At 30.7% G+C, this 71,356-nt stretch overlaps 11 protein-coding genes and 1 pseudogene across 18 annotated transcripts in view; 2 read left to right on the forward strand and 10 right to left on the reverse strand.

Annotated features, from left to right (window-relative positions):
• The first annotated feature begins 902 nt into the window (after nt 1-902).
• On the forward strand, nt 903-4,100 carry LOC113865184 (isoflavone reductase homolog PCBER). Its single transcript, XM_027499580.1, has 6 exons — nt 903-915; nt 1,233-1,405; nt 1,618-1,752; nt 2,640-2,877; nt 2,956-3,159; nt 3,877-4,100. Exons 1-6 carry the CDS (start codon nt 903-905, stop codon nt 4,098-4,100), a joined length of 987 nt encoding a protein of 328 aa, XP_027355381.1.
• A 4,860-nt stretch (nt 4,101-8,960) lies between these two features.
• On the reverse strand, nt 8,961-13,820 carry LOC113864452 (putative rRNA methyltransferase). Its single transcript, XM_027498168.1, has 11 exons — nt 13,288-13,820; nt 13,159-13,206; nt 12,878-13,036; nt 12,740-12,786; nt 12,237-12,393; nt 12,063-12,124; nt 11,750-11,939; nt 11,375-11,464; nt 10,729-10,871; nt 10,506-10,632; nt 8,961-10,097 (listed from the first exon to the last, which is right to left on the reverse strand). Exons 1-11 carry the CDS (start codon nt 13,759-13,761, stop codon nt 9,102-9,104), a joined length of 2,493 nt encoding a protein of 830 aa, XP_027353969.1. The 5' UTR covers nt 13,762-13,820; the 3' UTR covers nt 8,961-9,101.
• A 1,284-nt stretch (nt 13,821-15,104) lies between these two features.
• Nucleotides 15,105-18,387, reverse strand: LOC113864717 (protein RER1A-like). 2 transcript variants are annotated; one of them, XM_027498760.1, is made up of 4 exons: nt 18,261-18,387; nt 17,438-17,799; nt 15,757-15,937; nt 15,105-15,612 (listed from the first exon to the last, which is right to left on the reverse strand). In XM_027498760.1, the coding sequence occupies exons 2-4, from the start codon at nt 17,785-17,787 to the stop codon at nt 15,559-15,561; spliced, it is 585 nt and encodes a 194-aa protein (XP_027354561.1). In that variant the 5' UTR covers nt 17,788-17,799; nt 18,261-18,387; the 3' UTR covers nt 15,105-15,558. The 2 variants fall into 2 exon arrangements, with proteins under 2 accessions (XP_027354561.1, XP_027354562.1); XM_027498761.1 differs by having other exon boundaries at nt 15,120-15,612; nt 17,438-18,384.
• An 11,769-nt stretch (nt 18,388-30,156) lies between these two features.
• Nucleotides 30,157-34,088, forward strand: LOC113864619 (F-box protein At2g16365). 2 transcript variants are annotated; one of them, XM_027498542.1, is made up of 4 exons: nt 30,157-30,253; nt 30,601-32,155; nt 32,391-32,416; nt 32,876-34,088. In XM_027498542.1, the coding sequence occupies exons 2-4, from the start codon at nt 30,691-30,693 to the stop codon at nt 33,626-33,628; spliced, it is 2,244 nt and encodes a 747-aa protein (XP_027354343.1). In that variant the 5' UTR covers nt 30,157-30,253; nt 30,601-30,690; the 3' UTR covers nt 33,629-34,088. The 2 variants fall into 2 exon arrangements, with proteins under 2 accessions (XP_027354343.1, XP_027354342.1); XM_027498541.1 differs by having other exon boundaries at nt 30,596-32,155; nt 32,876-34,053.
• Nucleotides 34,089-36,710: 2,622 nt separating this feature from the next.
• On the reverse strand, nt 36,711-41,702 carry LOC113866030 (glucose-1-phosphate adenylyltransferase large subunit 1-like). 6 transcript variants are annotated; one of them, XM_027500918.1, is made up of 16 exons: nt 41,541-41,698; nt 41,282-41,381; nt 40,795-41,156; nt 40,531-40,653; nt 40,247-40,417; nt 39,879-39,971; nt 39,688-39,771; nt 39,550-39,605; nt 39,326-39,419; nt 38,820-39,005; nt 38,592-38,672; nt 38,132-38,218; nt 37,945-38,049; nt 37,760-37,866; nt 37,523-37,583; nt 36,735-37,372 (listed from the first exon to the last, which is right to left on the reverse strand). In XM_027500918.1, the coding sequence occupies exons 3-16, from the start codon at nt 41,026-41,028 to the stop codon at nt 37,271-37,273; spliced, it is 1,584 nt and encodes a 527-aa protein (XP_027356719.1). In that variant the 5' UTR covers nt 41,029-41,156; nt 41,282-41,381; nt 41,541-41,698; the 3' UTR covers nt 36,735-37,270. The 6 variants fall into 6 exon arrangements, with proteins under 6 accessions (XP_027356716.1, XP_027356719.1, XP_027356720.1 ...); XM_027500919.1 differs by having other exon boundaries at nt 41,282-41,445; nt 41,541-41,579; XM_027500915.1 differs by having other exon boundaries at nt 36,711-37,372; nt 41,282-41,700.
• Nucleotides 41,703-51,038: 9,336 nt separating this feature from the next.
• LOC113866368 lies at nt 51,039-51,926 on the reverse strand. Its single transcript, XM_027501260.1, has one exon. It carries the CDS (start codon nt 51,924-51,926, stop codon nt 51,039-51,041), a length of 888 nt encoding a protein of 295 aa, XP_027357061.1.
• A 1,662-nt stretch (nt 51,927-53,588) lies between these two features.
• Nucleotides 53,589-54,479, reverse strand: LOC113865185. The gene has a single exon (XM_027499581.1). It carries the CDS (start codon nt 54,477-54,479, stop codon nt 53,589-53,591), a length of 891 nt encoding a protein of 296 aa, XP_027355382.1.
• A 3,533-nt stretch (nt 54,480-58,012) lies between these two features.
• On the reverse strand, nt 58,013-58,900 carry LOC113865187. The gene has a single exon (XM_027499585.1). It carries the CDS (start codon nt 58,898-58,900, stop codon nt 58,013-58,015), a length of 888 nt encoding a protein of 295 aa, XP_027355386.1.
• A 1,503-nt stretch (nt 58,901-60,403) lies between these two features.
• On the reverse strand, nt 60,404-61,285 carry LOC113865188. The gene has a single exon (XM_027499586.1). It carries the CDS (start codon nt 61,283-61,285, stop codon nt 60,404-60,406), a length of 882 nt encoding a protein of 293 aa, XP_027355387.1.
• Nucleotides 61,286-62,941: 1,656 nt separating this feature from the next.
• LOC113866022 lies at nt 62,942-63,382 on the reverse strand. Its single transcript, XM_027500908.1, has one exon. The coding sequence runs from the start codon at nt 63,380-63,382 to the stop codon at nt 62,942-62,944; it is 441 nt and encodes a 146-aa protein (XP_027356709.1).
• Nucleotides 63,383-66,205: 2,823 nt separating this feature from the next.
• LOC113865191 lies at nt 66,206-67,029 on the reverse strand (annotated as a pseudogene).
• A 2,457-nt stretch (nt 67,030-69,486) lies between these two features.
• The window catches only part of LOC113864958 (40S ribosomal protein S25-2), a 3,781-nt gene continuing 1,911 nt past the window's right edge, over nt 69,487-71,356 (reverse strand). Inside the window, exon 4 of the mRNA XM_027499228.1 lies at nt 69,487-69,867. Within this exon, the coding sequence (XP_027355029.1) occupies nt 69,754-69,867 (114 nt within the window). The 3' untranslated portion in view covers nt 69,487-69,753. The remainder of the gene's footprint in view (nt 69,868-71,356) is intronic.

A 71,356-nucleotide genomic window follows, 5' to 3' on the forward strand; every position in this document is an offset into this window, starting at 1 on the left:
GTCAGGCATCCTAGTCAATGTTTCTTTATTATATTAATTTGATCTTTAAATAATAAAACCACCTAACATATATTCTTATACTTGGTTTTCGTCTTGCTTATTTTTCAATTCCTTTTTTTCTTATATCATATTATTTATTATTATTGTTTTTTCTATTTCTCTCTTCTTCAATACGATATGTACACTCCAGAGGAATCTCTTTTCCTATTATAATTACGCTCAGTTCCATTCATGTCCCAGAGATAGAACATTAATGGCTTCTGCAAAGCGCTATATACATTTATATTTCTAAGTATTTACTTATGTCAAAACTCAGATTTTTAGAAGATAAAGATTTTATCCATTGTGGATAATTTTTGTAGGTATTCAACTTCACTGGTAGTTGGCTCTACGTCAGCAACCCATTCTTTTTTATTTATAAATTCATGTTTTTTATATTTTTTTTATTTTTAATAAATTTTAATCAATAATAAAAAGTGTGTTCCTAGTATTAATTAGTTTTACACATTGAACCCCTTTATACTCCCTAATTAATTTATTTTTTTCATCTAAAAACAGTCTTATATACTTGGTCTACGAGAAGGAGGGGAAAAAAAAATAGAACACATTGTAATATCGAACATGAACATTGACGAGTAATGTGTTTAATTAATTAACTGACCAACTGATTTGAGCAGACTAATATTTGCAGACTAATATTTGAAAAACTTAAATTATTGAACGTAGAAATAATGTCAGACGACTATCACAAGTTTTTTTTATCACAAGCTTTCCGCAGCTCCATCATAATTTGTGGCACAAGTCAGCTATTCATGCATTTGAAACTAAAATTTACTATTTTTCTCACAAGCTGGTCTATTTTAATCATGTTTTAATTAAAAATGGTATGATGACAAAATCCGATGGCTAGCCAATGTGATAGTCAATGAAAATTTACGTGTCAATTTAATTCAAATACGCTACAAATAAATTAGACAAGTAAAGTTGATTAAAATAACAAATTTTATAATCCCATTTCAGCATACATGCATGTTTGACTGAATATTAATTGTATACATTAGACCAAATACTACGTAGGTTATATTAAAATGAAATAGCAGAAGTATACGTACGTCAGCGAGTGCCTATATAAGGATTCCACTCCATTGTGATTACTATCACATTTGCATAGAAGAGTTGAACTAATTAATACATTAATTTCCATTGTTTTGTTCTAATGGCGACAGCAACAGCTAGCAAGATTTTGATCATAGGAGGAACAGGGTTTATAGGAACGTTCATGGTGAAAGCGAGTGTTAAGGCTGGCCACCCCACCTTTGTACTGGTTCGAGAGTCCACTATTTCTGACCCAACCAAATCAGCCCTCATTCAAAAATTCAAGACATTAGGTGTCAACCTTGTTTTGGTACGTAAATCCCTTGAGCTTTGTTTTTCACGTCTTCTCCATGCACCCTCCATTTTGTGCAAAGAAATGTCAGCATCACATACTTTGATACATTTTTAATTATGTATTAAAAATTATATAAGTTTCACTCTTTTCTGCTCCAAATTTAATATTTATTTCTTGTACTTTCATAAATTTTAATTATAATGGTTGTGTTTCACGATTTTCATCAGGGAGATGTACATGACCATCAGAATTTGGTTAAGGCAATAAAGCAGGTAGATGTGGTGATTTCCAATGTGGGTCTCATGGAAATTCGCCATCAATATAAGATCATTTCTGCCATTAAAGAAGCAGGAAACGTTAAGGTAAGCCATCTTCTTTTTCAATTGTTTAGGTGTAGAACCTTGGTTAATATCAATAACATCATTTACCAGGTTTGTTAAGGAGACCTATATTTATTGGTTATCTGCATATAAATAAATAAATAAGATAAATATCTGCCTGACAAATTATTATTATTATTATACTACAGTTTTGGATAAATAGTTATTTTACAATTTTGTAATTTATTTTAATATATTTTTAATAATATTTTTCATTTATAATTTATTAATTCATTAAAAAATATTAGATAATATTATATTTTAGTTAACAAAAAACATATAATAAAAACAAATATGAAAATTGACTCATTCAACAAAAAACAAGATCAAAGTTGATCCCATACAAGTATAAGAATTAATGGTCACATTATTTTTTAAAAACACAAAGATATAAATAAATATTATAATACTTTACATTTACGCAGCACCCATCGTAGTCCTTAATATTTTAAGTTGTTTAATACTATCCATATCCATGTTGAAAAAATGAGTTGCACCACAATCTCTGTGCATTTCCATCGAACACCGGATGAAGCTTAACCTGAAATAAGATCTAGTATCTATGCATAAATCCTCTGCCATATACTGAATTTTGGTACTATTTTCATGACACTCTCATGCCTTGCTTGAACTTATTATTTTGGCTGCTACTATAGTAATAATTCTTTGAAATAGAAAACATATGCTGAGCTTGTTCAAATAAGGAAAGTGATTTTTAAGCACAAAATTGAGATACCATAAAGTTGTTTCTTTCAATTTTGGTTAGGGGGCATATTTGAGATATATATGTATGATAAGACTAAAAAAAGTGAAAAATAATTATTATTATTATTATATATAATGTCAAATGCATTATCAATTGTTTGCAGAGGTTCTTTCCTTCGGAGTTTGGAAATGATGTGGAGAGGACACATGCAGTGGATCAGGCAAAGGTATTATTTGACACAAAGGCCCAAATTCGTCGAACCATTGAAGCTGAAGGAATTCCCTATACCTTTGTGGTGTCTAACTTCTTTATTAGACACTTCCTACCCACTTGGTCACAAATTGGAGCTAAAGATTCTTCAATAAATAAAGTGATTATTCTTGGGGATGGAAATACCAAAGGTAACAAGGTTTTGCATTAAGATTAAAAATAGAGTAAGCATCACACATCTTCCTTATTAACTTTTGCTTAATTAACAGTTGTTTTTAATACGGAAGAAGATATTGCCACTTATACCATCAGAGCTGTTGATGATCCAAAAACATTGAATAAAATTATGTACGTCAGAAACCCAGCCAACACTATGTCTTACAATGACTTAATATCTCTCTGGGAGAAGAAAACTGGTAAGACTCTTAAAAGGATCTATGTTCCAGAGGACCAAATTTTGAAGATCATTGAAGGTTAGTGTTTCATAATTACTTTTACACTTTCAAGATGAAAACTTTGGCTTATTAGTTAATAATGTAATGGATGGGTGTCTAGTGAGAACATTATTTTTCGAGAAATTAACTCAATAAATGTCATTTAGAGAATCCCATGGAAGTCTTGATAAAAATAACTTTACACGTGAAAAATGGCATTTTTTTTAAATTTTAAAATCTAAATTTAAACCATTATCTATCTAAGATTATTTTCTTCGAATATATTTTAGAAAGCAACAATAAAATAAGTGATATTTTAAGATTATTATTATAGTAATAATTTTACTTATATAAAATTGATAAAATAAATCATATTTGTACATTTAAATAAAAGAATCATCCATAGTATGTATACTAAATTGATGTGAATAATGACAAAGTAATAATAGTAGATTAATTGTTAACAACATAGTATGATAATAACACTAATGTTTTATGTAATTAATAATGATAAAAAAAATAATTATAAATATATTTTGTATAAATAATACACTTATATACGCACACACACAACGATTGCTTCTTTCATTTTACAAAACAAATCAAACTCTAGGAGAGCTTGAAATTATGGAGCATAAAACTGTGTTTTGTTTTTGGGTTAAAAGAGCACTAAATTTCTTTTTTTTTCTAGCATTGAAATTTTTAAATATATACTTGTGCTGCCTATCGTAAGTTTGTTTTTTGTTTTTTTTGTAGAGTCTTCATTTCCTAATAATATGGGCCTGGCAATTTGTCTCGCTTCATACGTAAAGGGAGATCACATTAACTTTGAAATTGAGCCCTCTTTTGGAATAGAAGCTATAAAGCTCTACCCTGATGTCAAATACATCACCATGGATGAGTTCCTTGAGGAAAATAAAGCTTGCACGCCATTTTATTTAAACAAGTATATGCCACCTAGTTATTTCCAGGGCTTTTAGTAGCAATGTGTATTGTTTTATTAATGCGTTAGTAATTGATTGCTACATCGTGGAAATCAATTACTAAATGGTTTTAATAAATATACATTGTTATTAAAAAAAAAACAGGGTTAACTATAATAAATGGTATACAATTTCGTGTATGAAAATGTTAATGGTTCGCTTAGTTTGTTTGCAAATATAAAATAACATGTTATATCCATGTCTCTCTTTCCAGTGAGATGGAAAAGTCAAAGAAGACTCAAATTGTTGTAGCAAAGGTTGATGTTTTCAGAACACCAAATAAAGCTATTTTAGTTTATATAATGTCTATTGAAGTATGCTACAAATCTTTCTTGCCTTCTTTCGTATTTAGTGGGAATTAATAGTTGCGTAAAATGTAAGATGAATAGATATGCAAAGCTAATGTTGAATAAAAAACAAAAGCTAACCTCAAGTCATTCCAAATTAACTCGCACTAAATATGATTTTGATTTTTTTAAAATCTTCACCCACTTAAAACATAATGATGTTGTTTTATAAAAAGAATAGCAGATTCAGTGACTCAAAACAGATGAGCATGTGTATATTTATAAAGTTTTATTAATCATAGAGCTAAAAAACGCAAAGATGTAATGATAACTAAAAAATCAGCATAAAATATAATAAACCACAAAATGGATCACATACATAACAACCTATCTAAAAATTAGAAAATGGAACTACCACAAATTGCTAAAATTCTCTCATTTGATCCATTTATCATATTATCAATTGTAACAAGAAATCAAATATATAAATCATGATGATAGGTCCTCTAATAGTGAGTATTATCTCTCATGTCATATCAAGTCTCTCAACACTAATTCTTAACTTAATGAATAAACCACATTTTTATTCTAGGTCAAATCAAATAAGATTTCTTAAAATAAATAAGAAAACATCAAATTGAATAAAAGTCTTATTAAAATAATAAAAGTATCTATGATTGTCATATCATGAAACCAAGTCTCATTCATATTACATGATTCTTAAAATTCTTTGGTAGCATGCCTTTAGTCAAAAGATTGACAATCATCAACTCAATGCTAACATGCTCAATGACCACTTTCTTTCCCTTAACATGTTCTCTTATGACTAAATATTTAATGTCGATGTGCTTACTTCGACTTTCATTCATGTTATTATTAGTCATAAATACTACAACAAAATTGTTCATAGTACAACTTCAACGACCTAGAAATAGAGTCTACAATTCTAAATTCAAATATAAAACTTTTAAACCACACACCATGTGAAGTAACCTTAAAATGAGAAACAAACTCAGTCTCTATAGTGGAAGTAGCAATCAAAGTCTGTTTTGCATTGCTCCAAGATACAACTCCATAAGCTAACATAAAATTGTAACTAGATGTAGATTTCCTGGTATCAATGTTGCCAATAAAGTCTGAATCAAAGTAGTCTGTTACCTCCAAATCATTAGTCTATTTATATAAGAGCATGTAATCCTTTGTTCCTTGAAAATATATCATTACATTCTTTATAGTTTTTCAATGGTCAACACCTAAATTACTCTGATATCTTCTCCAAACACCTTGCAAATGCAATGTCAGGTCTAGTGTAAACCTAAACATACATAAGACTTCCAACAGCTAAAGAATATGGAATATTTTTCATGTGTTCTTACTTGAGGTCAATTTTCGGGCCCTGACTTAATTCAAATATATCATCTTTCACAATGGGAGCTACACTTAAGGAATAATCTTTTATGTTAAACCTCTTTATAACCTTATTGATATAGGTCTCTTGAGATAAACTTAAAATGCCTTAAGATCTTTTTCTATAGATTTTAATACATATGACATAAGATGTCTCACCCATATCCTTCATATCAAAATTCTTGAAAGAAATTGTTTTACCTCATAACACATTTATCACTAGCCATAAATTCTAAACTCTATTAGATGTTGTAGAATTCATCTCATCTTTCATGATATTGTGTCATAAATTCAATTTCTTAGAATTCATGGCCTATAAAAATGTTTTAGGATCATTTTTTACTCTTGTATTATAGTTTGATTCTTATAAATACACTGCAAAATTACTAGAAATTGTTGACTTTTTGACTCTAGTAGATTTTTCTAATGATGCCTCATTATCCTGATGAAGAATTTGTTGTTTAATTGGTTGCTCAACAAGTTGTTCAATATTTACCTGTTACTCCTCGCCAACAACTCAATCTATAGTATCATCTTCAACAACTTGTGAAATTTGAATTTTTGGTTTCTAATATGCTTTTGAACTATAGTTGTGTGAATGACTACAAGTTTGTCATTTGATTCAGAGGATTGAGCTTCATAATGATTCGTTTCAAAGCAATGTCTTGAAATAGATCAATCCTACTAATCAAATTATTTTCAAGAAACTTTACATTTCTTGATTCCAAAATTTTGGAGCTATAAGATAGACAATAGAAACTTATACCTTTTGCGAATTATAAATTCTTACTGTAGATGGACATCCCTAAATGGGTATATGTCACAAACTAGATTTTCAATCTTTGAATAACTCAAAAGGTGTCTTTGAGCCAACCTTAGTCGAAACTTTATTTAATATATACACAGTTGTCGAAGTTTTGCATTACTCCTCATATTTCTCACCATGTCCATCAAAGTTTGATTTCTTCTTTCTGTCACACCATTTTGATTTGAAAAACTTGACATAATGTATTAAGCAACAACCCCATGTTCTTGAAAATATTTCTCAAATGAACCTGGTGCTTGTCCATTCTTTATGTATCTACTATGGTATTTTTCACCTATATATGATTTCACAATCTTAATTTGTTTTCTACATTGTAACTCCACTTTAGACTTAAAAACTTTAAAGACATCTAAAAATTCATCTTTAAAATGAAGTAAGTAAAGATACATATATCATGAATAATCATCTAAAAAGCTGATGAAGTATCTCAGAATATTTGTGTCCATGTATGGACAACAAATATTTGTATGAATGATTTCCAATAAGTTTAAACTCCTCTCAGCATCATTTTTAAACTTGTTAATTTACTTACCCTTGATAAAATCTACATAAGTCTCAAAATCAGTAAAAGTCCAAAAGACTAAGTACTTTTTCATTTACTAATCAATTAATTCTCTCAATGGAAATATGTTTTGATCTTCAATGTCACAACATATAGGATTCATCATTCACAATACATCATTTTAATCCAACACACATAGAATTACAAATGACATTATTTTGCAAAACAACAGAATAAAAAAGACCCTCACATAGTTCACCAAAACTAATAATTTCATATTTATTTGATAAGATAAAACTTAGGGGTGGCACCTGCACGAGGTAAGGATACTCCCCCGCTCCCTGTTCCCACACCCCATTTTCTTCCCCGTTCCCATCCCCGATCCCTGCCATAGGAAGATTTTTTTCCCCATCTTCATTCCTCGCTTCTCCACGAATCCCTACAGATTTTTTTGAAAATACATAAAAAATAAAAAAAATATTAAAAACTATAATTTTATATTATTGTCATTTTTTAAAAGAATGTTACATTTTATTTTAAATTAGTAAGTTACTATATTACTCCTATATGTATGATATTTAAAAAAGTTATTTAAATATTTTCATATATGCTCGAGAATTCAGAGAACCCGCTAGGTGAGAAAATTGGTCTCTATTCTTAAATTAGCTGCAGGAGAATTTTTCATCCCCTTCCCTACAAGGAGAAATTTCTCACATTCAAAACCTCATTCGAGACAATCTCTGCGGGAATCCCCGTAGCTGAAGATTAATTATCACCCCGATAAAACCAGAATATGAAAAATTAAAAGAAAAGTTCAAAAGTACAAATTTTGAAATAGAAATTAAATTCTAGAAACATAAAATATTTTTTCTTAATACAAAATAAAGTCACTATTTAGTATTTAACCGAAATCAGTCCACCATATATTATGATTATCAATAACTATATTATATTCATAACAAACAAAATAAAATAGAATATCTAATATTTTTCCTTTAAATTAACTTAATTCTTCTTACTCTTTTTTAAAATATTTTTCCTTGATAATGAGTGTTCATTCAAAGAAGAAGAACTTTCACCCTTTAACTCAAACACTGTACATATAAAATGCACATGAACACAATGCCAAGTGGTGTGATGTTATTAATTGATATCTAATATTATATGTTCTTAAATATTTTATCAGAACAAACAGCATTTAAGTTATCTTTAAACTTAAACTGGATTAGTTTGACTCAATTTGTGACCCACAAATCTAAATCAAAACTCGACATTTTTTAACACATTAAATGCAAAAAAAAATGTTTTTAGATGAAAAAAAAACATAAAAAATAAATTTCAATTCACTTTCTATCTCCTATTTTGATTAAAAAGGGTCAAAACACATTAAATCCATATAAATAAAAACAAAAATTTTAAACCCTACAAAAAGGAAGACAATTGCACATGATACTTCAATACCAAATTTAAGATGTATAGATATGTGAAGTTAATATTAAATCAAAAACTAAAGTTAATCTTTAATCATTGCAAATCGACTTGCACTAAGTACAGCACAATTTTGATTTTTCTAAATTCTCATTTACTCAAAACACGAAGCACCTGTGTTTATAAAGCTCTATCCACCGTACAACTCAAAATAGGAAAGAAAACTTATATGGAGAGATAACACATCATTCATAAAATAGATGATAGACTTGCTCAATTTAAGAAAAAATCCAAACTAAATCGAGTCAAATACTACATATTCAAATATACTACTGTTCACAGTGGATTTCTAAATTAATAACTTAATTAGCTGCTATTTAAGATATAGTCCAATTAGATTAAGATTGCCTTTACGAAGATCAAAACAGCTCCATTAGATAATTTATAATATCAATTGCACAGTAACAAGAAAAGAAAAATGAACAAACAAAATTGAGCCTGGAAAATAAGATAAACCAATGACTGAGAAATTGCGTATAAACCTATTTTTATTTATTCCTCTGTTTTCCCTTCTTTGCAGTGGCCTTTGCGGATCCTTTGCCCTTTGGAGCCTTGCCCTTCACCTTGGAACCTCCTTTTCCTGCCTTACCCATTCCACGTTTTCTAGCATCCTTCTTCATTCTGCGATCAACAAGGACTTTTCCCTTGCCAGTTTTAACTTGGACACCTTTCTTTGCAACTACATATTCCTTTTGAGGCCTCTTCGGAACAGCCTTTTTATATAGTTGTTCAATTTGCTTCCTCTTCGAACGATCAGATATGTCTGTCTGATCAGATATAGCATTGGCCTTCTTCCGTACCTTCTCAAGTTTCCTCATTGCAACACGCTTCTTCCGTGCTTTGGCCTCCGCCACCTTCTTTGCAGGCCGAGCATCAATTTCTTTAAATTGCGCCCTCATTGCAGCAATTTCCTCTTTGGTGACAGGCTTTATTGGCTGGCGGTGTCTCCTTTCCTCATCTACAAACCACTTCGGCAATCCCTCATCATCAAACATATACTTGTTATATGCATCATCAAGTATTTGCTCCCGTTGCTTTTTCCGCATCATCTTCTTAGCATAAGCCAATATCTCAGCTTTGGTTTCAATATCTTCCTCTTCTGATTCATCAGAAGATGAATCATCACTTGAATCTGTTGCAGGTGCAGGAACAATCTCAAAATCATCCTCTGCCTTAGATACTTGAGGTTGAGGGCAATCTACCACTGCTGGAGCTGTTGATTTATTTTCTTTTATCCTTTTTGCAATAGATGTCGTTTCCTTAGGCTCATCTACATCCATTTCATCTTTACTCTCATACTTCTCAAAGTCTCCCTCCCCTACAGCTTCAGCAAAAACATCCTGACTAAACCACTTATTCATTATCTCCTCTTGGGTGGGCTCTGCCCCATCATTAAGTGGCACCATCAATGGATTTGCTTCTTGATCACCCTGATCTTCATCAGAATCATATTTGGATGGAACAATATCATCGTCCTCACCACCCTGCACAGCCAAAAGAACATAATCTACACGTAAAAATATCCATTTTGCACACAAAAAATGGTACAATAGGCCATATCAACATGAAAACTCAAGTTTATTAGCAAAGTATTGGACACTGAAGGTTTGTTTGAATGTTAAGAGGGGCCAAAAAGGGAATAAACTAAAGGATATTTTAAGCCATAGAATGGGATAAAATAATGATTTTTCTAACCATTATTTGGATGCTTAAAATTAAAATCCTAAAATATTGGGAGAAATTTAAAAGGTTCAGAAAATTAAATGGGTGGGTTTTCAAGAATCACATTATCATATCTAATTTTCTTCATCTCCTTTTATCTTGCTTCCAAATAGGGTAAATTAAAGATCTAAGTATACCACAATCACAAAACAAAATAAAATTACTCATACCTCCAAAAGTTGGGCCTCTGCATCATATGATTTCTTAATTCGCTTCCGTTGCTTGGTACTTCCTTCCTTTCTTATCACAAACCGCTCATAAGCTCGATCCAATAGCTCTTCCATTTGTTCATTGTATCTGATATCAGTATGACATCAGCTAAAAATTATTACAAATTAATGATGATAGCATAACTGAACATGAGCAACTATATAAAAGGAACCAATCAATCACCTTTTCCGTTCCTCATCAGAATCCTCTCTGTCACTGGATGAATGGTCTGGGCCTTCATGGGTTTCATCATTCTCACTGTCTTCTACTTCACCTTCATTTACTTCATACTCACAGTTATCAACCGCTACCAGATCCTTCTTACCCTGAAAACTCAAAGCAATAACCAAGAAACAGAATTAATGCCATGTTGAAGAAGTTTTAAATGAAAAGATGATTCAATATATAATCGACAGCATAAAGCCATGGTTACACAGTTAACAATATATACCACTAAATGAACAGAAGAAATTACTCAATCCAAAAGGTAAGGGATGCCCTCTGTCAGGTTTTTTTATTCAGGACTTTGCATACATAAAAGTAACATGCAACTCTAAAAAGTCTGTTCACTGCACATGGTTCCATATAGAGTTAATGGAATAGTAAGGTATTCACCAAGTGTTACACAACATGAGTAATCTAACATTATATTCTAGACCACCTGTTACAAAGCAAAATTAAATTCTCAGTAACATATCAAACATCTGTATTTTGCAAGCCTGTCTATAATGAGGGGAGAAAAAAGTTTATAATGAAAAACCAGTTGGTGCATTTCTATAGGTTATACCATTTTCCAAAACCAAAAAATGCTAAAAAGACTACAGCAAACCTTCATAGAAGAAAGAGAAAATAACTCCTGATCAACATAACCATCCTCTATTGCATCCATTTGCATCCCTGTTGCTTTTCGTGCCTTGTCCTACAAGATTCAAATTATTAAAGCAATGAATCAGTTTGATCCCATCCACTTAAAAAAGGGACCAACAGAATTGAACTTAGAATGTCAAGACACATAGGATTAACAGCGTAGGTGTTAGGTCCAGTGCGGATCCCAAAATCATTTGTCGGACCAAACATTCTGATGCATATAAATAAATGTTATACTATCATATTCTGCAAATAAATATTCACAATAATTTTGCACAAGTTCCAAAATTTATGCAAGTAAATATCCAATCCCAATTATTCAGTGGCAGCTAAGAACCTTAGCTCTCCTTTTTGCTAGGAGCTTTTTGGCACGTTTCTTCTTACGGTCCATCACATTTGTCAGTTCCTCCATTTCATTGAGTATTCTATCTTCTTCATCCACCTTATGCTCCTTTTCCATCTCTTCTGTAGTATTAGGATCAGGCTTCTGAGTAGGTGAAAGAGCTTTTCTCATGTGAATCCGCCACCTACATGGAACCAACAGATACAACATCAATACTCCACATAAAAGAAAAATAAACCTAGTATTAAACTTCTTTTTTAAAATATGCCAAAAAATCATGGAGAGAAAATTCAAGCCATGTAATTACTTTAAAAGATGCTTGAAGTCTTGCTTTCCCAAAACTCTTAAATCATCGCAGAGAGATTTTACCTGCCACAACCACATTCAAAACATTTAAAATTAATAACATTGATCATTATTCAAGTTTTAAACCACCACTAATCACTCAAAAAGGCACAATCGCATAATGCAGACAAAATACCTCTTCAGTTGTTAAGTCATGATCCTTGATTGGTAAATCAGCAGGATCACTAAAGGTTATGGAAGTGACTGAACCAAGGATCTCCAGAGGAGAATCTGACCAAATGAAATTTGCAGCTGAAGACACCTTCCTTAACGTAGTGTTTCCATCTTCGTATCTGTAGACATGAAGTAGTTAGCAACAAGTACAGTGTATTTGAAGCACAAGATCACAATAAAAGGGTAAGCAAATATGGGGGGTGGAGTGGGGAACAATTTTTCTGCTATTTAAAGCAACAAATCAGCTGAAGTGGTTGAACAGTCAACTTTTTCAGTCCTAATGTTATCTTTTTTAAGGATAGCTTAACAATCTTAAAAATTAATTTGTTATTACTCGAGGTGAATAGAGTGGATAAAATAAAAAGTTAAGATCATCCATTGCAAGATGATGAGCAGAACCATCTGAGCAAGGATGAAAAAAAAGCACATACGGCAAACCAAGTCTCATAAATAAGCAGTAGTTACCCATCACGATGCCTCTTTTGCTTATTTTCTCTAAGTACATCCACCACCTGCAACAATGATTCAACAACCAAATAAATCAAACAAACAAAGGAAAATCAAAATTGCCAACCCAACATCCCCAAAAACAAATTAAACTACCTTCGGCTGCGGTTCCACAGACCCCTGAAAGAGATGCTTAATATCGAGAAGGCGTGGATCAATCTTCGCAGGGGCCTTGTACCTAAGCCCCAAAACATATATCTCAGCAGATTCAGAACGACTAGCAGCAGGTTTATCCACCTCAACCTTTTCAAACAACTGCATCACAAAAAATTCAAGCACCACAACAAACAAATTTCAACAATTAACGCTGAATTCCATCAAACCACACAAAAACACAAACATAATTAATATCATTATTTTTCAATCAAAAACCTCACCTGCTTCAAGCAATACACTACAGAACTGTAATCCTGCGACCTGAAAATCTATCAAACAAAAAAAAACAGCAATAAGTAATAATTAAGTTACAATAGCACAATTAGGTTAAATGAGAATGAGATGAATACCTTGGTGACGAATATACCCTTGGGAGCCAAGAACTGAGTGGCTAACTTGACGGCGTCAATGACGAGAGCGTTCTGGCTCATGGCTTCCTGAGCCCATGCACCACCGACGTTAGGAGAACCGTCGTGCAAAATGACGTCAAAGGCGCGGCAACCATGGTCGTTCATGAGCTTCTTGATGCGTGACTTGCACTCAGGTTTGGTGATGTCTTCTTGGATGGCGATGGCACCGCGGATAGGAGCGATGGGTGCGAGGTCAACGCCGATGACGAGGTGGTCGACAGGGACGCGCTGGACAGCGACCTGCATCCAACCGCCGGGGGCGGCGCAGAGGTCGAGAACAGCGCGTGCGGATTCGAGGAAGCGAAACTTGGAATTGAGCTGAACCAGCTTCCATGAGGCTCTTGACCTGTACCCGTGCTCTTTCGCCAAGTGATAGTACTTGTCCAAACGATGCTTTCCCTTCGCCTTCCCCATTGATGCCTCTCCCAATGCTCTGCACCTATGTCTTCGGGTTTTTGTTAGGGTTTTGCCACAAACAAGCTGTAGTCAAACTCCAATCAGGTTGGGCTTCGTTTTCGATATTGGACTTGAAATCGGAAAGAGTCCAGGGAGGATTTTCTTAACTTTACGGTCCACTGCAATTTAAATAGATACACCAACGATACACTTTTAATTATTAATTAAATTTATTATAACTAAAAAAATATAAGAAAGAAGTATTAATTTATAAATAAAAAAATTAGATTCAAATTATTTTAATAATTTTCAATAAATTTTAATTAATAATTAAGAATATATTAGCATGTATTGCTATCATTCTTCACACACTCTTTTCCAATCTTCACTCCCCTCTCTTGGAAAGAAAAACTGATAAAAAAATAAGACATTATTGCGTAATAAACATTTATATATTTATTTAATATTAAGTTTTAAGATATTATTAATTATTGATTGGTTTAGTATATCGTCTTGTGTAAATAAAGTTTACAAAAGTATCCGAAAGGGTTCGTCGCATCAGAATCGGATTGTGTTGTAATTCTAGAATTAGTGCTCCCCGTTCAAATCTCAGATATTTTTGTTAAAAATATGGGAAGATGAGTTAAGACTGGATAGTTAGCTGTGAGAGTCGACGGGGAAACCGCCATTGTCTTCCACTCGTTCGTTGCCATTGTGGAGAAAGAAAGAAACTTTTATCTTGTAATGTTATGATGAGATTCAGACCATGTCAAGAATTTTGGATAATGATACAAGAAGCCCTTCAACTGTAATAGTTGTCGATGTCTTATCACGTAGTTGTCCCGGTTAAATATCTCTAGTTGATTTGACGAAAAAAATCAAATGAATATATTAAGACTGAATAAACGAAATATTTTATAAACTTTTTTAGTCAATGTCTGTTCAATCTACATGTTTAATTTCCCGTTTAAACAGTTGAAAAATTCTAATAAACAATCACATAAAATTCCATTTCAAATAGAAAGTATCACCAGCATTCATTGGTAGGACACTAATTAAAATAACATTATTAATATATTTTACTAAAATTCTTATAATAACTTTAACATAATTATTAATTAAAAAACTATTCATTAATTTTCTAACAATGCTTTAGATGATCCTAATAAAAATGCTGTAATGTAACTAATGCCTAGTCCAATGTCTAAACCGTTTATTCTATTTCAATTCAAATAACCACATTACTTTATTACACATTACCACATCTTGCGGCTGACGACATTTTGCTTTCTGATTAACCAGGTGTTGCGTTTCAAATGCGGAAGCAAAGAGAATAAGCCATTCGGCCAAAAATAGAAGTTACTTTTGGGATAAAAAAAAAATGCACGTGAAGATGCTGTCAATAGTACATCTAATATCCTTATAAGTAAAAAGACAGAAGCTTTTGGCAAATAGTTTTCCCTGGACAGGAGAAAAATGGAAGTGCCATATGAAGTTTGTCTTCAAAGCATGGGAGTACAAGGAAAGGTTGCAGCATCGCAATACAAAACTAGATTTGTAATAAAATCTAAAACTGAATCAAATACTGGTGATATCAAACAATGACATTCACTGCCAGCATTAGCAATTTAGCATGTCTTCTGGTATCATAAAACGAGTTGACACAATTAGATTTTCTGTAACTGCATATTGGCATCCATCATACCCTGCCTACAAATGCCTTCAAATAAAAGGAAAAATCAACTACCCAGGACGCCCACAAAACCTAATTTTGACATCTGTATTCTTCAAATCGTGACAAGGCCAGGCCAAGCTTCAGTCAGCGCGGGTGCCACTGCTGCTTGCAGCAGATTTCTTGCCACTATACTTCTGCAACATATTGGAACAAAAGACCATTATCAGCCAGGTAAATGATATAAAATAAAGCAAATCTTGCTTCCGCTGGACAAAATGTACAAACAAATAACAGGTGCACAAGGAAAATCATAAAAGGTAATTTAAGCATAAGATAACCTGCTTTCCAAAGTTGAATGGAATGTATTTGTATTTGATCATGTGTGCAATTTGGCGCCTCATTGTAAGAACAAATAGAACAATCCAATAACAGAGTAATATTGGCCAGAAGACAGGAACATCAAATACAGAAAAGAAAGTCATCACAAATGCTATGCAGAAAGCCTTTGTGAAAGAATACCTGCAGCCATAATAACAATTCTAATCATTATTTTCATTGATAAATGGGGATTCCTTTACACTGTTCCCAACAGAAACAGGTAGGGTTTAGTAGGTCAATAATGAAAATTAAATTAATCATCAAAAAAAATATAAAGGACACACATTAATAGCACCACCCTCTTTCAGGAAAACATAATCAAACAAATCAACTCACACCAACAAACTCACTGAATATAAAATTTCTTATTTATGAAGTTAGTCATACAACATATACTCTGCATTTTAGACAAGAGTTGTTCCATAAAAGTCAGTTTTCAACAAGGGTAAGGGGATATCCACTTATTTTGTTATGTAAGAACAGCGCCCTTTAAAATTTTGGTTGTTTGGATTCTTAAAACTGAGATTTTAAGTGTAAAATTTTTTGCAGAAGCGACCAGACAAACAAGGTCAAAAGTTCTTTGTACTAAGACAAAATGGATGATAAGACAAAATGAACTTCACAAGCAAAACTTGGACTACTAAAGAAATGATATTTTAAAAGAAAATGAGCTGTATTATTATTTATACAACACAGTTTTTCTCAGTCTCAATCCATCACATGAACCATCTTATCTTATCCCATACTCTCCCTCTCTTTCTCTTCCTACCTCTCTTTTTGTTGTACCATTTTTTGTATAAATACAATTTCTCGAGAAATTTTGGAGTATGGAATGATAAACCAACACAATCATCTGAAATTAAGTTTGACCTACCAACACAACCTAATTGTATGACATTAAAAATATGAAACAAGCATGTTCCTAGGTTTTCAACATGGCTGCAAATCTAACTCTAAATACTTGTAAAGATGAAACCAGAAAAACAAATGACAGAAAAGAGTGCTTAAAGTCAGAGTTTGATCAACGGAAAATAATGTGATCAGAAAAGTTTACAATTCAAGAAACATTTTTACAAAAAAAAGGAAATGATTGTTTCCATGTAATTATTTGCTTCTATAAGCAATGACTAGCAGCCTACAGCCAAGTGCCTATGGCGATTAACTGATTGCTGAATACATGCAGTCAGAGCTGGGGCAGACTAATAGCTAGTTAATTTCTTTTGTCCCTCTTAAACAATGGAGTTGTTCTCTAATTATCAGAAAATTATTTTCCAAAAAAGTAAATGGAAAAATTACGGAAAGATTTTCTAGAAAGCAGTTACCACTATAAATACAAAAGCTTATACAGTTATACATCCAAATGGAATTCAGAAATGACTAGGCGTCATAACCAAATAGACAGAATGACAAATTAACATAAAAAATTTACAAATGTCACAGAAAATAAAAAGATCGAGTACCAAGCAAAGAGGCATTGAAGCAGCAAGCCAACAACTACAAACATGAAGCCCAAATTTAATCAAAGTTTCCTTTTAAAGATCAAATTCAAAATGCTTAAAAGAAACTTCGCAGCAATCAACAACACCGTCATGTTAATATGTTAAATACCGTACCACCCACACAACAAAATTCCAAAATTACCAGAACTTAAACTCAGGCAGTCGGCGAATGAACGGTTTGAACTCATCAGAACCTTTAGTCGGTAGCAAAGGTCCATCCGACGGCTCCAGCTCAGGATCAACCAAAGGTGACAGAAACCCAATCAACAGATTCAGCAGGTAGATTCCAAGTCCATATGACACGATATAAAATCCTTGGACATAAAAAACCCGCAAAACATAGATCGCCGCAATAACCAAAGTCCCAACCCATCTATACGTAGTGTGCGGGGTAGATTTATCCAAATAATATTGAAATAGCTTCGAAAATTCTTGCCACCATTGGTTCACGGGTGCAGCAGCCGAGGCACTGCTGCCTCCAGTTCCTTCCATTCAATTCACAATCTGCACATAAATAACCGAGAATTTAAAACAACCAATCCATTCACAAATCTGACAAATATAACCCCATGCCATTGCCTATTAGAGCCCACATCCACACGTAATCAAGCACAAGCATGCGTACAGTAATTAACCGACATTTATTTGAGTTGAAGAACGAAAAATTGAAGGAAACCCTCAAATCCAACGAATTGGAACAACGAAGATAAACGATAAATATATTTTAGAAATCAGACCTTCACGTTATAATGATTGTAACGTTTATTTAAAATCCGATCAGAACAGTAAAAGAAATAAATCGAGTGAAATTTTCGTGGTGGCAGATAAGCTCCAAATCAAGATCTACCGTTGAGGATATATTAATTTGCAGAATGAGAAAACCCTAAAATATTGGAGGATGGAAACGAAATCCAGGAGAGAGAATAGAAACAGGAAATGAGAGAAAGCGAAGAAGAGGAGCTGACCTGCGAAGACGGTTTCGGGCACGAAGAGCGTTGAATTAATGGATGAAGGAAACCCCAGAGCTAGCAGATCTACAAGGAGACGCGAATTTGAGCTTCTAGTTTTTCTTTTTCTTCTTTTTTTTTCCTTCTTTTATTTTTAACTTATGTCGTTTATATATTTTAATATGTTTTGTGATTAATTGAGAGTCGAATCTTGAACGGCATATTTCTTGTCCGTCGTTTAGGTGTATGACTAACCATGGCGCTGAAAGAGGGTAATTTTTTTTATATGAAAAAAAATGAAAATTTATCAAAATATGGTGTTTTAAAAAAATTATAAGAAAAAAATTTGAAAAAAATTTGTTAGTGTCAATTTTTTACTAAAATTTTTTATTATTTTTTCAAAAATTGTTGTGACAGTTTTTTATTATTAAATTGTTATTATTTTTAGAAAACAATAACTTTTTTATTAATTTTTAATATTTTTTTAAAAAATATCAATGACAAATTTTAGATTTTAATATTTTTTTGTTATTCTAGTTGTATTTGTATAAAAAAAATTGGTAATAATTTTTAAATTTTTATAAAAATATCATATTTATATATATATATGGACAAAATCGTTTTATATTAGAATAAGTCTAAAAATTCTTAAACTTGATTTAAGCTTTTTATTTTACTTACATTTAACAGATTATAATTTATTACTTCACTTATCGTTAGATATAAATTAAAAAAATACTCATATCAAGTGTAAGTAAATTTAATATATATATATATATATATATATATAATTTAATATTTAAAAAATATTGCTAAGAACTATTTTTTTTTTATATTATTCGTATGTAATAATGTCGTAAAAGAAGGTGTTAAAGAGATTTGTACTAATATTTTTTTTAAAAGGGTGTGCTATGTGATTAATTGTACTCATTCTTTTTATTTTGACCTGACTCTAACTCTATCTTTTAAAAACTTTTATGAGGTTGAGATTATCTAAATACAATTTTATTTAAAGTACATATTTATTATATTAAATTTATAAAAATATATACTTTATTTAAAAAAAATTATTATAACCTTCTTATAATAGATGTATTTTTTATAAAAATTCACTATTTTTAATTTTTAATTTCAACTATAGAATTGAGTTAACGAAACTCTATTATTAAATACAAATGCAAAAACTTTATTTTTATCTTTATAAATATAAAAATAGATGAATTTTTTAGAAAAGTTTGTCTTCACAACTACATTATTTCAGTACAATTAACGTATTTATCAATTTCTTTGTAACTTTACTATTAGCATATTAAATATTAATACATATATTCTGGGTTTTGAAGAGAAATTTGTCTTTACAACTATATTAATTTAGTACAATTAATATATTTATTTATTTATTTATTTGTAACTCTAATATTAACGTATTAATACATTTATTTTTACAAATTAATGGGTTTATAAAGTCGAAAGGTCATAAAATAATAAAATAAATAAGAATTAATGAGTTTATATATTTGAAAGGTCATGCATGTTATATTTTAATATGTTATGTATAATCAAATGATTTGAATATTATAAATACAATTAAATGGTGCATGAGAGCTATATGAGCGGACCTAAAATATTTAATAAAAAGAAATAAATTGTATTTTATTTAGTATATATAAGGGTAAGTATAAGTTGTTTGTTTAAAATAATATTTCTACAAAATGACACCTATAATTTCAATACTTTCTAAAATACAATCTAGGAAGGTGGATTGGAGGATATGGTTCAAATCATTCCTTTGTGGTTTTCTTCTATGTTTAAAAATAAAAGTCAATACAATAGCATGGACATAATTTTAATCAATGAAAAGGTGAAGATGTTAAATTTTTTTAGTCAAAATGCATAAAAATTTCTTTTATTTAATTTAATTCCTTCATTTTCTCTCATTATTTCAAAATTCAATGATTCATTAGACTATTAGGAAGAATATTATATCACCTTATGAAAAAACTACTGCATAAAAACAATATGTATATCATGGACAATTTTGTAGTAATTACTCCTAAAAAGAAGTTGTGAATCACTAAAAGCAAATGAAAGTTAAATTTGATAGCAATCACCAAAGTTACAAAAGTCAAATGTGACAACATCTTTTTTAACTGTTTTGATTTTATTCCGTTCTCAAAAATTTTAAGTGAGTTGGATGAACTCTATCTAATTGGTGAGTTCTATTTTTTCTATATTTGATCTTATATGCTACTTTATTATTTTTAAAGAATATTTGATACATGTTCAATCAGATGTCATTGGTTATGTAGTTGAGAAATATAATTTCAACTACACAAAGAAATAGAAAGAATTAGTTATTTATTTCCCTCCTTTCATTACTTTATATTAATTAAAGGTTATATTATATTGAATTTGTTTCATAGGAATCAAAAAATTATTTGCACTTAATGGGAGGAGTTTGCTTATCAGATAGTTAATTTTTTAAACATTGAAGATTCTAATACTTTACCTATTGTAGTTATTTGATAAGTCTGTATTTAGGTCTTCTTTTACAACCCATATATTCATATTTGATCTTTATTTTATTTTAGTTTTACACTAATTTATATATTAATTGTGCAGTTTGGTATAAAGAGGCCGCAAGTGGATTTTGGGCCCAAATTGATAGAAGATTAGAGCTTCGCAGTAGCCAGCACGCCCAGACCCTTCCAACAAGCACGGGGTGCTTCGAACCCATGCACGGTCGTGCTTAAGGCCTTGTACGACTGTGCTCATCTGCGGGAAGTCCAATTAATTAGAGTTTTTAGGGTTTCCAAACCCTATTAAAGGAAAGACCGGAGGCACCATTGGACACACCGTTTTAGACCAGTTTTTGACATCTTGGCTTGGGCTCTAGAATACATTTGATCTCGTCTCTCTTGCACGGGATCTTTGACATACTCTTGCCGGGACTTGGAGCTTCGAACGATCGTACTTGAAGACCAGGAACACATCTCACACTCTAGTTTTCTATTTCTTTTCTTTATGGCTTTATTCATGATTGTTTTAGTTCTTTTCTTTAGCATGAGTAACTAAGTCCATAGCTAGGGCTATGAGAACTATTGTTTGAATCTGAATTTGATTTCCGCTATGTGATTAGCTTTTATCCTATTATGCTTCTTTCTTAATCTTAATTAATTATATCGTCAGGCGACCGTACCTCGATTAATTAATAGATCTATAGGTAAAATGAGACAAAGGATTAGATGGACCAAACCAATCTTTCTCTTCTAATCATTATTAAATTAACAAGTTCATAGACTCCTTAGGCTTTCTTTAATTGATGTCTTGCATGACCATTGGGGATGTTAATTTAGATAAAAAAAATATTAATATTGCATGACCATTGGGTATTAATAGTATTTGTATGAATGATTGGTAATCACAAAGAAATTAAATTTAGAGTTAAACAGAAAAATAACATAAATGATTGAATGAAAAATTCCATACGCCCTAGGTTCCTCTCTGATAAGTTTAACCAAGACGTGCATTGTATTCTTTGTTCTTAGTTTATAATTATAAATTCTTATTTTTATTAATCTCATATCTTTGAAGCTTAAACAATTGAATTAAGAAATTCTTAGTAATTGGAAAACAATCTTTGTGGGACGATATTTCGAGAACTTAATTTAAAAACTCTTTATTACTTCTCGATGGGTACACTTGCCCTCCGAACATTATTCAATTATGTAAAATAAAAATATTTGGTGGTATGATTCTTTATTTATATTGAACTCCTTTTACTCTGTGTGATAGTTATTATTATCAACAAACTATATTTCATGGTTATTTTAGAAACTTTAGGCATATCAAATGCTTATAATGGGGTAAAGTTGTATATCAATTCTAACATAAAAAAAAGACTATTGACTACAAGAATAAGTATATTTTTTAATTACTTTTTATTTATAGAGATATCATCATATTCTGTATGATGTTTCCTATTTTTGTTAACTTATAAACTATCCAATTTGTGGTATTGGATGTGAATGATATATGTATAAGTCATGTATTAAGTTAGATATCTAGATACTCTTCTGTTTCAATAGAAGATAATTTGCTCCAAGGTCAAAGAATGAGCATACATGAAATAATTGAGACAAATTATATATGTTTTGTATTAAAATAATCAACTGAAATATAAATAATTATTTTTTAAATCTATAAAAATTATAATTTGAAGTTTCATTTTGAAAAGGTTGGATTTGCTTTTAATATTGTCCAAGTTAATGAAATTGAATATGAGAAGGGATGGCAATATGACTCATGTAACAAGTGTTTAAAGAAGTTGAAAGAAAATCAACATAAGTTTTTTCATTAAAATTGTGAAAGGTGTATCATTCCTACTCCTATGTACATGTATATTTTTTAAATTATTAATAATTGAAATTAAGGTGTCAAATTTTGTTTTCAAAATAAAACAACTAAATCTTGCATATTAGTAAAATGATGATGACAGAAGGAGATTCAAAAGCACTTTGTCAACTTAAATTATTGACAATTTGAAGGTTATAATTTATCTTTAATAAATTTAATCATCTTTAAATTAAAATTCTATTTTAATTGATAAATTTACCTACTATCAAATCTCTATTTTTTTTATTTTTTTTATTATGTTTGATGCATGAAGATTTTGAATAAAGGTGTTTGTTTAACTATGAGCAATATTAAAGATGAGCAAATAATTAATATTACGAATGTAGTAAATGAATTGACTTCAAATGAGTAACAATATTTTAAAAAGTATATTTCAAATGTTAATTATTTAAATTATGTTAGTATTCCCAAATAGTTTTTGAGTATGAAATGAATCCATTAGTTCTTGAGATATACACAAAGTTTAAGCACCAAGCATTTGAAGAAAGTCATAATTAAGAAAGAGTTAAATGTTTAATCATGGATTTGATGCATTAAGATATTTTTGGCAAATAAGTTTTTTTTTCTTTTTAGTTATATGTTTATGTTATTTTTTTATTTTGAAATTTAGTTATAAAGTTATTTGCTGATATTTGAATATATTTGAATCATGGTATTCTCTACCAATGTTATGTGAGTGCATAATTTTTTGAATTTATGAATTTAACTTTTAAGTTCTTTTAAAAAAATTCTTAGCACATTTTGATTTAACTCATTCATTATGAAATACATTTCTTATATTAGTCAGTTTATTGCAAATAATGTAGTTTATGCTCATCTAAGTATTAAAAATAATCCAACTAATAATATTACTATAGTTGTTATGTAATTGAACCAGCTGATGTAAAAATGATTAGAAAACTCTTGACTATGTGTATAAAATGCATATATTATAGGTAAATTATTTATAAATTTTATTAAGTTGAAATTAATATTTTATTTTAAAACTTAAAGATCATATATTCTTTTGACATAGTAAGCACTCCTTATATAAGTTACTTTATTACAAAGAATAAAGTTTTTTAAAAGAAAAAACTTATATATAAAAGCATGAGTTTTAAAATTTACTTTCACAACTGCATTAATTTAGTGCAATTAATATATTTATATATTTTTTGTAACTTTAATATTAATATATTAATACATTTATTCTTGTAAAATTTAATGTAGTTTTAAATTTTAATATTCACAACTATATTAATTTAGTGTAATTAACATATTTATATATTTTTTTTGTAACTTAATATTAATATATTAATGCATTTATTCTTATAAAATTTAATGTAATTTTAAATTTTAATATTAATAATTTATTTTAAATTTTAATTTAGTGCAATTAATATATTTATATATTTTTTTAACTTTAATATTAACAAATTAATACATTTATTCTTGTAACGTTTAAAGAAGGACAATAATCAGTTATAAATAATAATCTTTATTAATAATAATTCATATGCATCAATTAATTTTAAACTTTAAAATAGTTTAAATATTATCATAAAAAATTTATAAAATTATTTTTTATTTTGTAATTAATAATTATAATATTATAATATACTCCAAAAAAAAATATTATATTATTATATTATAACGTAATAACATATTCGTATATCACATGGTCACCTTACTAATTATATAATAATAAATAATAAAAAAATTTATTAAATACAATATATATTTTTTAATAAAAATATTAAACAATTGTATAATATTCTACGATTGAAATTTGGACAGAAATTCAAAGTTTTTCTGTTTAGGGAATGAATTTTGAGGTTTTTTAGTTTGTGGACCATGTTGCTGCTAGTTACTATCAAGGTCTTCTAAATGTGACCCAAGATGAAATTTCCTTAATAATAAAAATTATATATTTCAGAACATTCAGAGGAAAATTTGAGATTAAAAGTGTGTAATAAATAAAATTATATATCTAATATTAATAAAGGAATATTTTTGGTCAATTATTGTTTACAAATAAGGAAATAACAACGAATGTGAAAAATGACTTTTTTTTTTCAAAAACATGGTAAAATAAAGTACAATGTCAAATAATTTTAAAAATCACATAAAAAACAAAGATATTTTATGATTGATTCAACTCCTGTTGGCTCATTTTTATTAGAAGTACAATTGTAATTTATTAATTAACCTATTGTAGTTGCTCTCAAATATATAGATAGCTTATTTTAAAATAAATGTATTTATAATTTAATGATTAAAAAAATAAAATTATACATTTGTATATAATTATACTCACACACGTGTATATATATATATATAAATATAAATTTAAAAAATAATAAATTTTTTAATTTCTTATCTGGTTCAATTTGAATCCGAATTCAAGACCTTACTTAAACGATACTAAGTTGCTTGCTACTTGGATTAACTTCCGTTGATAAAAATTAATATTTTTAAAATTATATTATATTTTTTAAAAATATATATATGTAAAAAATATATATAGATATTTATAAAAATATATATAATTTATATAAGGTAATAAAAAAATTAAATAACAAATTTAATCTTTAAATTTAAAAAAAAAATTAATAAAGATTTAAATCAAAAGAAAAACTATTATGTGTATTTAAGATAATTTCTAAAATTTAAAAAATAAATAATATAAAATTATTAACACATGATATTTATTTTAAATATAAAACTTATATAAAAAAATAATATCAATAAATAAAATGATTAAAAATAATTTAAAATTTAAAATATCATAATTATAAAAAACATAAATTTGACAATTTTGTATATGATTTTAAAATAAATTAATATATTATCCGATTAATTATTTTGTATGTGCTAAAAAGTAAATGTATTACATATATGATATAAAGATGGATAAAAAATTGATAGATTTATAAACAACTAACTGAATAACGTTAATCTATAAAAAAATCTAAAATTATGTTTAGCAAAATAAGCTAATACAACTGTTTGATAAATACAAAATGAAAAATATTTATAATTTTTAAAATTAATTTTTTAAAATTTATTAAAATAGCATTTAATTTTTAAAAATAATTTTAATATTTTTATTATATTATATTTTTGCTTTTTATTTAAAAAAAAGACAATAGACCTGTTTTACATATATACGTTAACTCTATTTTTTTTTCTCACAACAGTGTCATTCCTTTTTTTTTAATGTATTTCTTTATTTTTTTATCTAAATATATTTTATATTAAAAATATATATTTTTAAAAACATTTCATTTTAAATTTTTTTATTTATTTTATATAAATATTTAATTTATTGATCATAAATAAATAAAATAAATAATAACTATTTTTAATATAATATTAATTTACCAAATAATTTTAATTTCATAAATTACTTAAATAACTATAAATTTTTAATTATAAATAATAATCTTTAACTTAATTAGCTTCACAACTAAAAACTAAAAACTAAAATCTCTTCACTTTAATAATATTTTACAAAACATAATATTAAAATATTATCACTCTAATATCAGTTATTACCGGCAAATCACATGTCAACTAACTAGATAAAATGTAAAATTTCACTACTATTTAACATATTACTTCCTAAGCATGTTTTGCGTTAAGAAGCCCGTATTTGACGCAGAATAACAATGTACGAGGAAAAGTGTATTTGTACAAGACAAGTATGTAATTATAAGAAACGATTAAATAGTTTACGATATCATATCTCACAACAATAATAATAACTTCAAAATACTTATTTAATTCCACGAGTCATGCGATTGAAAATAATAATAATAATCTTAGTGCATTTTTAATGTAGAAATTTTACATTGTTAATAATTAAAATATATTATTAATATGACTATTATATTAATTATTATTAAAAATATTTTTAATATGATAATTCATAATTAAACAATAATATAAAAATACACTATCAATATATTTATATTAAATTAAATAAACTAAACAGTAAAAATTTTGATAAATAAAAAGTATTTCTTTTCTAATATCCTAATAACAACTTAATTAAAGGTTATTTAATAAATAAACTATATTAACTTTGTTCGAGCTATCTTTTAAAATGAAACACCATTTTAACATTATTAACATCGGCTTTTTAATTTTGTATAATATTACATATAATAAAAAATTGTATACAGTGTGTCATTATTAAAAATATAAAATTCAACACAATTTAATGTATTTTATATTTTTTGCTAAAATTACAACTAATTTTTGCATGTACTAAAAAAAAATGTTTTAACAATAGGTGTATTTGAAGAGACTAATAGATAATTAGCTAAAAGTAACAAAGTCAATTGAGTGCTAAAAATATATGAAAGTTAAGACATCTCTAATGGAGTTTTCTAACTCAATTTACCTGCCAAGCACCCAAATATTTTTTGAGAATTATCATCGAAGACAGCTTAATTGTGAATACGAATATGATATAACATCTAATATAATCAATCATTGTTTCAATTTTTAAAAAAAATTAAGGTCACATCCTTTCTGAACGGTGATGGTTCAGTGACATTTACACCAGTGGACTTGGAACGATTCTATTGTTGTAATGTGAATCCATTTTAATAAAACTTCTAGAGTTGTGTGATTAGGGAGAAAAGTTGCTTGGATTGAAAAAGGTAAAAGAAAATGTTATGTTGTTAGGAAGCAATTTCAAGCATGCACTATTGGAGTGCTCTGAAAGCTAAAAGAACTAACAAGCTAGGTAATTAAGGATTTGTTTAGTAAAATTAATTAAAAATTTATAGTCTGTAACTTATAATTGATAAATTAGATGAAAGTTTATATCTTGTGGTTACCTAATTGAATATAACTGTTTAATAAACATAAATAGTTGTATAATTGAGTGAAGTGCATTAAATTGTTTTGTGTATGTCTCAAATAATATTTCTACGATTTTTTAGGAAAGAGATATTAAATTTAAAATTGAACGTATACATAAAAAATATGAAAAAAACATAAAACATAAATATTAAAATAATACTTTTATTGAATTGAAAATGTAAAAGATTATTTAGATTAGTTGTTTTAAAAACATTTATAGTTGCTAATTTTAATTATTTTAATTAAAAGAAAAAATCAATCTTATCAAAGAATACATATTCGTTATAATTTGCACAAAAAATAGATTATTTAATTTTATTTCTAAATTCACCTAAGCGAAAAATAAAATTTTTCCTTCTCTCCTATCTTACGGCTACCCCTCTCCACCCAATAAAAGAAAGGGAAGTACGATGAATAGTGGATAGATTGCTGTATTTTGCTGAATTATCCAACACATGCTTTCAGGGAAAATGCTTCCGCTCCGATGCTAATAATTTGGCCGACAAAATTCTTAGCCACAAATTGTGTGCTCTCATAAACTATGACTCGAATAAATAATTCAAACCATGCCACATAATATATAGCATGTCTGGGAATCACTATTTCAGGAAAAAAAAACATTTTTTTTATTTTCAAAATATTTATAACATAATAATATTTAAATTATTAATATCCAATATTATTATTGAAAATATTAAAGCTTTATTTGTATGAGATGAAAATAAATATTAAAAATAATATTTAGATAATAAATTTTATGTAACTTTCACTTTACTTTTATATTCTTTTTCTCTTTATATATATATATAATAATTTTTATTTAACTTTCACTTTACTTTTATATTCTTTTTATATATATATATAAATATTTTTTTATATTAACATAAGGTTAAAAATTCTTACACTTAATTTAAGTTTTTTATTTAATTTATATTTAATAGATTATAATTTATTGTTTTATTAATTATTAAATATAAACTAAATATAAAAGACTCAGAAAAAAAAGAGAACATAAAAAAATTATATGTAAAAGTTAAATCATTTTTATCTTAATTAAAAAAAAAGATAAAATAATTAAAAAAATATTTATATGTTTATCCATTATTTATGAAAAAAGTACAGTAAAGATGCATATCCACGTGACCGACATCGTTATTGGAAAGGACAACAATAGAATCATATCATAACGAACGTACATTGCAAAATCTCTGTGAAAAAAAGAGCTATTACAAAATTATTAGATTCGCATTATAAGTGTAGAGTAAATACAATAGTAAAAATATGCACAAACATGTCATAGTTAATTGACAGAAAACTTAATTAACATGTTACAGGAAATTACTTGTTACCAGTGAATGATAAGTTATTTTATTTTATTCTGATATATAGTTAATATAAAATTTCAAATACTATTATTACTTGACCGTATATTTTCATAACAAAAGAGTTTTGTTTTTTGAAAATATATCATACCGGTTTATAAAAATGTATATTTAAAAAGCATTTTTTAAAATATTTAAATTTAATAAAATATAAATTAAAATAAAAAGCAACAAATTTAAATTTATATAAATATAAAAATTTCAATTTAATTAATGAAATTTTATAAAAACTTGTTATTTTAATGACAATTAAATAAATTAAATACAAATGTTAAAAGATTCTTTGATTAGTGAAGCCTTTGAAACTCAAAAGCTCACTAGATTTGCTTTAAGGAGGCGGTGTAGATGATAGTAATACCAGTTCAACAAGAAGGCAAAGAAGTGGAATATTTATAAACACTTTAAAATATAAGTCATTATTTATTTTAACAAAACAATAGTACACAATCTGTGAATTACAACTGTGATACTTGAGTATAGCCATAAATAATCGTAACCATTGAAAAGATAAATTAATAATTAAAATTTTGTTGTCTATCAATAGTTTTTTATACACCATTAAGTATTTGCTCATATATATATTGGTAACCATTATGGACTCAAGACTTAGACATGACTCAAGAGTACATACCCAACATATAATTTTACATTAATAATACTAATTCTAATAATACACAATGATAACAAAAATAGTAGATATACAAGGAGACGCAACATAACATATATGAAATTTAAATGTTTAAGGAGCATAAATAAGTGACAAGCAAAGTCGAAACATTCTTGGTAGTTAAACTTAATTGTGTAGATGTTTTCATTAAAAGGAGAAAATAAAGGATTGTTTTTCTTATTCGACAAAAAGGAAGATTCAGAACCGCTCAGCGCATAAACAAAATAGAAGCTGATTATTTTATTCATTGGCACTGAAATAAAGTGGCGACAATTATTACACGTAATTCGAAACATACGAGAAATGAAAAAAAGGCCCCAAGAAAGAAAGCTAAAGGAGGCAGCCAATTGGAAAAAAAGAAAAGTGCAGATAGGTGGGTCCCACTGGGACGAGCTCGATTCATGTGGCTGAGGAAATCACTCACGAGCCTAACGCAGCAAAGCCAAGCCGATTATTCTCAGCTAACTGGATTACCAAAATCAACGGCCGGATTGATTCCATACACATGGGACCCACGTGCGACGAACCTTTCACCGTTGATTTGATTCAGTAGACACACTTTTGCTTCCTCGTTTTGTATTTTCTTTTTCTTCTTATTCTGTTTGTTTTCTTCACATTTCATTTCTCTGCTGCTCAGCACAACGGTTCCCAGTTTCGCCGACTTCGCTCTTCTGCATCTCTGAATTTTTCAGGTATCGTCGATTTTCGAGGATTTCGAATGATTTTTCTTAGTTGAGTTTATTGTTTCGTGAAATTCCGTGGAAGTTCGATCTGCCGCTGCTATAGGTTTTTCTTTGTCAAATTCAATCACACTGATTTGATTTCAATTTTCATTTGACACTAAAAGATACAGTTAGTAGTTTATATTCGATTATTTAGTTGCTTTGTTTTTTTCACATAAGGTTGGCGAGAATTTGAATCTGCTTTCTTCATGTGATGGTGTTGAGTTCAAAATACTGTGATCTGGTTTTATTCATTTTTCTGTATCTGCATGCCATGGCTTTTTGATAAACTATGTTTTATGGTTCTCGAAGTCCAGGTTTTGAACACTTGTTCCTCTTGATTATGCTTGTGTGGTCAAAATAGCGGCGTGTTGTTTTGCTGGAGAAAGTCAATTAATCTATCAACCATGATGGCTGATGAGGTTACTGCACAAGCATGTCATGATGGTGAGAGGGTCGAAGCTCAAGCAATGCATGGATACCAATCGGTATGGATGGCTCATTGGATGCAAGCAAGTTATAAGTCAGCTACCCCTGCTTGTAATCGTTTAAGGGTTGATTGTGAGCTTAAAGAAGTCAAAGAAGATAGTGGTGCTGAGCAGCATGATTTGCTTGGGGGATCGGAGGTTGCAATAGACAGTTCTATGCATGCTGGAGTATTTGGAGAAGCAGCTAGGGCCACAATGGCCACCTTTAGCAGTGAGGCAGACACTGGAAAATCAAAGAAAGCAAGCTTTGATTCCAAATCTTTTCCTATATTCAATCTTTCTGGAAAGTTAGATGGAAGATTGCCCCTGCAGAGGGAACAGAATGGTGTGTGCCGTGTGGAAGATGGAAAATTAGAAAGTGAAGCCTACTCAGGAAACGACAATGTTTCACCCAACATAGCTGAGACTCCCAGAGCTGGCTTACCATCATCATCTTCAGATGCTCCTCCTAAAACAGAAACTTTAGTAGGAGAATGTCAAGCATTGACTCAAGAAGTTTTGCCAACGGCTGTCCTGATGAAATCTCCGTGGGATGTTGAACAAAAGAAGCTAGATGTTTCTACATCATTGTGGAATGACTTTGTAAAATCGGCTTCTGAAATAGTGCCAAATGGACATGACAAAGGAAAAACTGTGATGCCCCATTTCCCACGTGAACCATGTGAGATATATCAATCGAGCTATAATTTAGCATCCCAAGAGCGTTTCACAAGTACTAAATATCATAGCTATTCTTCTCTTTTAATCCGTGAGAAGAATATGAGTAATTTGTTAGACCCCCAAAGATCTTCCTTTTCAAGATGGATGGAAGCCGGTATTGCTCATTTACCACCTGATCGTTTACCTGGTATTGATGAACGATTATATTTGGTTCGTGGTCAGCACCATGAGATTGAAAATTACGCTTGTAATCCAAACATTACTAACCAGACTGCATCCTTGGAGTCAACTAAACCACAAAACTTTAATGGAGTAAGCTCTGTTGTAGCACAAGTGCCATGTTCTGTTCATGATGTGGAGACTATGAAGATATACAACACAGAAGAATCGTCCAGAGGTCGTCCCAAAATTTCCCAGACAACTCACCATTTTCTGGTGTCCAAAAAAACTGATGTTAACTTATCTGACAGAGGTCAGTTCTCTAGAGAGTCAATAGTACCTACCAAAAACATCGGAAATGCTTTCAATGAGATCCTTGATTTCTCTCCGTCCGCAAGTGACCGTGCTCCAGAAGGTCTGAGGCTGGAAGCTGTAGGGAACTCCATAAAAAGTGAAGGAAAAGAAAATGTTCAAGATTTCAAATGTCCAACAAACCTGAAGAATGAATCATCTGCTGAAACAGATACTATGGACATTGATGCCTTACATAAGAATAGTCTTCCCGGTAAATATGCTCACTTTTAATGGATATGTTCATATTATGCTATACTTAAGGCTTCACTTAAAAACATTGAAGATATTCTGAGTTTGATTAATTTACTTACATAATGCTCAAGTTTCCATATTTTTAGTCATTTCAATCCTAGTTTTAATTTTTGAGGATGATATTATCTGCAAGTTTGATGGCTTTAATGTTGTTTTCTGGATAAACTGATGATGCTTCTCCCTCTCCATTACAGGTGATGTTCCATTACAAACAAATAAGGTAATATTTGTGATGTTTATCTTCTTGATGCCATGTCGTTTAGTTTTCATTCACCATTTTCTTCCTTAATCATTTAAATAATTTCCATTGCAACATGTTTTTGCACACTTAATACATCATGTCTGGCTTTTGGGAAAAATAAGAATTTCGTTAGTTTATACATTCAATTTCGTTAGTTTATAATTCATGGTGATTCTGATGAATGTTGTATGGCATCATACAAAGAAACGGCTAATTGGAATGGCAGTGTTTATCCATGCCTACACTTTTAACACACACATGCTCATGTACCACACATAAAATGTCAGTATGTGAATTTGTAGTTAGTTTTCAAATTTAATAATTGTCATCACATCTGGAGAGTTTTCTTTGTAGCAATTGTATTGTGCCTTGTTAAAGCTGGTACTAACACTTTAGGAGGCTAATCAGGTAGTAATTATCCAATTTTGAATTTTGTAGTGCTCCAAGGATAGTCAAAACTCGCTCAGGTCTCAGGCTGCAATAACTTCTGCTAGAGAGAAAGCCATAGCAAAATCAGTAAATTCAGCACTACTTGATATAAACCAAGAGCCTCATGAGCTGCTCACTCTGGAAAGTCCAGTGGTTGACAGGGAGACTAGCACATCCAGAACCCACAGCCTTGATTTGGATCACCTTTCTCATGCAGAGGAGCATTCAAGGTCAAATTCTAATAGTTCTTTGGGACCGGATCCAAGTAGCAGATGGGTCAAACGACTCAAGCTATCCCCATTGGGCTCTACTAATGGTACTGATAGTACGAAAATAGGAGAAAGTTCTTCGAACGAAAAAGCTAGTACTACTTTCAGCAACATTATAAAAGATAGCAAAACTAGTTTGGAACCCAAAATAGTATGTCATGTTGAAGGACAGATGGTATCATATCTACCTACAACAGTATCAACAAATAGCAAGTCCTCTTTTACTGAAGCAAAGAAAACTGTAGAAATTACACTTTCACATCCCTGGATTCAGAGATGGAGTCATAATCGTGCCGCATCTTCCCAAAAGAGGCATGAATTGGCAGAGCTTCATGAACCAAAGTCTTCAAACACTCAGCTAGAAGAGTTTCAAAAGAAGCAGTTTCCAAGCATTGCTGCTATGGCCCTCATGGGAAAGGCATTGAACAGTTTGAGTCCCTCTGAGCTTACGAAAAAGGGATCCATAATAGTTTGGAATGCAAAGGGACTTTGAAATTGTTGGTCATTGGTGGTATGGATTTATAATGGAGTTTATAGTGGGTGATTCACAGAATTAATCGGAGAGGAATACATGGGATATGACTGCTTACTCATGTACTTGAAGTCGTATGGAAAATTGAAATATGTATGACACAGTCACGTTGAATATGTTGCTTATCTTACTATCTCATATTTGGATTAATCGAAGCCAATATAAGCAGTGCATGCATATGAAGATATTATGTATGGGAGCATGCATCTTTTTTGGTAGGTAATGTATATACTTAAGAAATAACATGTTTTATCCAGTGTGGGAGAAATGGAGAAATGTCTCCAGAGGGCTTGAATCCTGTCTTATCACCGGAGTGAAATCGCTGACTTTAGCTTATATTGACAGTGTTAACTGTAAGGTTTGATAGAATATCATGTTGAAGTTGTTTCATATACTACTTTGCACCTTCCAGGTTGAATTTTAGGATGTGTTTGGATAGACTAGGTCAAAATCATTACATTACATATATTTAGATGATAAGAAAAAAATACTTTTAATATACTGTAGAATTTTAACTATAAATAAAAATAATTATAAATGATTTGTTTTTGGAGAGAATTAAAAAAAATCTCGCTATTATTCTTAGCCTTTTATATTTATTATTCGTAACTCCTTTTATATTTAACTTTTATTTTAAATATCTTTCATTATTAATTTAATCATTTTTTAGAATTTAAATTTTTTCATCCAAACAAGTTTGAAAATCATGCTAAAGGCGTCTCATATACTATTTTGCACCGTTTGAGGTGAAAATTTCATTCTCGAACAATAGCTTCCTCAATGTGACGGTGTTCTGCAACTTTTATCCATTATCCCATTTGTATATACTTGATAATAAGTTTCTCCAGAGGGCTTGAATCCTAAACGTATATACTAAAATTTGTGATTTGGATATTTACTCAGATCAGCTTTTATCTTACCACTTCAAACATTTAGGATTCTCAAAATCTAAAAGTATATTGAATACTTGATAATAGTATAAAGCAAGAACGGTTGAAGAGAAAGTACCCTTGACATGTTTCCAAAAGTAAAATTTTAGTGACTTATAAAGATTCGCAGAGACAATATTATAATAGCTAAAGGAGGGTGAAACAAGCACTGGTTAGTATCTTATAAAGGAGTTACTGTCTGCTTTGTTGTAAGACTATTAAGAATGAAAAATGTTTGCAACGTACTTATTAATGTTAAAATTTATTAAAATTATATAAATATAAATAAGAATTTTTAAATTAGGAGTGATAATCATTAAATTAAAAATAAAATATTGTATTTTTTAAAAACTAAATTTTAGCCAAATAACTAAAAGTGTCTTCGAAAAAACATGTTAGCAAGTGTTTCTACCTAACAATTTTGTTGTGAAATAATTTTCCAGTGACTTTTATTATTTTGTTACGTGTTTATTATTGATAAACACTTATGTAATTACACTTGATAATAAATTGGTTCCAGGATTGAAACTCGTTATTATTTTATAGAAATAAAAAGAACAGATTGTGTAAAAAAAAAAGAAAAAAGAGAACACTATTTGATTGCTAAATATGAATTTTGGATTAAATATTGTTTAGGAAATGGCTGAAACCTCGTAACTGAACTTTTAAACATTTTTACGAAAAATATAAGTTTAATTTGAATAAATTTCTCTATAAGTACTTATGAATAAAAAATTAAATAGTAATATGAATCAAACCTCTTTTATAAGTTTAAATTAATTTATATTTCTCTATTTTTTAGAAGTTACTTTCATTTAACTTCTTTAAAATTTGAAGTACTAAAATATTTTTAACTTATAAAAAAAATTATTCATTTTTTCAATTATTTTCCTTTTTTATTGAAAAGACATAAAATATGTTTATTTTCTTTTTTAAAAACAAAAAACTGTTTTTAAAAAAGGAAACAAACATGCTTTTATTCATAAACTCACTTAAACTAAGCTAGAGTAAAACTTCAATAAATTCTTCAAGACACAAACTCAAAATTAAAGGTTTAATTTTTTAAAAATTTTGTCAATTAATTTTTAATTAGATTATAAAGCTTAAAGCTCATTTGTTTAGGAAAAATAGCAGTGTTTGCAATGAAGTTTGTTTACTTGGTACCAAAAACGCCGTTCAAACAGTGGTTTTGACATGGTTTAATTTACTAGAGTGTAGGGAGGACCAAGCAAAGGTTACATTGGAGAATACAACAGAATAGAAAAACACAAAGGCAACGGAAAGAAAAAGATGGAAACCTTGGTTTGCCTGCCAAATCTGAGGAATTTGGTCTAGTATAAAGAAAGCCATCTTCTCTAGATTCTTATGACAATTTTCCATGCAATTTGTTATGCACCTCTATGCTTAGGTGGCACATTTTGCAACATAATGGCAAGGAATATCTGGGAGTTGGGTGTGATAACACACTTACTTTGACGTCCGTTTAACCAAGATAATATCATAAGAGAATATGATAAAATAATAACTTTATTTTATGAATTTTTTTCTTTTAATATAAATTTTATTTTATGACAAGTTTAAATTTAAAATAGTCAAAACATGAGACTACAGTATTTTATTATGCATCAAATATAAAATAAAACACATCCTTCGTTTATTTCATCATGTTCTTATTTAATTCTGATATTATAAAATTTTATCATGTCTACTAAGCTAGTAAAGTGAAAAACTTTTTCTTTCTATTTCTTTCTCTCTGACTTTTATTCCCTTCCATGAAACCACCCCTTATTAATCATTCATGTACTGAACTAATTTCATTTGTTTGATTAGAAGCATCATTTACGTTCATTTGATCTCTTTGGTTTATCATCTATCATAACATAAATCTTTCTAATATTTTCATATTCCTGAATAAAGGTTCTAAAATAGAACACACTTCTAATAAAATGACATTTGCATCCCTGTCATTTTCGTAAAACATAGGAATTTCATCCCTGTAGTGTCCCCACAATAAAACTTGGAAAGGGCCATGAAGGGACAACGCAGGCAACGAATTATAAGCGTCTTCATGTCTGTATCAATTTTAAACAAAACAAAACTTCTACGCACTATGAAATACCAAGTGAATTTTTTATGCTAGCCAATGAATTACTGTTCAAGGTTTTCAAAGGACCAAAGTTCCCTTCCCAAACATGCAACCTTCAAGACTTACAATCAAGTCCTTTTGTGCTAGTTCCTCACTGCACATTCCTAACACTTCTAATCATGACCAATAGTTTAAAGGTTGTTGCTCAATATGGAGAAGGAGAATAATGTATGAACTATGAAGCCCATAGAATCTTTTTTATCAAACAACTATGATAAATATGGTTGTGTTAACTGTGAGCAAGGAGTGGTCAACTTCATAATAAGCAACAGTAATACTGAAGGAGATAACAGTTTGGTTCACACTCAACCTTTCATTTTATTTACTTTCATGCATATTGATTTCATACTTCATTTATTCATTCTATTTTTACACGCAGTGGTGGAACCTTCTATTTTACATATATAGCAAAAAGGAGTGGTGGTTTCTCGATTGGACCCTTCTGTCCCCTAAGACGGTGCTGTTCCTTGGAATGCTTCTTCCAGATACTTCTGGCAACCAGCCCATGAATTTAGTACTATGAGCCATTTATATGACAGTGCCATCTTCTATGGTTGCCTTCTCCAATATGATCGTGATTCCTGATCGAATGTAAAATCCATCTTCAGGTCTATCTGCTTCTTGAACACCCTATACAAAAAATAATTTGATTGGTAATATGCATAACATGACACTAATTAATGACTGGTGCTACATGAATGGTGATGTAAGACTATAAACTATTATCTAACAAATTTGCTCAAATGTAAAAATAAGACAAGATGAGCAAGTCATGCTCACATCTTTGTTCATGATGATGACATCTTTCCCGATCTTTGCATTCTTGTCAATTATGCAGTTCCTTCAACCAACACAACAGAAAACAAATATTATGTTAGATGAATATTCTAAATAGAATAGGTATTCGATATATGTCAAGTTAATTCTTTATTACTATATAAACATGATATTTTAAGTTACTTTTAAAACTAACATAATGAATTAGGTCGTGTAGTGGTCATCTTAGGATGAGATTACCTAATTTTGGTGTTCCTTCCAATCCCAATGGGAACCTTGCTCTCTGCCACCAGAGAAGCAATTTCAGATTCTGTTTGGTAATTGTCAGCTCCCATCATCACAGTGTCCTGTGAAAGGTGATTCATTGATTTTAGATTTTGAAATGGTAGAAATCTTAAATAGATTTTAGAAATTGTGTAGCTTACCTGGAGCTCAACTCCATAATCCAAACGTGAACGTTCACCCACAATGGAATGTTGAACAGTACATTCTCTCAGGAAACATCCATGGGAGATTATTGCATCCACAATCTACGAAGGAACTCAAACACAATGAGCTATACATCACATGAAACTAGGAAATAACTTTTGAGATAGATGTTCAAAGTCATACCCGACATTTATCAATCTTTGTTGGTGGAAGGAATCTTGGAGATGTGTAAATGGGTGTCTTGGGATCATAAAATTTGAACATTGGATTCTACAAGAGAGTAGCATAAAACATATATTAGTTTCAGGACATTGAAGTTTGCTACATTCTAGTAGCTATTTGAGCTTAGTTTCATTTTATATTTAATTAGGCCTATGCCTTTCCTCAACCCCCAACCTTCCATATATAAGGAACCATTACTGGTTATACTTTGTTGATTTGTTCTCCTTCAATTTAGTATGCTACAGTTTGCAATTTCATGGTGTTCTAGTGCTAAATGACATTAAAATACACTAAACATCAAAGATGGCATATCTTTGATAATGTGGCATGTCGCTAATGCATGGTTCTATAGTGCCTATACGTACAAAATAGGAAGACCATTAAATTAGAAATTTGCCAACAGTAAATATCTGGAACCCACCTCTTCAGTAAGAGCCATGTTAGCATCATAAAATGACTTTATTGTTCCAATGTCTTCCCAATAGTCTCCGAAAAAATATGCCTGAAAAAAGGTAACAGACATTCAGCGAGTATTGTTACCTCGTTAAAGGAGTAATCAGTTCCTCCTAAATGCAAGAAAAGACTCCTTAAAGAATAGATCAACATCAAAACATTTGAAAGGAAATACATTTAATGGAATTTCTCTTACTTGGACATTGTGTTCCCTCACAGCTGCAGGAATTATTTCAGATCCGAAGTCATTGGACGTAGGGTATCTCCATTTCAGAAGCTTGAGTAAGACATCTGTCTTGAACACATAAACCCCCATCGATGCAGTATATGGCGACTTTATTGCATCTTGGGGTGACAAGCCAAAGACCGAGGTATCTACTTGCTGCAGAGAAGCAACAGAAACATGATTAGATTGAGAGTATAGACAAATGTTTTATGATTACATGATTATGTCACAACATATTCATCCAACATATTTAGCACATCAATTTGTGATGATAAATGACAAGCCATTCTATATAAATATATGAACTTCATAGGATAGTATCGAGTTAAAGTTCCACGTTGATAGGTTAGTATCGAGTTTAAGTCCGCTGAAGCTTAAAGTTGCTCACTTTGATTGAAATTTAGTATTTCTTTTCAACTCTATGATAATGACCAAGAACCTATTTTAGTTGAACATTGAATGAGCTCGAAACTTACCATTGCTTTCAGATCAGCACCTTTGGGTTTTTCAGAAAATTGGATGATGCGACCTCTGCCATCTACCTTGACCAATCCATAATCTGATGCACGGCTGAAACAGACAATATGATATTAATAGTGGAATAAAGTAATTTAGAAGTTCATATTCTCCCAGCAGCACAGTGATATTAAACAAACAAACATGAAAAAAAAGAAACACATGAAAAGAAGACCGAACGCACCTGTCCCCAACAGCAGCACATGATACTGTAATATCTGCATTTCTATCAACGTGACTCTGTGATTTATTATAAGATAATCAATAAAAACTGAAAAAAATGAAGGGACAATCCAACCTATGAAACAGTTAACCAATTTACCTGCACAAGGTCCATGTAATCCATTCGGTATAGATGATCTCCAGCCAAAATCAATACATTCTCAACGTTTGTGTGCTTGGCATCCTACAACACTCAAATTATTACTGTTCAGTTCAACTTAAGGAGAATTAGAGAAGAGGGGCATGCAGTTTATACTGCAATTTGTTATATATTAAAGATTATGTTCCCACCTCAAATACCCATGTAAACTGCCTCACAGCATCTGCTGTGCCTTGGAACCATTTCTTTCCAGCTTCTCCTGGTGTTTGAGTAGCTGCCAGAACCTGTTTAAGTATTAGGATTGGTTTGTTAAATTATCATGAACCAAAAAATTTGTGATTGGTCAACAATCCTTTGTCCAAAGATATATATTATAATATTATGAATATTTTATCATTTTATGTGAAGTGAAGATCTAGTCTTTCCTTTGTCCAAAGTTGTTGACAATTTTAAGTAACATATATATCTTACACACACACACAAAAAAAAAAAAAAAAAGCTAGATTATGATGTATGGGATTGGCGTCTAAAAATCACCATCCAAATCTTTGACACATACCTCCACATACCCATCCCCAAAATTGATTCCGTTTCCAAAATATGTGCGGGAGATGTGACGGTTGAGGGATGCGGAGTTGAACTGAGTCAATACAAATATTTTGTTAATGCCACTGTTGATGCAGTTGCTCATTGGGATGTCTATAAGCCTGTAGCATCCACCAACGGGGACCTGCAAAAGTACAGTGTCATTACAACATGCAAATCCAAAAATTTGAGCCTTTCTTGTCATTCTCCAAAAGTTATGCCTGTTCAGTCAAAAGTACAAGACAGTGATTTACTCACAGCAGGTGTGGCAGCTCTTTTGGTGAGAGGAAAGAGTTGAATCCCAGGACCCCCTCCCAATATGATGGAAACAACATTTTTTGGGTCAGCCTTTCTTCTGAAAAAAGATGGCACTTGAAAGGTCTGAAATTGAAATTCACAATGAGAATACAATCATTTACCAAATAATGACATAAATATATAGGCACAGAAACAAAAGACCTGGTCTCACATCACAATCATACTGATCAAGAAAATGGATCCAGGAACAGAATATACTCTTACCACAGATTCTTTGGTGTCATTTGATGTAATAACAGCAGATACAACCCCAGGTTTGGTCTTCTTGACCCTATCCTGGGTTCTCAAACTTGTTGCCAATTGATTAATGATCCAGGGACTGTAATTCAGACTCCCTTTGATTCTTTCACCGAAAAAACCATCATCTTTACGAAAAGTGTCATTCCTCGATTTTACTAAATGGGTATTGGCTTTCAAGCTCACACAAGTAGACACCATTGTGGTGGCCTCGATGCTACGAGAAACCTGGAATTTTAGATCCCCCAAATGATAATGGTGTTCAACAGTTCAATTCCTTGCAAAGAGCTAAACTCCAAATCTAAAAAGCTTGTACTTTGAAGTTCCAACTGTAAGCAAACCAAGTGAAGGATACATTACATCAATATAGTACAAAGCAAGAGACACACACGGTTGTGTCAGAAACTTAAAAGTGACACAAAAATAACATCTATGAACGGAAAGAAAATCTTACTTTAAACAACCCCTGAACGAAGTAGGAATATGAAAAGCAACACCAAGGAAAATGAAGAGATAAAAACTCTACACCAACCAAGTTACTTGGACAGGAAGAACTATGATAAGAAGAACAAGAAATGATCTAACTCGTGAGAATGGTGCAAATGGAAATCCAGAGAACTGATCAGAGTGAGATTTAGATAATTGGAAATGGGAACTGAAAGCAGATTACTAGACTATGAATGTGATCAAATGGTGTTGAAGGTTGTAGTTACCTTTATTGGCTTGTGAGCCAGGGTTTTCACGAGAAAGATGGGAAAAATCTTAGAACTTTGGTATATATCAATTTCCAACAACTATATCATAAAGCATATAAAATATAAGTAAATGATGTTGGTTTGTTCCTAAATCTTTAGTCCATGACTCTTGTTTTCCGTAGTCCAAGTTTCTAGGCTCCTCTTATATACAACAAGTCATTAAGAAACAAACAACTGTCAATTTCAAACACTAGCCGTTCATAAAATCAAAGAAAAGTTATGATAAGCTTAGGAAAATGAATATATAAACAAATTAATGCGAATTTCTACGGCTGACATTTGACGATTGTACTTTCAATGGGTGCAAGCCACTTGACATGTTGCAACATTAGTTGATTATTATGAGGTGACTTTGCTAATCTCCACAGGTTATCATTCAACTTGATATGCGATTGGCATTTCCCCATTCAATTATACAAACAGGTTAAATCAACCAAAATGGCCCAACTGTGTATGTTGATCGATTGAAGTCACTTCTTCCCATTTCATGTCCTATACCATCTTTTTCTAAATATAAAGTATTAGCATTTTCACTTTTGGTTGGTAATTTTTTTTATTTTTTCATATTTTACTTTTTAATTGAAGGATAAAAAAGAGAGACCAACGGGTGATTTGGTTCCATAATTGCAATTATTCATTTGTCCAGTACACTCATTTTTATTTTGAGAATATGGGATTTCTTAACAAATTCGCCTTTCCACCCCTCAAAATTACTCCATGTAATGGTAACCTAATAAATCAGTATCCCGTTGATGAAACCCAAGTAAAACTCTAGTATACAAATTTTGACATTTTGAATATTCCAACTCATTTAAAATATACATTGAATATTTTATTTTATTTTTAAAAAAATCCATACATTCTACTTAAGTTGAAAGACATTTTGACGCGTTTACCAAAAAAAAATAATTGTACTCATGAAATTGTTAGACCTTTTTTTTACAACTCATAGCTGTTGATGCGACTTGTGTGTGGAATATTTTTTTAATTAACAAAAATGCCTGAATGTGGGTAATTATGATATTAAAAGTTGTCATTTCCCTTGTTAATTCGAAAAAACTACAATGATATGTTAATATTATACTATTATGATTGTATTTATCATTTAGGAGAGTTTTTGGAAGAGGGAGGAGAAAGATAAATTCTTTAAATAAATATATTTAAAATTAATATTATTTAAATTAAAATATATAAATTGATATATTGATATAAATTTAATAAATTAATTATACATTTATCATTATAAATTTTATATATAATTATTTTAATTTAAAATTAAAAAATATATCACCACGTTCTTTCCTCTTTAAAATTTTTTCTCAAACCTATCATTACAGATTGACATATGCTGTGACCAGTTAATATTATACTGTAACGATTGTATTTGAAATAATTTATGAAAACTTTGTTTAAGCTTATAAAAATAATTTGTATTTTTTTATACACTTTTTATTATAATAAATTTATTAATATAACTGATTAAAAAATTATAATTAAATTTATAACAAACTATTATGTAGTAACAATTTATTAAATAGGTGCTTAACTTTTTACCGAAATGCATTCTCTGTCTCAAATTCCTCGATGATTGCAACTCATGATTTTTTAATTTAATACATTTTTTTTTATATTTTCGCTAAGCATATGATTACTATTTTCCTTTCTATTCATAATCATGCAAAATGTAGCCGTGTTTCTCCTCATGCACACCGCTTATGTCCAAATCACTTTTGAATTTTTCTTAAATGATTTTTATCATGCTATGAATGAGATAATTAAAAAAATTAAAATACATTTATCTAATAAAATTTAAAACAAGAGTTTGTTAAAAAAAATTCTAAAACAAGATAGAAATATATGGCTGTAAGCCTGTAATGTAATTTAAAAATTGCCAACTTTTTAAAATCAACTTCATTTAATATAATGTTACTAATTTTAACTAATAAATATACGTACAAATTAATTAAAAATATATATACACACGTACTAATATTTTACATAACACATGAAAGATAAATATTATTCTACTACTTATATTCAACTTAATAATAAAAAAAACTACACGTTTTTTTTATTGTAAATTTGATATAAATATTTTTTATTTATTTTTTCAACCCTAAAAGTAGTTTTATTTAGTGGATTAAGAGGGACCTAATGAGTTAAGACAAGTAAATTGTTTCAAAGTTGACAAAGGAGTGTTCTTCTTTGAAGTTCGGAAACCCATCGAGTAAATGTAATGAAGAATACTAACACAATAAGACAAACATAATAAGAGAGTAATAAATAGTAAAAAATATATTTTCCCAAGCTTGTAAGCAATTTTTATATTCATTTACTTTACCTCCAAATTAAGAGTATCGACTAAACTCAATATAACTCTAATAGATATCAATTTTACCATAGGTGAGAAGATTTTATTAAAATTAACATCTTTTTCTTTGATCATAACCCTTCACTACTAATCTATCTTTATACTTTGAAGAGATATAGATATAGTTACTTGAATGCTTCACCTTATAGATTCATCTATTATTTAAGGCCCTTTTATCCTTATGTAACTTCACCAAATAAAAAATGTGATTATCATGTAGGGGCTTTATCTCATCTTTCATCACATCCAACCACTTTTGCTTTTCTTCACTCTTCATGGCCTACTCAAAGTATTCAAGTTCTCCTTCATTTGTAAGTATCACATACTCATGTGAAAAATACTTTATCGATGGTTGTCTTCTCTTGTTGGATCTCCTAAGTTAAACTTGAGGTGATTCAAGAGCATCACCAAAATTTTCATCTTGTGACATCTCATTTTCCTCTTCACCATCATCATTATTAACAAAAATATCTACTTCATCTCATCATGTTGGTCACCAATATAATCATGTTGCACATCATTCTAAATATCACTATCCAAATTTTGAGTAAGTGATGGAATTTGATCAATACCAATCTCGCCATTGTCTTCCTTTGGTGTAGACTTCTCCATTTTATCAATATCTTCAATGGTTTAATATTCCATAAACTTCAAATCATGACTCCTAGAAAGCTTTTTCTCAACATGATACATTGTCTTGACTTTGCATTCAACTTGGATTTTCCCTTGGAACATGCACAAATGCCTTGCAACCAAAGACTCTCAAATGATCATACTTGACATTTTTGCCAAACCAAATTTTGTTTGACACCTTAGTGTTCAAATCAACGATAGGACTAAGATTGATAACATGCATTGTCATGTACAGTGTCTCACTCCAAAAATGCTTGGAAAACTTAGCTTTTAAAAAGCATACACTTTACATTCTCAAATAGTGTCTTGTTCATCTTGTTTGCTAAATCATTTAGCTAAGGAGTTTTATGATGAGTCTTCTCATGTGCAATACCATGATGCTTTTAGTAAACATTAAAGGGTCCATAATACTCACTACCATTGTTAGTACAAATGCATTTCAGCTTCTTACCTGATTGCCTCTCAACTAAAGCATGAAACTCCTTAAACTTCTCTAGTGCTTGATCTTTTATTTTCAAAACATAGACCCACAACTTTCTGGAACAATCATCAATAAAGGTAAGAAAATAAAGTACACCACTACAAGATTTTACCTTCTGAAGACCACAAACATCTGAATGTAGCAATTCAAGTATCTTAGATTTCCTGGAAGGATAATGCTTCTTGAAGAATACTCTGGTCCGCTTACCAATCATGCAATGATAATATTTTTTCAACTCTCTATTCTTTAATCTTGGAAGCACATCCTTTTTGGCTAAACTGTTTAGCCCCTTTTCACTGATATGACTAAGCTTTTGATGCCTCCATATCCATGGCATTGACATATCTCTAGCACCCAAAACTTTTGTCTAATACAACTTTGAAATATTCTCCCTTCTACCAATAACCAAGTTATCTTTGGTGAGCTTCCACTTTCTAAAACCAAAATGATTATCATCGCTACTATCATCAAGCAGTTGTACATAAATCAAATTAAAATGAACATCTAAAGCATGTTTGACTCCTCTAAGCAATAACTGCATCTCTATGTTAGTCTGCAAGCAAACATTACCAACACCAATTACCTTGAAAACATCATCATTACCTATCTTCAAAACTCTAAAATCACCTGAAATTTAAAATATAAAGAATTCCTTTCAAGTAGTCACATGCAGTGTAACACCATTGTCAATTATTTACATGTTTTCATTAGATACAAGATTCACTAAATCAATGTCATAGAGAATAACATGATCACCACTAGTAGCAACAATCACATTATTATCATCATTATGATTCTTCTCTTTTTTATTATTCTTCTTGCCTTTATTCTCTTTCCACTTAAAATAGTGATGACATTCAATTTTCTTATACTTTTGGATTCTCCCCATATTTTTAGTAACAAGTACCTCTGACTAAGAAGAAGTACCTTGTGTCTTCCTTATCATCTCCTCATTAAGATAACTAGTCTTTGTCATTTGGAAAGACACAACACCATTAGGGGCAACATTAATTATGAAAACATGAAATGTCTCCCAAGAATTAGGTACAATGATAAATATGAATAGTCTTGACACTTTACCATCAAATGTGATTTCTACAACTGACAATTGATTATAATGTGTTTGAAATTCACTCAAGTGCTTTGTAAAAGACATTTCATCCTTGTATTTTAATTCAACAAAACTATCCAATAAGTATAATTTGTCATAAGGTTATCGCATACGTCTCTTGATGAATGAGCTTATAAATATTTTCATCATTAAAGAGCCTGATAAAACCACATACACGTTTGTGTTTAAAGCTTCACTCCTCATTAGACATAGAATCTAACTTCTTTGTACAAAATACAAGAAGATGCATATTCTTCACAAATATCAAGTATTTCATCTTGCACTTCCAAAAATGATAGTTTGCTCAATTCAAAGAAATCATCTTGTCTATGTCTCCATTATTAAAGCAAGTTAAGAAACCACAACCACTTAACCAAAGAGCTTCGAGTACCATTATGATGGAAAATGTCAAAATAATAACACAAATACAATAGAAGAACAATAAATAGCATAATAATATTCCCTCAAATTTCCAAGAATCAGTGAAGAGCACTAACAAAAGTAGAATCATAAAAGACAAACAATTGTTGTGGAAAACTCTTCAAAGCAAGGGCAAAAAACTATGGGTCATCTAGACCAAAAAAATATTTTACTATAATCAACAAAGGGTACAAGAAGGTATCCAATAAACACACAAAATATGCTTACAAATACTCAAAGTGAATAAAGCACAAATGCTCACAAACGAGAAATAAGAAGACGAAAAGACCTCAATTACAGAGTACAAAATCGTGATATCTGTTTCTCCTTCTCCAAACATTTTCTTGACAATTCAACTAGACAAAATGAAGATTCACGTATGACAAACTTATTATAAAAAAAATCAATCCAATTCCATAATAAACGAGTCCACAGTTGCAATATAAAAAATAATAGTCAAATAATATACAAAAATAATAATTGTTGTAATGAGTTTTTCTTTTATCTATCTTATCTAACTTCGCTTTATTAGTTTTAGGGATACATAATAAGCCAATATTTTTAAGGAAGTGAAAAAAACACAATACCAAGTCATTATTAAACATTAGTCTCTATCAATGGGCCCATTAGGCCCACCATCAATTTCTGTATTCGTGATTGTGGATCTCGTGCAATCCAGCTGAGTGCTGACCCTTCTCAATGTTTCCATGCACCCATCACGTGGCTAACCCAAACCATAAAATTGAACCCCATAAACACTACATTTTAGCTTCGACCAAAACATAATTCAAAACAAGTGGACAAATTATTCCCTATGTCCCTAACCCTGCTTTGATTTTTTTTATTTGTTAAAAAAATGTTTTTAATGTTTGATATAAATTATTGAAATTATTTTAAGACGTATTATTTAAAATGTCAAATGTACTGTTTCGTATATCAGAGTGTATTTTGTATTTTTGTGTAAAACTTGTCTACGCTAATACGTTTCATAGGAGAACCACAAAAAATCTCTAAAATATAAAATAAGTTGTTAGCTTAATATTTTATTTTTATTTTTAATGTGCATTACAAATATCTCACGACGTGCTTACACGATAGAATAATTATTTTTGTCTGCCATTTTCGCTGATTTTTCAAGTTACTATAAAATTTGAAATTTTTTTTTATTTGTTTTATTTTAATATCACTTTGGAAGTGCATGAGATATATTGGAAATTTTACAATTTCTTAATGGAGACAAAGCAGGAAGCGATTAAGACAAAATGACAAACCGAATTTTGCCTACCCATCTCATATACCTCTCAACTAACATATAATTAACAAAAAAGAACAAAAATATACAAAAACAAGTTGATATATATTCTAAAAAATATAGAGAATAATTACAATGCATTTTATGTTTGTTCAACCTTACTTGAATATAATTGTTTTGAGGGTCGAAACAATAAAAATTGCAGTAATTCAACACAGGGATCAAAATCAACATGAAGGGTTGTGGATCGCAGAGGGTACAAATTATATATTATAAGCAGATAAGGATTGGAGAGTAGAGTGAGAGAGATTGATAGAGCACTACAACTTGTGTTTTATTTATTTATGCACTTAGGCCAATAAGAAATCAGTGATGAGAGGGCAATAACATTTTGCAAGAAAGAAACAAAAACATGATGTTAATGGCTTCTTTGATTCATAGTGTGCATGATGCTAATCATAGTTGGTTACCTCTCATTGCTCGTTTTATTTTGCTACTCTGCCTCCACCGTACACGTGTCCAACAAAATCTAATCAGCAATAGTTATCCTAATTCTTCTTTTGTTTTCTCCTCCAAGTGGTATAGTTGGAACACAAAGCCCAAAATATGGGGTTATCAAATTTGTCAGCCTCAACTGGGAAATGACAAAGGGTGGTAGCCACCATAATCTTTTGCAAGGTACATTACAGTGTTCATAGATTAAAATGTTGGATTGAATTGATGTGATGTGAAATTATATATAAATTATTTAATAGTATTAAGGTTAAATATAATTTATCCTTTTAACATATATTAAATTTTAACTTTGATTTTTATAAAATTTAGTTTTTACTTTAGTTTTTATATTTTTAAAAATTATTTATTTTTTAATTACTGTTAAATAATGATATGAGTAATTCAGATGTTCTTACTTATCAATTTTTATGTTATATGTCATTTTTTAAAGATACATAAATAAAATGGATTAAAACTAAAAAAATTAAGATGTAGGATTTATAAAAATAATTTTATAAAGATCAACATTTGATATATTTTAAGGAATACAAATATATTTAAACCACATATTAAATATGAAAATGTGAACTTTTTAACTGTTGTTCACTCTTCATATAATAAAGTAAAACATTTATGTTTAAGAACCGATATATAGTTTTCATATTTCTCTTCTTTAAATATCAGTTTCTTATATTTGAAATTATTTTTTGGTTTCTTCTCCCAAGAAGATTGAAAAATATATATGATACTATATTTAAATTACGTCCTAATTTTATGTTAACGAGTGTTTTTTTAAATTTTAAATATCTAATATATTTTATGTCTTAATAATAATAATATTTTAACTAATTGCTAGCAATGAAAGTCATTAGAGAATGGGAGAGCAATAGAAAAACAAATTATTACAAAGTGACAAAATTCACGTGACATGTTAATGCTTTGCTGGTAATTAATCACAAAAATTATATATCGTATAACTAAAAGGATCATGAATAAAAATATATTAAATAATACATCAACTATTTGTCTTGGATCGATGTTGCTGTATTTTTATGAAATTCTTTATTTCTTTTATAAACTGCAGAAGATCCATTTTCTTGATTGACACAGATATAAACACAATACGTACCTTGAGATTATACTTTGTACATATTCAACTTTTGTTTACCTATTTTTCTTATGTCCTAGTTTTTAAGTCTTCGTGCTTCAGTAAATTATATTGTCTGAACTTCAGACATTTTTATCTCGCTATCTCGACATATATAACTGTATAATTATATTCATCTAGTTCAAGAAAAAAAAGAAAAGGCTGTGGATAAGATGGAAAAAGTACGAGACAGAATAAACAAACAAATAAAGGTAAATTCGGTAGTATTCATGAAAATTGTTTAGAGTGATAATATTTAGACAGGTATTTAAATAATAAATTTATTTAATAATAAATTATTATATTTGAATAAGTTAAAGAGTATTTACTTTAAAACTAAATAATTTAAAATTTTAAAATAAAATAATAATATTATATTTTTATAATTTTTTATTTATAATAAATAGAAATTATTTAAATAGAAATTATATTTTATTCAAAATTAAAAATTTATAAAAAAATAGAAAAATAAAATAAGAAATTTAATATACAATATATAATAATAATAATAATAGATCTATTTAGTAAATAATATACTTTTAAATAAATTATATATAATAATATTTTTTTTAACTTAACACGTATCTCTTGTTTATTGATATAAATTTTTTGGATTAAGATACCATATCACATACCATGTATAAATGCGGGGAATGAAAAGTAAATGAACATGTGAGGGATATTTTATGTGGAAGTAACAAGACTCTCTCGGTTAAAGTTAGATTCAAAATCAAAGGATAAATTATAGTAACTGAACGTATTTAAGTTTTATAAGAAGTATTTCTAAATCAGATGTAGATATTTTAACAAAAATTTTTAAAATAAATTTATGAATGAATCACTGGTTTATCTAACGCACTTTAATTATATAAAGGGCGATAGGCAAGAAAATATAGTAGATTTGCATGCAATCATGAGGTTAACCTCTTTATCCTTGTACTCCCTTTTGACAGAGATATAATGTGTTCCGAGTCAATTGCTAACTGGTAATATGTACTAACAACGTATTTGTAAGGTTGAAATACATAAATTGGGTATCAAGTTCTCTTGCACTCGGGTTTTTTTGTTACTAAAAAATAATGTTTTTGGACAACTAAAAAAATATATTTTCATGTTAGAATCCCCTGAGTTGGGCTGCTTCTACTCGAGGAAACAACAGATCTCTTTCATTGCAAAAAGCATGTGATATATGAGTCCAAATGTCTGTGATTGTGATAATGTTAAGTTCTTTTTTTTTTCCTAATGAAACGAATAATTTGCTGAACTTAGAGAAAAATTAACAGTGCTACCTTTACTTATTTCTGTCATCAATTTTTTCTATAAAGAAGAATAAAAAAATGTATTTTAAACCCACTTTCAAATAATACGTGTTCAAAGTATTGTCATGAAATAACTGAAGTCACGAAATGATCATTTTTCAATGATGATACTGCAACTAAGATATGAAGAAGTTTCGGTGTATTATGACTAGATATTTACATTTGCAATTTCCATGTCAAAGTATATCTATACCATTACAAAAATTGGATGCCACAGATAATCTTAACTAGTGGTTGAGAATGTTAAGAAGGGCAACTCTAATCTTAATCAAACGCCTAAACAGAAAATCAAGCCCTTCTTCGAGATCTTGAATAAGCGATTCCAGTTTCTCCAAATGGTTTTTAAGCTTAGTCATGTTGTCAAATTTGCTTGTTTGGGAAAACATGCAGGATTGCAATGCTTCATCAAGTTGGGCAAATTCACTTTCATCTACTAACTGTGAGCAAGCTACTTTCTTGGTTTGCATTAACTTGGAAACCAAAAGCCAATTGCTTGACTTTGATTGTGTTGTCCCTGATATAAAGTGTAGTAGTGCCTGAAATGTTGATAGAGTGACTACTTCCACATTCTCTAATAAGCTAACCAAAGCTAGTGTTTGATTTTCTTTGTTTGTAGATGAAATGTTGCAATTTTTTGTGGTACCCTTCAAATTTGTCAAGGCTTTTGAGATGGCCTTCTTGACCACCTTCCTTGAAGCCAAGAATTTTTTAATCTCTGCCTTGAGCTCCACTTCACCTCCCTTTCTTCTTCTCATAATTGATTGAAGTTCTCTCATGCACTCTTTTGTATGCAGTAGAGAGTCTTTGGTGGCTGTGCACACATCTAAGAGCCTTAAGGATCCATTCAAAAGTTCATCTACCCAATTTTCTTGACAATGATGGTGAAGTGCTTCTTTAGTGAGAGGAAGTTGGAACAATTTTTCAACACATTCATGCAGATCTTGCAACCCTCCTAGCTTTTGGTTAAGTAATGAAGAGGAAGAGGAGGTTTCATGGGATGCCCTTAATCTTTCCAAGTGCTCATTGCATTGTAGGATGAGAGGGTGTGGTCTAGAGGGCAAGCTTTTTGAGCGAGCATGGAAATGGGATTTTGGGTTCAATGGAGATGCTGCCATTTTCCCTTAGTATAAGAGCAGAGAAACCTTGTTGTTAGACTATAGAATTCAGTCTATGGATCTACCTTCTTGCCAATTCCATGTACACAATTTATATTATGGGTGTTGGGGACACGAGGAATCTCATCTTAATCAAATATCAATGAGTGCTAACTAATCAAGATTTGGATCTAAACATTATCACAAAAATGTTCGATAAGTGTCTCCCACATGGAAACTCCCCAACTAATATTTTGTTTCGTTTTTCTCTCTCTCTTCCATGATTATGACATTTTCAATGCAAATCATTTACTATCAAAAACTTGCGTTCAATAATGTAATTCATCTACACGTGTGGAGTACTCTGATGGCTAAAAACAATGGCTGCAGTACTGCTGGACATGTCTCTCTTGTAGAAGCAATAACTGCATAACTTCTTGTTCCCGTGCATTAAAATAAAGCTAACAACGTGTGAGTGAACAGAAGGGGAGGTGGAGCCTGAGCCTTTGTTTCTTTGTTGCATTTCATTTAATATAAAACTGTCAAATGGCCAATGAACGTGATGTCTTAGCTATGAGCTTACCATCTAAATTAAATATTTGAACCAGAAAAATATTTGGCGTGTAAGATGATTTAAAACATTACAACTATGATCAAAGTATAAGAAATGGATGATACTTACCTTCAGTCCTATAGTCAAATGATTAAGTCACACTTGCATGGTTCTTCTTTTGAAACATACAATTAGACATGAATAACTCTTTCCATCTATATATTTTTCCTATTACTTAGACCAAGGACTCTTTCTGACATAGATCAAAGACTATGTGCCTTAACGTATTATGGAATAGCTTCTTTTTATCAGTTTATGTTATCAGTTTGACACAAACTTATCCAGTCGATAACTATTTGATCACTTAGTAAAACTAACTAAAAGTGGATAGGAAATATTTGACCACTGCTAGAAAATTACAATTTTAAATTACAACAAAATAGAAGGAATGTTTAACAAATTTTTAGCATGAAAGTTGCATGAAATCCTCGCTTTGCTTTTATATAAGGAAACTACACGATTTTGATCAGTGTTTCAAATTTCTGATGAGTTAATTTTTTGAAATTTATTCTTTTAAATTGTGTTTCTTATTGCTGATAAAAATAAATGTTTTTCTTATTATAGCTGAGTTGGGCTGCTTCTATTAGAGGAACAACAGATCTCGTTTATTGCTAAAAGCATGTGAGATTAGTCTACTAATATTTAATCAGCCTCTGATCGTTGAAAATGTGAAAGTTCTGCTTATTGATTAGCCCCACTTGCGGTCCACCTTTACGAGTCTTCATTGCCAATGGTCATTTATGCCCATAAGTAACACAAAACTGCTTCATGGATACACCTCAGAATTGATACTGCCATTTGAGTTAATTAAATTAGAAATGTATAAGGGACTTTTTATGATGAAAGAAGAAAATTGCTGATGCCTTAGATACTTGAAAATTGAAATATAAGGTCATGAAGTAATTTAATTAAAGTCAGGAAATAATAAAATCTCAACGGTGATATCGCAACAAATTTTGAGTAAAAAGCTTCATTTTATTATTGCTATACTAGTTATTTACATTATGATTTGTGTATAGAAGTATATCTATGCTATGCTACTACAAAATTTGATTCCACATATATGCCAACTAGTGATTGAGAATATTAAGGAGGGCAACTCTTATTTTAATCAAACGTCTAAACAGAAACTCAAGCCCTTCTTCAAAGTCTTGAATGCGCGACTCCAGTTTCTCCAAGTGGTTTTGCAGATTGTTGATGTTATCTGACTTGCTTGTCATGTGAAGTACACAGAACTGCAATGCTGCATCCACTTGGGAGAATTCACTTTCATCTGCTACTTGAGTGCAGCCAGTTCTTTTGGTTTGGATCAGTTTGGAAACCAAAGACCAACTGGTACCTAGTTTGGCTTCTGTTGATCCAGCGATGAAGTTCAACAATGACTCAAATATTGAAAGAGTGACAACTTCAACATCTCTTAACAAGCTAACCAATGCTCCAGTTTGTTGGCCTTTGATGTTAGAAGAGAAGTTGCACTTTTTGGCAATAGCCTTCAAATTCACCAAGGCTTTGAAAATAGCCTTTTTCACCACCTTCCTTGAAGCCAAGAACTTCTTAGCCTCAGTTGTGATTCCCACTTCTTCTCCTCTTCTTCTTCTCATAATTGATTGAAGTTCACGCATGCACTCCTTTGTATGCAAAAGAGATTCTTTGGCAACTGTGCACACATCTAGGACTCTTAAAGATCCATCCAAAAGCTCATCTACCGAAGATTCTTGAGGATCATGGAGAAGGGCTTCTTGGGTGAGGGGAAGCTGGACCAACTTTTCAACACATTCATGCAGATCTTGCAAGCCTCCTAGTCTATGGCTTAGCAATGAAGATGAAGAAGAGGTTTCATGGGAAGCTCTTAACCTCTCCAAGAGCTCATTGCATTGCTGAATGAGAGGGTGTGGTCTAGAGGGCAAGCTGTTTGAGCGAGCATGGAAATGGTATTTTGTGTTGGAAGAAGAGTTTGCCATTTTGCTTCAAGAGAAGAGAAAAACTTAAGATGAATGTAGAATTGAGTCTGTGGATCTGAGTTCCTTCCACTTCCACACGCTCAATATATATAATGGGTATTAATTGAAGACCCGAGGAATCTCATCTTAAACAAAATCAATGAGTGCTAACTAATAAAGATTTGGATATAAACATAAGCTTGTCAATGTTAGAGCTATGTCTCCCACAAAGAATCTCCTGACATGGTGTTTGTCTTATTTAATATACAATAATGCAATGCACGATTGGCAACAATTGTTTTGGCTTTTAATATATAAACATAAATTATATTTCATTGTGTCACTATTACCCCTCGTGTGCATGTGCATGTGCATGTGCATGTGCATGTAGAGGACTATTTAGATGGCTAAAACACAGGCTTCAGGCTTGGGTTTTGCTAGGCTTGGGGAACAAGTGTTGCGTCTCTTGTGCCCACTACCCATGGCACCATCAAGCTCAATGTTTGGTGCTGCAATATATCAATTGCAAAAATAAACTTTATAATCATTTTTAAGTTGCAGAGCTTGCAAGGTTCTTTTTTTTTTCAACAAGGTAGCTCAATATCTTATCTATGATAGACTCTAATGCTATATTAAATTTCAACTTTAGCCTAACTGATTTTAAAAGTTAGTTTATAAAATTGTTTTAACTTTTACAAGCTCTTATTTAATGGTGCATGTAATTGACATGAAACTTGAACGTGTCTATATAATTTACGTGTGAATTGGCCTTTGCTCAACATAAAATATGGGTAAAGGGGACAAAAGGAATCTCATGTTAACAAATCTCAGTGAGTTCTAATTAATGTTAATCTGAATCTTGAAATCAGAAATGTTAGAGCAATGTCTCCCACAAAGGAAGCTCTCCAACTCATACATATTGTTTTCTCCCTCACTTTAACGTGCAATGATATTATGATAATGACACTCGTCCGTGTCAATTAATATATTCAGCTCACGAGTGGCATGAATGCAATCAGTTGCTTCGTTGCAATTGATTTGCGAATAGAATAGAATAGAATATGATAAACAAATATTATCGTTTATATATATATATATATATATATATATATCACAGAAATGTTAGATATGTCTCCCACAAGGGATACTCTGCTATTCAATACGTCTTCTTGTTTTCTCCCCCACTTATATAATAATCACATTAATATCGTTTTTATATATTATTCTAATCCCATCAATTCTAAGAAAAAAAAATTATTAAAATTAATAAGAAAAATAATTATAAATTATAGTACTTGAAAAATATCCATAATAAATAGTCAAATTAATAACTCATATTAAATAAACATACTTATCCACTTATATGAGTAATAATAAGTGTTTAATTAATATAAACTTCACGATAAATAGAGATATATATAGAAAAAAATTTAACGCGCATCTAAAAATAGTCTTTTATCTGTTATATTTAATATTATATCCAACGAGTGAGTGGCATTGATGTATGTGTTGCTTTGTTCCAATTGTTTTACGAAGAAAATTTACATTTAAATTATTGGGAGTTATGTGCATGTGTAAATTAAAGTAGTTTGCATCACTTTGCCCTCAGTTGGCCAGGCATAAAGGCCATACATTTTTATAATCAATTTTTTATTGGTATAACTATTTATATATTAAGAGCAAAGTTTGGGGTTAAACATTTTCCATTTTGTCCAACGAATTACTTTTTTCCTTTGTACTTGTTGCTTAGGATTCATACATAAACTCATCTATAACTTAATTTTAAGCTATTTCTTCATATCTAAAATTAAGATTCGGTATATTTTATCGGGATTTTTTAAAAACTTAATTTGATTTTTTAACCTTTTAGTTTAGATAATATATAATTTTGGTCTTTTAAGTTTTTTGAGTCATTTTTTAAAATTAAATAAATTTTGTTTTGTTATTGATCTTTCTACCTAAAATCTTTAAATTATCATTTTCTATTCAAAATCTTCATAAATTGAATCAATGAAATCATTTTAAACTCTCTTTTCTTCCACACTAATAAATGAAACATCAAATTTCATCCAAACTCATTTTTTCTCCTTTTCAAACCATTATATCTCGTGTTTTGTAAAATCTTTCAAATTTTACTAAACCACCACCAAATTCTTGACTTCTAAATTTTTCAAACTATCATTTATCACAAATCCATCATAAAATCTCAACTATTTGGATAAAATATAACAATTTAAAGATTTTAGGCGAAGTATGTTAACAATAAGATCAAATTTGCATAACTTCAATAATAGAACAACTTAATTAGTTTAAAAAATTTGAAAGAATAAAATTTTATGTAGTTCAAATTAAAGAAACTAAAATACAATCAAAATTTTATTAATTAATACCATAAATATATATTTTATTTTATTTTATTATTCAAACTGTTAATATATTTTAAGAGTTTAATTTCAGGGCATTATTAATATAAGATTTTTATACTATTAATTAATTAAAACAAATTAACATAATTTTTATATTAATTATTGAAAAACAATAATTCTTCCTAATATGACAGTGAATGACAATGTAAATATATTTAAATGAAATTCATATTTTAAATGTTATATCTTTTGGATCTGGTGTTCGGATTCACTGGGCCCAAAATTAAAAGCAACAGAGGCCAGTTTGAATCGGATCGGAGTACTCATCTGGACCAACGGCTAATAGCTGGATCTGGGCCGATGGGTAGAGATGTTGGCACTAATATTGTTTATTTTTTATGTCACCCTTTTTCTTTTTTCTGGACCAAAAAAAGAAACCCCTTTTTCTTTTTCTTTTTATTTTTTCGTTGATAAAAAAAATATAAAACACCACCCTTTTACAACATTAGTATAAAGGTTTTGACCCAAAAGAAAAATATTAGTATAAAGGCGTGTTAGCTCATGATTTTGTAATGAGCTATATTTGATGATGTTCTGATAATGTGGTAAACCACTTGTCCCTTGGCATGTAATATTTGAGATTTGAGAACAAGTGCTGGGATTAGGTTTGGATTTAATCATCCACCTAATGGCAGTTGTTGTAAGATTGACAACTAGGATATGCCTTCAAATTGACATGAAGTATCGTGTGGGCTCAATGCTTGATTTGAAGAGTTTTTAAATTATATTATCTTACTCCTCTTCTTTCATCCTTTCATTTTATTTTTCGTAGAAAGGAGAAGTAAAACTTGATTAAAAGATAGGATTAGCAACATGGCATTGGTACCTGTACCAATAGCATGTTTACAAATAAAAAATAAAAAATAAAAAATACTATAACATTTATAGGTGAACTAAATAAAAAGAAAAAGTTTCTGCTTCTGTTTTTAAAAAAACAGTAATTGAAAGATGAGAATTGAGGTACATATAGGAACTATGCAAAAGAAATAGATGATGAAGCAACAACAGTTTGATCCTTGAATAATATGTATTCAGTAAAATATATACAGATTTAATCACATTCATGTACAATTGTGTGACACTCATGGGGGGAAAATTGAGTGCACAAAAGTCATATAGATTCTATGATTAATGGTTGAAGATGTTAAGAAGGGAAACTCTATTTCTAATTAATTTTCTTGAGAGGTGCTCAATTCCTATTTCTAGATCTTGAATGCACATCCCCAAATTTTCCATATGACTGTGAAAATTCTCAATATATGAAGGCTTGTGACTGATGAGAGACTGCAAAGCTGCATCCACGTTTTCAAATCCATTAGTGTATGATTCTTCAGAGTTACAAACTGCTCTTTTAGGCTGCATCAACTTGGATATTGCTAACCATCTTCTGTGCTTTGAGTGTCCTTTTGAGTCTGAGATCAAAAGTAACAATTGTTCTAAAGAGCTCAAAGTAATTGCTTGTGCTTCTTTTAAGAAGCTAAGCATGGATGAAGGCTTGTTGTCCTTGATTGAAGAAGAAGGAATGAGCTCATTTTTCATTGCTTTCAAATTTTCCAAGCCCTTTTGAATTTGCTTCTTCATCTTCTTCCTTAGAGCCAAGTACTTCACACCCTCAACTACAAATTCAGTTTCAGTGCCTCTCTTTCTTCGGATCACCGATTGTAATTCATGCATGCATTCCTTTGATTGCAAAAGACAATCTTTAGCTGTACTACATATATCCAAGAGCCTTAGAGACCCTTCTAGTAATTCATCAACCCATTTATCATTGCATTCTTGTGCGAAGGCTTGTTGTTCAATTGGCAATTGAAGCAACTTATTAGTGTAGTCATGCAAATCGAGCATGTCATTAAGTTTGTGGCACACAGAAGATGATGACAATGAAGAAGTGGCTTCAGAACCCTTCAATCCATGCAAATGCTCCTCAAATTGTGATGCAAGTGGATGAGCTGCAGAGGTCAAGCTGTTGCTGCGAAGATGCTGAGAGATCTTTGTGTTAATTTCAGCGATTGCCATTTTTTTTTTCTCCAAAAATAGATGGTTAGAAGGTAATATATAGAGTTAGTTTCAAATGCTGAGTTTTTTGTGGTTGGCTTTGCTTTATATATAACAAATGAAGAAATGAATTATGGGAGACAAAAACAACTTTTTTTTCCATCAAATGTCACCAAATGGGTATGCAATTATGACAAGATCAATTTTTTACTTGTATGCTGGGAATCACATGGATTCATGGAAAGTGGCATCTTTACAATATAATATAGTTTATGCTGTGTGATGCATGCATTGTAATTTAAGCTTTTGTCTGGAGGAAGAGCGGAGCTGTTTTCTAACATAATTGACTTTCAGTCTATGAAATTGTCTGCTTACAGCAGGATAGTGGACAGATTGATGGCAAGAGGACTCTTCAATTTCAACTACTAATATACTGATCATTTCTTGGTGGCAATGTTTATGCAGTGTCCCCAGCTCAATGCCTATTACCTGTCTCATTAACATGTGAAGAACTAATTGATGCAAATTGGTGTGCAGAAGTTCACATTATAATTATCTTTTCAGAATATTCTTTTTCCCAAGTGGAGGTGATTAATAATTTCTTGTATCCTTTTCTTTTGATCCTATGATCAGAAAAATAGCAAGGACAGGTCAGAAATCATGTACTCGTTTGTTGCTTCCTATTTTTATTATTCTTTTTATAATTGGAAAGCTCAAACCTTCTTCCTTAGGTTTGTGCAACCAAAGATTATAGGGGTATACGTTAGAGGAGACGTGGGGTTCTGTTAATCTAAACCAATCTTAGTCAGGGTGTTATAGCAAAACTAAGGGTGTGATTTATACAGAGTTTACATTTAAAGTTACCTAGAAGTTTATGCAGTAGTTTTCTTGAGTATTGGATTGAAAAGGAGTTTTTAAATGCGTAATGGAGTTGGACAAGACCAAAGATTTTAGTGATATGAAGTTTTATTGATTCTAACCCTTCAAACCATTATTAGTATTAACCATCAATATCTCAATGTTATAGATATATGCCTTACATACCATTTGATCCTTATCCTATTAGTCAAGTAGAGATAATTGTTTGGCCTCCAAAATATGGTTAATCACACTAAGTTCTTCTGAGAAATTTAAACGATACTTGTATACACTAAAAGCCATTAGCACTTCATTTAAGGGGTTGTCATCATCAAAATTAATGATATAACCATGGGACTAGCTAACGGTACAAATACATGCAGAAAAAAAAGCACATTACTGATAACCATTAGCAAGGGATTAGCACATATTGTGGTTTATAAGCTTACTTTTACGGCCATAATAATGGATAATGTTTTAAATTTGATGTGGAATATACATCAAAGTGCCAAAATTACGCCAAGTCATATGTGCAAATAAAGAGTTACCCAGGAAATAAACAATATATGTAACAAAAAAGGTTGAGAATAATTTTCATCTAAAACTAAATATTAGAATCCAATTACTTTCACATAATTACAAAACATATCATATGGATTTGTACAGCTAGTGATTGAGGATGTTAAGAAGGGAAACTCTAATTTTAATAAATCGTTTAAAAAGAGTTTCAAGCCCTTCCACAAAGTCTTGAATTACCAACTCCAAATTTTCCAATTGATTCTGCAAATGATTGATATTATCTGACTTCATGTGAAGTACAAATGACTGCAACGCAGCATCTACATCAGCAAATTCATTCTGGTCCGATTCTTGTGTGCATGTAACCTTTTTGTTGCGCATTAGCTTGGAAACCAAAGACCAATTACTTGGTTTTGATTGTACTGGTCCAGAGATGAAGTTCAACAGTGACTCCAATATGGAAAGTGTGATTACTTCTACATCTTTGAACAAGCTAACCAAGATTGCAGTTTGGTGGTCCTGGTTGCTAGGAGAGGATTTTCCTTTCTTCATAGTTGCCTTCAAATTTTCCAATGCTTTGAGGATTGCCTTCTTTACTACCTTCCTAGAGGCCAAAAATTTCCTAACCTCTGCTGTCACCTCCATTTCACCTCCTCTTTTTCTTCTCATAATTGATTGAAGTTCACGTGCACATTCCTTTGTATGCAACAGAGCATCTTTTGCTACAGTACACACATCTAGGAGCCTTAAAGATCCATCCAAAAGTTCATCTACCCACTTCTCTTGATGCTCTTGGATCAAGACTTTTTGAGTAAGAGGGAGTAGAACCAGCTTTTCAACACAATCATGCAAAGTTTGAAGACCACTTAGTTTGTGGTGAAACAATGATGATGAAGAGGAAGTTGCGTCTGAAGCCTCTAAACTTCCCAAGTGTTGATTGCATTGTACAATGAGAGGGTGTGGTCTACAGGGCAAGCTCTTTGAGCGAGGTTGGTGAGAAGATTTTGGGCTAAAAGGAGTGGTTACCATTTTCTCAGAGAAGAGAAAAGGCCTTGAAGTTGAATCTGTACAATTGGGTCTTTGGATCTACCTTCTTTCCATTGAGATTAGTACAATATATATTGGAAGTTCAGGAGACAGAAATAATCAAATATTTACAAAAATCCACGAGGGCTAACTGATTAAGATTCAGATTTATTGAAGATCTCAGTAATGTTAATGCAGTGTCTCTTGCGATAGGAACACTACAACTCATGACTTGTTTTTTCTCTCAACACACGCTTGCAGTAATCATATTTGTGTAGTCAATGCATTCAACTCACGAGTGGCATTGCCTGATTGCTAGGTCTTTCCTCATTGCAATAATGCACATACAAATTTATGGAAGTGCATTGGCTAAAGAATCAATAAATAGAAACTTATTTTTTATTGAAAATCACATTAGGCTGCATTAGAAATTATGTTGGAAATGCATTAATATAATTTTTTTTTAATAAAAACTTTCCATTTTTTAATCCTTAAGTGTATTGGATAACATTTGTCTAAAATTATTTTTTGCAAACAGAACAACCTTAAATGTGAATCATCAGCTGCATGAGAAGGATCATATCAATCGCTTTTGGTTATAAATGAACCATTTTACAGATTGAATTAATTGTACATATTAGCAACGACTCTCTTTGCAGTCTTTTCGGAATGAAGGTAATAATGAATCATATCAATATAAGGTACTGACAACTAATTGCCTTTTCCCTCATTACAGGAAGACAAAATCACGTTGTTCATTGAATTTCAGCTCATGAAATAAAAGAACATGTGCTGACACTTAATTTTGACATTTGTTTAATCATCAACCTTACCACACACTTGGGGTTATGGATTCAAACTGACTTTAAATCCCATGTGAGCATAATAATTGATGGGGTGGGGTTTCTAATTAAGAAATTATTGTATGCCACTTCCGCATACCTTTCCTCCTCGATCATTCATTAGAGATAAGAATATAAATAAAGTGATCGAATGTCTAGAAATACAGGTTTGAAATGGGTTATGGAATTCATAGTTGAATTAAAGAAAAAAGAAAGAGAAAGAGAAAATGTTAATCTATTGGATCCTCTTAATTCAACTTTTAGTTGGTAACTTGGGCATATCAGTCATCAGGTTGTTTAGGCATTAAAATGAATAAAGATTTATTTTACCTTTTCTTTCTTTTGAGATATGCTTGGTTGAATGCGTGACAAGTGAGAACATGAAAAAATAAAATATATAAAAAACTTTACACTTTCTAGTTTAGAATCAAAATAACTTTATACTTACTATTACAATTAAAATATGAGAAAATACAATTTCACTTTTAATCTTTGCTCTAGCTTCCACATTTTCCTTTTCTTCTATCTATTCAATCAAGCAAACACAGCTCAGACACAGGCAAAAATTTCCAGTACTAAAAATAAATAAATAATAAACTTAAAAAGGAAAATAGAGGGATGCAGGAAAACTGAAAGATGAGATGTAAAATAAACTTTGTAACGGGGAGGGGAAAGAGAGATAAATTGGCCATAATTTGATCCTCAGGTAAAATTGTATTTTGTTACTGAACAAGTTTTGATCACATTTATGTACAGCTGTGGGACAAAAATTTAATTTGGGTGTCCACATTCAACATTTAGATTTTTTTTTCTCTAACTAGTGGCTTAAGATGTTAAGAAGGGAAACTCTTGTTCTAATGAGTTTCCTTGAAAGATGTTCAACACCTACTTCTAGATCTTCAATGCAAATCTCCAAATTTTCCAAATGTATGTGAAAATTCTCAACAGATGAAGGTTTGTGACTGATGAGAGATTGCAAAGCTGCATCTACCTTTACAAATTCATTTGTGTCTGATTCTTGAGAGTCACAAGTCACTCTTGCAGGCTGCATCAGCTTAGAGATTATTGACCATCTGCTCTTCTTGGACTGTGAGACAAACAACAACAAAGATTCTAATGACCTCATAGTGACTGCTTTTGCTTCTTTTAAGATGCCAAGGATAGACAAAATTTCATTGTCTTTGTTCGATGAAGAAACCATTAACTCATTATTTATTCCTTTGAAATTATCTAAGGCCTTTTGAATTGCCTTCTTCATCTTTTTCCTAGATGCCAAGTATTTTCCACCCTCAACTGTGAGTTCAATGTCAGCACCCCTCCTTCGAATAATTGACTGAACTACATGAATGTTTTCCTTTGGTTGCAAGAGGCAATCTTGGACTGTACTACAAATATCTAGGAGCTTCATAGACCCTTCTAATAGGTCATCAACCCACTTGTCATTGCCTTCTAGTGCCAAGGCTTGTTGGATAGTTGGCAATTGAAGCAACTTATCAGCATAGTCATGCAAATCCTGCAAGCTAATTAGTTTTTGGCTAATTGAAGATGATGACAAAGAAGTGCTGGTGGCTTCAGAATCCTTCAATCTCTGCAAGTGCTCCTGGAATTGTGAAACAAAGGGGTGAGGTGCTGAGGGTAAACTGTTGCACCGAATGTGAAGAGAGTTCTTTGTGCTTGTTTCCATTTCCTTGTTAGATAAGACTAAAGAGGGATATAGGAGTAGGAAATGATATGCACTATTTGTTCTGAATTCTGAGTTTGTGTTTTCCATCTGCTCCATATATAGCATGTGGGTTGAGGGAGACAAGTAGAATATTTTTTTTCCTTGGTGTCACAAAATGGACTAGCAATTCTATCATCATGATTTGAATCTCAAATCTACAAAGGTATAGTTTACTCAATGCTTCCTACTCACCAGGCTTCCCAACTCACCCCTATAGGTTTTTACTTGGGCATCACATGGTTCTTTGAATAATGGTATCTTTAAAGGTTGTTGATAAAAATAATTCAAACTTAGTGGTACATGCATTGTAACGGAAGCTTTTGTCTGGAGGTAGAGGAACTGTTTCTATTTTTAAACAGCATTCAGTCACCAAACTTGTCCGCTCAATTAAAGGGAACATGAATTTTCATCTTCAGATATGAAACATGAAATAAAAAGGTGCAAGGTACATATACCACAAAAAGGGTGCAGGCACCATACAATATCTGATGAAAAGGAACTTGCTTGGAAGGGAAATATGCAATGCAGGGAAGTATGCAACATATACATTAAACTTTATTGTGTTTCCGAAATGGAGATGATTAACTATCCACATGGTTTTCTATTTTGGCAAAGTTACATCACTTTGAAGATTAGAAAACATGCACCACACATTTTTTGGAGTTTCTTCTCTCTAATTACGGATCAATTGTGGACTTGCCTTTGCAATAACATTGTTGCAGTTTGAAGAAATGAGTAAACTAATGAAACAGTTAGCATCAAAGAAACGTTCATCAGACAGCTGTTGGAGGCTTGGATCCTGTCTACATAGAGCATTCAATGATAAAAACCAATCAATGTAAGATAAATAAAAAATAAAAACACCCAAAACAAGCATGTATTCCATGATAACATCACCAATTAATCTACTAAAAACTCCTCATATCATCATAAATTAAAGGGGAAGGGGATGTTACATGTTCTGATGAGGTTTGTTGGAGGATCATCATCTACAAATGGAGTTGGTTCCGGTTCAAATACAAACAGTTTTCAAATTAAATCCTCAAATTGACCTCCAAAGATACCAGGGATATCAAGTTGGTCATCCGTAGGTTTTGGACATTAATTTGGTTCTTAGTAGTGCAAAACGAGCATAAATTTAGGGATTAAATTGATGTCAAAATATACATTAAGGGCCAAAATTGATATTCATCTTAAAGGTTCTAATTTATTTTATTATCCAAAATCTTTATAGGACCATCTTGACATACCTTGTATCTTTGGAAGATTAACTTGAGTATTTTATATTTAGTCTAGTCTTTATTTTACCCTCTCTAAAGACTTTACATATTATAAAACTGGAGTGTGAAAAAAAAATGAAAATTGAAAGATGATATGTTTGTGGGAACGTATTGAATTTAGAAAAAAAAGAGAGTAAAGTGACGATAATTTAATCAGATAATATATATTCAGTTACAGAACAAGATTTGATTACATTTTTGTACAACTTTGAGACACTCTGGGGCAATTGGATTTGGGTGTTCACAGTTATCTTGTGGTTTTTCTCTGACCAGTGGTTGAAGATATCGAAAAGGGAAACTCTGGTTCTAATATGCTGCCTTGAGAGGTGTTCAACTCCTACTTCTAGATTCAGAATGCAAGTCTCCAGATTTTCCATATGGTATTGAAAATTCTAAACAGATGAAGGCTTGTGATTGATGAGAGATTGCAAAGCTGTATCCACCTTTCCAAATTCATTTGTGTTTGATTCTTGAGAGTCACATTCCACTCTATTTGGACAATGTAACTGTACTGTCATATCAATTAAGTTGTTGATGTTTATGTAAATGCATGTAGCTAATAGTACCCTGCTCAACTACGGTGACATGGTAACCGTCTTGTGACTTGTACATATTTCCTTATCCTATTTGTATTAGTCTGACACAGGTAAGAGTGGAATCAAATCTTGTTTTTCTTTATTTCTCTGTGTAAGAAAAATACTTTCCACATTTACAACTAGTTTCCAATCCCTCTGGATTGACTGGTATAAAACGATTCAGCAGATGAATAGGACAATGATATTACACCGTGTCCTAAAAAGAAAAATACATATATAGTCATGAATATGTATATCGTAATTCTATTCGGTTTATCTAATGCTAATAAGAAAATGGATATATTTGGATGAACCGTGTTTTTTTTGGACTATCTTTATGAATTAAGTTAGCAAAATGGATAAAACTTCCATATCAGAATTGTACTTATTATATATTCATCATTTCATAAACTTTTATGATCAGAATAACAAGTGAGTTATCAATTGTAAATACCTGTTTAAAAGATTATATGAATTACAAATTTCTGATGCCCCTAGTTCATTCAACTAGTGATTATGTTGAGAAGGGAAACTCTGATTTTAATTAAATGCCTAAACAGTGACTCAAGTCCATCTTCAAGGTCTTGTATGCAGGATCCCAATCTTTCCAACTTATTTTGCAAGTCATCAATGCAATTTGACTTGCTTGCTATGTTGAATGCAAAGAACTGCAACGCAACATCCACCTTTGCAAACTCATTCTCATCTATTTCTTGCAAGTAGGATACCCTTTTGTTTTGCATTAGCTTTGGAACCAAAGACCAGTTGCTTCGTTTTGATTGTGTTGAGCCAGAAATAAAATTCAGCAATGACTTAAAAATGGAGAAAGTGATCACTTCAACCTCTTTCAACAAGCTAACTGAGGCCAAGGTTTGATAGTCTTTGTTGGTGATTGAAAAGCTACATTTATTTGCATTACCTTTCAAATTTTCCAAGGCTTTGAAAATGGCCTTTTGCACCACTTTCCTTGAGGACAAGAATTTTTTAACCTCTACTATGAGCTCCACTTCACCTCCTCTTCTTCGTCTTATAATTGATTGTAGTTCATGGCTGCACTCTTTTGTGTGTAGTAGTGCATCTTTGGTTCTTGTACATGTATCTAGGAGCCTTAGGGACCCGTCCAGGAGCTCATCAACCCATTTCTCTTCGCGTTCATGAACAAGTGCTACTTGTGTCAGAGGTAGTTGAACCAAATTTTCAATGCAGGTATGCAATTCTGTAGGCCACTTAATTTGTGGCTGAGCAATGAAGAAGAGAAGGTGGTGTCAGAAGAGCCTCCTAATCTGGCTAAGTGTTCATAGCATTGTAGAATGACAGGGTGTGGCATGGTTATGAGTTTTGTGGTTAAACGGAGAGACTTCCATTTTTTTTTCTCAACAAGAAAAGGTTGTTGAGGTTGAATATGCACAATTCAGATGTCAATTTGCACTTCTTCCTTTTGTTATTGATCAATATATATATATATATATATGGTATAGGAGATGGTAGAAGTCTCATCTTATTGAATACAATTTGCATGTCAATTGTCTCATTTGTTGTCTCCTTAGCATATCTCTACAACTCATACTCAATCTCCATATTAAGTTCTTTCTTTTTTTCTAACGATTTTGTATTCATACTTGGCCTATATTTTTTTAAGGTTCATTGTATCTTTATTATACATGTCACGAGGGACCTTGACATTGTTCTGGTAGTTGCTACTGACGTAATTGTATCTTGTTTTCTTGCAAAGAATTATTTCATTAAGACATGTAGATAGATGAAGGCACTGGCTAGTTTAGTCAAGCTCCAACGCACTAGGCATGCGTCTCTTGCTAATGAATTATTTCTAGCATTTCCTATGAAAGAAATGCAAGTGCCATTGTGTTGTTATCCTGCAGCAATCAGTTACTACTCCTTTCTTTCTTAGCTGTATGTGTTAGTTTAGATCAAAATAACATTTTTTCCATCTGTTTTTTCTCCCTCTCCTCTCTGAGAAAAGGAATCCACCAACATGTACTGAAGATCTTGTTTGAAGGAAAGTTACGGATTCCCCCCCCCCCCCCCCCACACACACACATTAAGTAGAATTATGCGGAGGGTACTGAAACATTATTGCCAAATAATTTTTTTGCAGCACAAATTTGAGTTCAGACGGTGAGAATGTATTATGGATTTTGCAATGCTGTCTTTCTATAATGTAGAAAGATATAATAAGAAAGTGCTTTTGATTTGATTATCCTCATAACAAGATGACAAGCATTAAATAGTTCATTGCATTCAGCAACTGAAATTTGAGCCCATGACTTATAATTGAGGCAATAATATATTTTGATCATTGTTCAACAACTAACCTGATCAGTCCAAAAGTCTAAAACACCATATGGTCTCAATACTTGAACCAAGTCTACAGCATGGTCGGAGATAATATGCTCAGAAACTTGAAGATTTGAAGTGGACCTTAACATTCGTTTTTAGATAAAAGAAAATAACCAAGATTATCAACCATATTAAACACTTATTCTTGTAACTAAATATTGATGAGTCAAATTATTTTAGACATTAATGCCTCAAACTTTTAACACCTTAACTCTTTTGTCTTACTTGTTTCCAAATGAAACTTGCGTTATCTCTAACGGAAAATGATAATTGGGATGCATATCGACCTATTTGACGAAACGAAGAGGAGTGGAAAAAATAAGGATAACAGTTACAATTTGAGTATATTGGATACTATATAATCCTTGGCAAAATCTTAGTTACATCCATGTATGTGACACTCCTGCCAGTTGCCTACCTTTAACTGGCAAATGCTGTATGAAGAATCTTATCAATTTTCATCATTAAATATAATGGTGGGCAATTTTTTTTCATTTGGGACATGACAGTTAGTGATACACTCGACTGTACCATATCAGGTGACGATTGTTCCCTAACCCAAGATCACTAACAATTAATGTATGAGATGATTATGACTGTCATTGCTTGGCAAATGCATTTTCTTTTTCTTTTTATATTAACGCCAGGAAGCTATTACTCTCTGCAAGATTGTTTTACTTTTTTCTGGTTGGTTATGCACCCTTGCCTTCATTTGATTGCAACATTCACTACAACTTGCTGTTTATATCCACAAACTTCTTGTAGGTTAGTCTACTCCACAATTTGCCGTTTATATGTTGTCATTTGTTAAACTTAAAAGAGTTTCTGTTGTTATTTTTATCATTTAAAAAAAAACAAATAAGTACAATTCATTTTTTTTTACTTTTTCTATAAAATGCTTCCTTAAAAAATATTTACTGCATGAAAATTACAAAAAACTAACACTTCCTCAATAATGCATTTTCATTTTTAATACCTATGGTCAGCCCTAAAGGTGAATTTTAACCATACTGTTCTCTAATTATTAATTTATTATCGCAACGTGCGCTGAATATGGGGAGAAAAAACCATTTTAGAACCGTGGTATGAACTTATTTTAATTTTTGGATCTTGAGACACTTTACCAGAGAATAATATCACGGCAATCGAATGCAGGTCAATGTATAAGCCATTTCCATTAGCCGAGATAGATTACGAATAAGCCTAATTTCCAGTAAAACTATCCAAGACGAAAAATCCTTCAAGCGTCTTTAAGAAAATACTGGCACTGCTAACTTAAGGCAACACAATTTTTGAGCTTAATAAATCTGATTTACTGTGTAAAATGTGTTATGCTACTGTTCCACCCAAAAAAAAATCCAAATTATTAAAAATATGAATTCGTGTAGCAACTGCTCGTAGCCAACACGGCCAAATCATATATAACAAAACACTAGGCGCAACCATTTCCCATTTAGTCTGGGCTTTCAACGAGAATCAACTAAACAAAATTAGTCATAAGAATGTTTGGATACCAAAAACGATAAAACATGGAATTGAAATACAATACCAGGGATATAAAAAAAATCTCAGTAACGGATCCATCAACAAACAAAAACTAATAGAAGCTACTATGAGGTGTATCTCAAAACTTCAAAAGAACAATACATCACTAATCCTATCAATACTCCATAAGCTATGATCAGTACCACACCTAGGTGTTTGTAGCCCTGGTGTAAATCTGCTGGCTTGCATGGGCAGACACCATCCTGATTGAACCTCTAGCCATCAATTCTCTTATTGCCCTCCTTGCAAGTGATCCATTAATCTGTAGAATACATGTAAAATGGCAGTGTTATACTTATTAACATTACTCATCAGTGCTTATGCATTGACAATCATACTGCTATAGTGCAAGCATGAGTGTGCAACCCAAAAGGAAGACTTAAATTGCAGACTACTACCAAACTCAAACAAATATAAATGTTAGCATTAAAATGACATTTTATAATATAAAGCACATCGTACATGCAGAGTAGTTAAATTCAGGATTTTACTTTAAATTGTAAAGGGGAGTGAAAATAGTAAATCGAATCATTAAGATTTACAAAATTCATATATATGCTTAAAAATTCATATTATGCATATAAAATATGCATAAATTGGGGGGGGGGGGGGGAGGGAATCTTTAAATTAGTAAAAGCACTTAAATAAAGTAGCAATCACAAATCATAATCAATATTCCATAAAAATGTCATGCATTGGCATGAATTAAAAATAGACCAGAACAGAAAAGATGCATGAACAGTAGCACTAGACTCAAACTCAGAGAAGTCACACACAGCTGGGTTTAGCTGCAGACCAGGCTGCACACAATGGGAGGACCAATGTTGTCAAGATCGGAATTCAGAAGGTAGGTCAAACATCATAAATGATGGGAACGTAAAATACATCGTAAAATCCTACTAAATATGTAAAATTATACTGAAACACACACACACATATATATAAAAGCATAAAAAAATAATATACATAAAAAAATTAACATCTAAATTACATACTTTAATTAAATATAACTAAAAAATCATAGATTCTAAAAATCTATATTCAGTAAAAGTTAATTATATTTTTTAAGACAATTTTAAAAACTTTCAATTATAAAATAAACTAATTAAATTTGTATATTTTGAAATTTTATTATTTCAAAAAATTCGTTAGAATATTTTTATAATATAAAAAAACAACTATTAGAATAAATTAATATAAAGATTGGTTAAATATGTTTTGTTGCGGGTAATAAATTATATTATTAAAAAAAGAAATGACAATTAATTAGTAAGAGTAGCAGTAGGTGATTGAATGTGTCAATTCGTGAATGAACCCGAGAAGCCTACGAGAACAAGATATTTTGGCTGCTAAGCCATAACAGAATGGCAAGAAAATCAGAGAAAGAAAAAGAGAAATTCTCAGAAAAGAAGCTATGGTTTTGGGTGCGAAGAAGAATGGGCAAGAAGAAGGTGGAGATTATTCAGGACAAAAGCACTTGTCAAGTAACATTTTTGAAGAGGCGCAACAGATTGATGAAGAAGGCTCGTGAGTTATCCATTCTTTGCGGCGCCAAAGTGGCTCTCATCATCTTCTCCAGCACAGGGAGGATTGAGTGTTGTCGGGATAGAACTCCAAAATGGGGTAAAATGCCCTAATTAAAAACTGGGTCACAAAAACCTGACCCAAAAACCCAAGTCCCAAAAACCTGACCAAGAAACCAAGTCAAGAAACTGACCCAGAAACTTGTGTGCCAAGATCGGATCGGATTG

This window comes from Abrus precatorius, unplaced genomic scaffold (genome assembly GCF_003935025.1).
Source record: "Abrus precatorius isolate BTA unplaced genomic scaffold, Abrus_2018 Scaffold4, whole genome shotgun sequence".
Classification (NCBI taxonomy): Eukaryota; Viridiplantae; Streptophyta; class Magnoliopsida; order Fabales; family Fabaceae; genus Abrus; species Abrus precatorius.

Coding starts and splice junctions, on each gene's coding strand:
- LOC113865184 (XM_027499580.1), top strand. Junction 1,406..1,617: donor TAGGTGTCAACCTTGTTTTG/GTACGTAAATCC, acceptor GATTTTCATCAG/GGAGATGTACATGACCATCA. Junction 3,160..3,876: donor AATTTTGAAGATCATTGAAG/GTTAGTGTTTCA, acceptor TTTTTTTTGTAG/AGTCTTCATTTCCTAATAAT.
- LOC113864452 (XM_027498168.1), bottom strand. CDS start 13,761: ATGGGGAAGGCGAAGGGAAAGCATCGTTTGGACAAGTACTATCACTTG. Junction 12,125..12,236: donor ATGACTTAACAACTGAAGAG/GTATTTTGTCTG, acceptor TGGTTGTGGCAG/GTAAAATCTCTCTGCGATGA. Junction 11,940..12,062: donor GACTTCAAGCATCTTTTAAA/GTAATTACATGG, acceptor GGTTCCATGTAG/GTGGCGGATTCACATGAGAA.
- LOC113864717 (XM_027498760.1), bottom strand. CDS start 17,787: ATGGAAGGAACTGGAGGCAGCAGTGCCTCGGCTGCTGCACCCGTGAAC. Junction 15,938..17,437: donor CTGCCTGAGTTTAAGTTCTG/GTAATTTTGGAA, acceptor TTATGGCTGCAG/GTATTCTTTCACAAAGGCTT. Junction 15,613..15,756: donor CATTCAACTTTGGAAAGCAG/GTTATCTTATGC, acceptor AATATGTTGCAG/AAGTATAGTGGCAAGAAATC.
- LOC113864619 (XM_027498542.1), top strand. CDS start 30,691: ATGATGGCTGATGAGGTTACTGCACAAGCATGTCATGATGGTGAGAGG. Junction 32,156..32,390: donor ACATAAGAATAGTCTTCCCG/GTAAATATGCTC, acceptor TCTCCATTACAG/GTGATGTTCCATTACAAACA. Junction 32,417..32,875: donor TTCCATTACAAACAAATAAG/GTAATATTTGTG, acceptor TGAATTTTGTAG/TGCTCCAAGGATAGTCAAAA.
- LOC113866030 (XM_027500915.1), bottom strand. CDS start 41,028: ATGGTGTCTACTTGTGTGAGCTTGAAAGCCAATACCCATTTAGTAAAA. Junction 40,654..40,794: donor ATGACACCAAAGAATCTGTG/GTAAGAGTATAT, acceptor TTTCAATTTCAG/ACCTTTCAAGTGCCATCTTT. Junction 38,050..38,131: donor CAAAGATTGATAAATGTCGG/GTATGACTTTGA, acceptor GTTCCTTCGTAG/ATTGTGGATGCAATAATCTC.
- LOC113866368 (XM_027501260.1), bottom strand. CDS start 51,926: ATGGCAGCATCTCCATTGAACCCAAAATCCCATTTCCATGCTCGCTCA.
- LOC113865185 (XM_027499581.1), bottom strand. CDS start 54,479: ATGGCAAACTCTTCTTCCAACACAAAATACCATTTCCATGCTCGCTCA.
- LOC113865187 (XM_027499585.1), bottom strand. CDS start 58,900: ATGGCAATCGCTGAAATTAACACAAAGATCTCTCAGCATCTTCGCAGC.
- LOC113865188 (XM_027499586.1), bottom strand. CDS start 61,285: ATGGTAACCACTCCTTTTAGCCCAAAATCTTCTCACCAACCTCGCTCA.
- LOC113866022 (XM_027500908.1), bottom strand. CDS start 63,382: ATGAAGAAGGCAATTCAAAAGGCCTTAGATAATTTCAAAGGAATAAAT.